Source organism: Lygodium microphyllum, chromosome 28, assembly GCF_053477565.2.
Source record: "Lygodium microphyllum isolate KBCC chromosome 28, Lygodium_microphyllum_v1.1.10, whole genome shotgun sequence".
NCBI lineage: Eukaryota > Viridiplantae > Streptophyta > Polypodiopsida > Schizaeales > Lygodiaceae > Lygodium > Lygodium microphyllum.
This window is the reverse complement of record NC_141162.1, coordinates 102,180,082-102,241,029: the sequence shown is the minus strand read 5'-3', so window position 1 is coordinate 102,241,029 and position 60,948 is coordinate 102,180,082. Positions and strand designations below refer to the sequence as shown.

Below are 60,948 nucleotides of genomic sequence, written 5' to 3'. Positions count from 1 at the left end.
TATCCCGCCATTTTGTCCATAAAACATCAAATCACATTTCAAGTTTCCCTTGCCTCGTGAACCCATGGAAACGTACCCTTTCCTACCCATGTCATACCATTAGCTCATTCAAATATTCGTTGAAAAAAACAGAGAGCTTTGTCATTGTGTTTTGTCTGGTATTGTATTTGTTAATAGGACGTGCAAATTACAAAACACATTAAAATAAACATTACCTTTCTTTTGGGCCTCACTACCTTCCAAGCTTTTGCCTACAAAAATTTAAGTTTAAACTTTGTGCTTGTTATTAATATCACTATCCGTCAATCTCTTGCAATTTTTTATGTACCTTGAATCAAACTACATGTGACAAGCCATTGTTACTCAATCATAAAACATTGCTTATGATCAACTCGCATACATTCTTTTTCAAGGTCAAGTCTATGGACCACATCCACATTTGACATTTGGGTCTTTGTTCACATCGTCCAAACCCATCCCCTATGGCATTGACCCTTGCAATGATCGTGACCTAGGACATTTTGAAGAATGTCCACATGTCAATTAATAGACAAGTAACATACATTTTAATGGAAAACACATCACATCAAAACTTACACAAGTTCCCTCCAATATGTTGTTACCCTCTACAAATGTTCCTTTCCACTGAACTTTCAAACATGCACAATCTCAAGGAATACAATCCTCTACCATGTAATGAAAATGTGATGTCCTGCGCCCGCCCCCCGCACCCCCCACAAAAAAAAAAACAACAAAACCTTCCTTAATACAAAAGGCTTAAAAGCAACTCCACCTGCTACCTTGTCCAGCTGCTTGCCATTGTCCTCTTCATCCTTTTGTCCTCTTCCCTACGTCAGCTGTCATCATCCTCATCCCATTGCACAACTGACAATCCTCACTTCTTCATCACCTTTACCTTATAAGGTATAGCTTTATTTATCCATCTAATCAAGCTACCATTACCACCTGATTTTGCACCTTAGACTTCTATCTTCACCTTCATAAGTCTAATTCTTCCACCACAGTTGGCTTAACTATCTTCATGACTATTGTCTCGAGCATTATCATTAATATTTTCAGTGTGCTCTCCTCCATTAAAATTGAGGGGTCAGTGAGATCGTGGAAGGATAATATTCCAAGGTCAAGACAGCCAAGGCAACAAGGAACAGAGTCAAGGAAAATGGCACCAACAACAAGGGATCTAATAGTATACTCTAGCTTAAGGGTCCAATACCACGTGGAATGCCCAAATAGGAAGCAGTTTTTTCTAGCTCTACTTGAGGTTACACAGATCAACAGAGAAACTCTAGCCATAAGTGTCTATTGGCTACTTTGTTCAGAGATAAGACTGCAGAGATTTAGAACCCATGAAGATTGTAACACTTATAAATAAACCTTAGGCCCTAGGGCTATTTGACAGATCTGTATTGTCTCTCTCTATTCTATCTGATTCAAAGCCAGGCTTCACCAAGAAGATGATGCCATCTGTAATAATGTCAGAGACAATTCAAGCATTGCCCTGCATACTCCAGCCATATTGTGTCATCTCCTTCCCTTCTAAAACTTGTCGCCTTCCCATGGACTCTGATTCACAGATTCCAGAAAAGTATCATTGACCAGCATTCACACAGAAGTTCAACCTCCTGAGATCCATACTTGAGAATGTAATTAGCCTCGTCAAGCTTCATGCCACTGTGGTAAGCTGCATTCCCTTTTCTTTATTCTCCAATCTGAGTACAAATCCTGCATCAGCAAACAAAAAGCAGGTGTTGCCAGAGAAGTGGACTGCTCTTTACGTACTGCAAGCCAGTAAGATATACATGTTAATTTTTTCTCAGGAAGATATGTCTGCTATGGAATATCCAATCAAGATGTCAGCAAGGATCCAGCCGGTTCCACATGTCACTTTGATAGCCAATAAATGATAAGAAAAAGAGTGCATGCAGCAATAACAGCTGACAAGATGATTGTGTCTTTTGAGCGTTTCCTCTTTATAGCTCCTGCAGGGTTCAGTAAGAGATAAGGTCAGAAAGATATCAGCAACCGATGTAACCAAATGTGAACATCAGTATGCCTTTCTTACCCAGTACACCACCAATAACTGGAAACTGGTCAGCAAGGTGCTTTACTTTCCCTTGTATATCTACAAATATGCCCCGCTGAGAAGCTAAAGCTCCTTTCGTAGACTGTGCCTGACTAATAACCTCTTCTATCTACATCAAACAAGCTCGTTCAATGTAGTTCATGGTTTACGTTATACATAATAATAGAATCAACTACAATTTTTGCATCCACTGTAGATGGAGTGATCTACACAAACGAATAGCTAGGCAAAGGGACTTCAGCCCAAAATTAGTAAGCCACCAGACATACAAGAGCACATGGTGCAACACACTCGGTATTTATCTAACATATAGCACAATAGTGTACACTAACCAATGCACTCTCTCCCCTACCCACTAAAGAGTGCAGGATTGTTCCCCCATAATACACAAGACCCTTAGATTACTGATGCTTACTATTCTCATTCAATCCATAATACACACAATCATCCACACTTTCTAGAAATACTCCTTAGGATTATGCCAACACAGCATTGCATCATCACAACACATAACTCAAATTACACAAGGTTGTTGCCTTCATATTCAGCTCACATTTCACACTAAATTGTGTCTCTCTTTTCTTCACAACCATAATACATATGTTTAATCCCAAAATCTACAGCATAGAATATTCTTTTAAAAACCAAAATTTCCAAGCATCTGCTTTCAAAGACAACTTTTGAACCATAACAAAATCAGCAACTTAATATGCCAAATTCAACGATGTCTTGTCCAGTCATGATTGGTGATCAGCTCATACTCCAAGCCAGTCCTAAAGAGAAGGCATAAATATGAAAAGGAAAATTGCTCCAAGTATGAAGTACAATTAGTACAAAAACACTCAAAAGTGACAATGGAAGAACACAAAGGTGAAGATTTAATCAGAGACATGAACACTAAAGGATGAATAATGAATGAATGCAATGCTCACTGCAGTCAACACACAATGCTAGAGTGAATACAAAACCTTGAACTCCGGTCTCTCAGAATGGGTTGGGGCAGAGATGAGCCGAAGAGTGTGTCGTCTTCATCTAACCAATTACCTCCTTTGCTCTCCTTTACCTCCTTATCAACAATCTTGACAATGCATGTGACACACAGCCTTCAATTGCAATTGGAGAGCAGGGGCTATTGCTAGAGCAATGTGATGATTCATAGGGGGCTTCTTGGTATTCAGCATTTTACCAGTTGGAGGAGGTCCATCATAAGGCATTAGTGGATGGTTTGGGCAAATGATCAGCTGCATCATGATACTGAGGACGGGTTTCCAGATGTGGCCTCTAGACTCTTACGAGTGATGGAGTTTATCTATGATAGAGGTTGATGAACTTCAGAGGATTTTAAGAGGATCAGGCATCACAAGATAATGATACGGTTATCTACAAGAGAATTGTGCCTACTTCTTAGAGGAGCATGATTCTAGTAGTATAGGCTCTACCATAGGGTGGTTGGAGGCATGTGTAACAGGAGCAGCTTGATTCCCTTTTTGTGACTATCTTGTTCACAGTCATAATTGAACACTTTTTTAAAGACCTCAGCTTGCAAGACCCAATGTTTTAGGTTTGAGGAGTTTGTTTTACTTGTGGACCGTCGCTATTGATGGATAACTTCTACATCATGGCGTACAGGGAGACCAGTTTCAGATCAATTCTGCTATTACCAGCCTGTAGGAGAGGTCCCCACCCATTTTTGTGTGTTTGCTTCATTTGTTGCAGGCTAGCAAAGTGAGGCTTAGCTTTCTTGGTTCTAGAGTCGAATCTCAACACAAATCTTGGACAGAAGCATTACTTCTTAGTGCCAAAAAGTTTGTCATACTTTTGCAGCCTACATACACCTGATCAGACCATTCATCCTTGTGAAATGGAGATTATTCCTTTGGCTTGTTCGGTTAGGGTTTAGCAACACGCGCACACTCACACACACTTACAATGAACAAGTGAATAGCAAGAGAGAAGAGGGTTGGAATGTCACGTCCACTATGTGACAATGTATAAAAGTACGATCCCTAAGATACTAAGTACCACACCCCACTGACAAGTGTTCACACGGGGAAAAAGCCCTTCTCCAACTAGAAGGTAAAAAGTGCCTGTGAGATAAGGGAGCGTTCACACCAGAACCTACGAGGAACACGAAAAGTGTAACAAACCCCCCTCCAATGAAGGACGCGAACATATACAAGGAATATTGAAATCAATCCCCAAACAATATCAAGCCAAGAGCATTGGAAAAAGCTTCGAACTTTTCTCTAGAGAGAGCTTTTGTAGACACATCTACCAAGTTATCCTATGTAGTAACATAAATCAAGTCAATCTCGCCTACATGGAGCCTCTCTCTGACATAATGATAATGCACCTCAATGTGCTTAGTGCGAGCATGAAAAATTGGATTCCTTGCAACTGCCATGGCACTTTGACTATTAGTGCAAATAGGAGTGGATGATTACTGTCCCACACTAGGATTGACCAAAAAGCATTTGAGCCATACACATTCCAATGTAACTGTAATGCTGCCATGCACTCAGCTTCACAACAAGATGTGGCCACTATAGACTGCTTCTTGCTCAGCCAAGAAATGTGGCCACTATAGACTGCTTCTTGCTCAGCCAAAAAATGCATGAATCACCAAGCATGAAACAATTGCCATAGTGAACACCCTCATGTCAAAACAACCAGCCCAATCATTGTCTGTAAATGCATGCAAGCAAAGAGTAGTGCCTTCACGATAAAAAAGACCCAATGTGTGAGTGCCTTTGAAATAATGAAAGACACATTTAACTGCTTGCCAATGTGTAGTATTTATCGAGGCTGTGCATAAAGCGTGCTGAGAGACCCAAACTGAATATCCAGCGTGCTGAGAGACTCAAACTGAATATCCAGCCGTATATTACACACAAGTACAATAAATAGCTAACATCCTACTGATAAAGAAAAGCATCAAAAGCTTCTCCTGCATCCTCAACTATAAACATGTGGCCTGTCTCAACAAGAATAGAGATAGGCTTGCAATCTTGCATCTTAAAATGCTCAAGGAGCTACCCAATGTACTTAGACTACTACAAAATAATTACCCCCCTCAACTGCAGTAAATTGTTTGCCACGAAATTAGTGTAAGTGGCCAAGATCTCTCACATCAAAAGCATGCTACAATTCAGATTTTCAAGCTGAAATATTTGTCTCATGAGGTCCAATCAATAGCATATCATTCACATAAAGAATGAGAATCGAGAAGCTATCCCCATCTTTGCAAACATAAAGTGTGCTCTCACTGTGTGGATTGCTGAAGCCAAGAGCAATCAAGTATGCACATATCTCCTCATACCATGCCCTAGGTACCTACTTTAAACCATAGGGAGCCTTATGCAAACAACACACTTTGCTTTCTAGCCATTTCTGAACAAAGCCAAGAGGTTGAGTGACATTAACCTCCTCATGAAGATCATCATTCAAAAAAGCACTCTTTACATCCAACTGACACACATCCCAATCATAATGAGCAGCCAAAGCAAGGGCACTACGAATGGTCAATCCCATCCTATTGGGTATACCCTTTGGCAACAAGACGTGCCTTGTAGCGATCAATGCTACCATCAAATCTGCCTTCTAATTTGTAAACCCACCTAGTGCCTATAGCACGCTTGCGAACAGGCAAGTCACATAACTCCCATGTGCCATTTTTTTCATTAGAGTTTAACTCTGATTGCATGGCTGCCATCCAATGTTCAGTTTGTAAAGCATCATGTAGAGAAACATGTTCTTTGTTGCATGCAGTAGCTACAAGTGCTTGCGTAACCAAGTCTCCTTATGCATGGCAAATGGCAGATCTAGTTCTACCAGGAAGAGAAATGGCATGTTTGTTGTCTCGTCATGTATCTATCAGCCATTTGGGGACTGTATTAGCTTCCCAAATAGCATCCCCCTCATCAACCACTTAATGATCAACAAAGCCTTGATCAATGGGCTAAAAATCAGGTTCCTATTCAGTATGTGTTTGCTGTTGATTTTGCTGTAAGCCCTAAAAGGTTGCTAAAATTGACCAAAATCATGTGCACTTTACTGAAATGAAGGCAACAGATTGTCAAACATGTCCATAGGCCCTACTTTGGGCTAATTTTTGTAGTTCATGAAGGGCTAACTAGCATGTTCAACGAATAACACATCTCTATTAACAAAAATCTTGTTGGAGGGTTGGTATAAATGGTAACCTTTACTTTCTGTACTATAACCAATAAAGATGCATTTAACAGCCTTGTCTTCCAATTTATGTCTTCATGGCTGCGGCACCAGAGCATGCCAAACAACCAAAGATACAAATATGTGACACCACTAGTTTCCCACCATTCCAAACCTCATAAGGCATACATTCAACCAATGCTTTAGTTGGGTTGTGATTAGAACCATACACTGCACACCTGATAGCATCAAGACAAAACTTTGAGAACAACTTATTGTGTGACAGCATACAATATGCCATTTTGATGAAAGTGAGATTTTTTCTTTCAGCCATACCCTTTTGTTAAGGTGTGTAAGATGTAGCACAATGATGAATAATGTCCCTTTCACCCAAGGAGTTGAACTCCCAAGACATATATTTCCCCCCTCAATCAGTACGTAGTGTAATCAAGTTGCATCCACTACCATTCTCAGCCAAGGCCAAGAATATTTTAAAGCATGCAAACACTTCAAATTTGTGCTTCAAAGCATATACCCAATAATGGTGAGTCATGTCATCAATGAAGGTAAGAAAGTACAAGTATCCTTTGATAGATTTGACATGCATGGGCTAACAAACATCACTATACACGAGTTGTAATTTTTTATTAGCATGCATAGTACCACCCTTTGGGCAATGAAAGAGAGTATGCTTCTAGATGTCTTGTTTATACCTAGCATTACAAAGAACTTGTTGTCAATCTCTGCTTTTAATAAGCATGGCTTTTGGGTAATCTTTGAGGATGACAAATGCATTGTTAGAGACAGAGAGATGGATTATGCACTTAGGCTGTCCAACACCCTGCATAAGGGTGTATTTTTGTTGGATACATATGACAGACAGTCTCATGATGGCTCTGAAGTATGGGAGATCATAGGGAGTCTTATTGGATGGCATATCTGGAAGGCGCAGTGTCAAGAGACTTTCGGCAGAGAGAGACTTTCAGTACAGGCGACCCTAGCTGAGCTCTCAACCTCCATCATCCACTCCCTCTGCGGCCGTTGGGATCAGGTGCAGGGCGAGTCCAAGGCTCGTCAGGAGCTCCGTGGTCACTTCATGCATACCTGGGGTGGCCAGGACCTGTTTTTCGTGATACATGCATGTAGCCCCAGATGGCGATATTCCCCCCCCCCCCTCCATGGCTTCTTGCCCCCATTCGCCCCAGACCGCCCTGAGAGGCTTGTATTCATGATGTATTTGTGTTTCTGCAACAGCTCCAGCTAGTCTGTTGAGCATGAGCACTCCGTTGTAATCAGTTTCTTTGAGTAATATAATCAGCCACATTTTATTTGCAAAAAAAAAAAAAAGTCTCATGATGCTTCGCAATCACTACTCTTTCGCTCGCTATGCAAAATGTGAAGCTATGGCATGCCTGCGATGGACACATGAGCTATTTTGGGCAAGATGCATAGGTTTGCCTTAAAAAAGGATGGTGCAGTGCGTACTGTCCAAAAAATGCAGCTTATTCACTCTGATATTTGTGGTCCCATGAGGACACGTGCACTTGGAGGTCATTAGTACTTTGTTACATTTATTGATGACTACTCTTGGTATACATGGGTTTATGGGCTGAAGGCAAACTCGGATGTGTTCATGCATTTCAAACATCTTGTTGCAAAGCTTGAAGCTGAAACTGACTTAAAAGTGTAGACACTTCGCACAGATAGAGGGGGGGAAATACATGTCTCGTGCTTTTGAGACATTTGCTTGATCATGGCATTACATCAAGGCACTAATAGAATGACTCTTTAGCAAAATGGTGTTGTTGAAAGGAAGAATCGGACTCTTATGGAGATGACTCGTTGTATGCTAAAAAGCAAGGGGTACCTCATAAATTTTGGCTAGAAAGCCTTCAGTGTGCAAATCATGTGTTGAATCGTACACCCACTAAGACACTGAAGATGATCACACCGTTAGAAGCTTGGCATGGCAAGAAACCCAAAGTAGACTACTTTCGGGTGTTTGGTTGCATAGCCTATGCACATGTTCCGAAAGAGCTTCGTGGGAAGCTTGATGACAAGGTGTTGTGCTAAGAAATGCACTTAGCTACTTAAACAGCCCCAAAACATGCTTATTTTAGGCTCATTTTAGCCAAAACCCTAAAACGGGAAGCGGATCGAGAAATTTAAGTGGGAGAGGATCTAGAACCCTAATTTTCTATAAATTAACAGCCAGCCCTCCACTCTTTCACAATCTCGTTTTTGCAGGTTTCAGGTGTTACCAACTTGCTGCCCACACCCCGGTCATGAAGGACATCTTAGCCCTTGCTGTCCATCACTGTTCCCTACGGTCTAGCGCCTGTTTCCAACCCTCCACACGCTGATTACTGCTGTTTCTGCCTGGCAACTGACTGCTGTTCATCTGCACTGCTATTGTACAGCCTGCCACGCCAGCAAATTGCTGCATTTGCAGGATCCAGTTGCCGCCCTGACAGTTTTCTCTCTCCTGTCTGCAATTGCTGCATCTTTCTCTCTCCTGTAGGCTGTCCTGCCTGCGTTTTCACTCTTTCTCTCTCCTGCAAGCTGTCCTACCTGCGTTTTTAGTCTTTCTCTCTCCTACAGGCTCCGTTTTTAGTATTTCTCTCTCCTCACTGTTGTTTGCATCAGATCCAGCTTCTCACTACTGTGTTTGCTGGTGTTCGACATCCGGAGGCTGCCTTGCTACGATTCGGGATCCGTTCAGAGTATGACACACTCTCCAGCTCATTACCCCTTCCCTGATCCTAGAGATACAAGAGTTCGAGGTTCAGTATTCATTCACTGCATAGGGTGTTTGTTGCATGAGCATCGTATTATTAGTATTCATATCATTTCATTTATTCGTTGCGTTTGCAAGAAGCAAGAACAGTAGGTTCAAATGACTTCGAACACATCAACACCGATTCAGCCTCCAGATTAGCCTATGCCGAGAACCGAGCAAAAGTGGGCCGATCAGCTTACTCCACAAAGTTCCGACATGGCGGGAGAAACATCCGAGTACATGGAAGAAAAGATAGGCAAGCTGACCTCTGAGGAATATAAACTGATCATAGCCTATCAACAAAAGAAGATTGAGAAGCTCGACCGAAGGATTACCCTTCAAGAAAAGTTTCTAAATGAAGGTATGCATAGATTTCACTCTTCAGATGTTGCGCGTAAGTCTGATGATGTTGCACGGCCGTCGAGACCTCCATCAGGGATGGGCCCCCCTCTTGGAGAGCAAGATCCGGAGTATGTTTCATTTTTTCAAACTCTTCCGTCCTCTCCGGTGCAAGATACTTTTGATTCATCTTTTGTGCCTTCTTCTTTTGTCTCTTCTGTTTTACAATATACTAGTAGAGATCATGTGGAAGAAAGAGTCCAGTCTGTTGACTACGGAAAAGGTCCTCTAGAGGACCAATTCTTGTATATTAACACACGTCGCGGGGATTATAAGAAAAAGGTAAGTAACTCTTCTTCAGTCCTTCCTTCTTTTCCGTCTACTTCACATAATCAGAATGGATTTGGTGTTCCTTTCACTTCATTACACGGTGTATCATCATCTTCATAGTTTCATTTTCAGTCTTTAAATGATAAAAATGAACAAAAAGAATCTGCACCTCATACACCTCACTTTCAAAACCCACCCATCCCAACACATCCTTTCGCTGCTTCACCACTTCCATTTACACCATTTACATTTCCATTTCAGACACCTCATGTCGCACTGCACATCACACCGGGGGGTTATGGAAACATAGGCACACCCTTTAGGACCTCATCCTTCCCTCAGCCGAGTGGTGTTCCACCTACCTCATACACACTTTCGGATTGCAGCCTGGGTATCCCACTCAGTCTCTCCCGAGTGTGAATCAGTTGCCTCCACAGTTTGCCTCCATGGCATTGCCTAGTGGACCTTCTGGTCATAATGCTATGTCCCAACCTTACTTTGGACAAGGCTACTGTGTCCCAGTGCCTCCACCTACACCGGCACCTTATGGAAACATTCATGTTCCAGTGCCTCTGCATCAATCGGTACTCATTGGACACTCAGCCTACTTCTACCTACCCACCTCTTCTCCCTCCTTACTCTTATCAGACACTCTCACCTCCACCATCATTCCCACCATCATCTTACTCCACCCACCCGACACCTCATGGTTCTAGCTCATCTTCTGTCAAGAATGCATTTAATAACAAGACTCGTTTTAACGGGTCAAACTTTACTACTTCATCGAATTTGATGACATGTCCTTGATTCACAGAACCTATGGGGTTGGAATCCCAACCCGATCCCGCATTTGTTCCATACGAGGTCGTCCGCTCATGGAAGACTAGGAATGCCTCCGCTATTGTCGAGTTGATACAGGGCTTATTGCCTGAGTTTCATTCTCAGCTTCAGCATTTTGACTTAGCGTCAGAGCGATGGGCACACTTGACTAACCGCTATGCGGCTCGAGATAGGGCCCATCGTATTAATCATGACCATGAGCTTCAGCTTTTCAAAATCACTGACCGGGATGACTTGAAAGTCAAGTTGGCTGAGTATCGGCGTCTCCTCGCTGAATTCTCCACTACGAGGACTCCCAAGTCCTCTAACGATCAGGTCACATTGTTCCTAAATAAACTCCCCAAGAAATACTTCAATTTTGTGGAAGAAATAGTTTCAAAGCCTACCATGCCTACATTCTATGAATTTGAGTATCAGCTGTTGCGTTACGCACAATTGTTCGATCACTTTCATATGAATTCCTCTTTAGAGAGGGCTCTTCTTGCTCATTCTCAGAAAGGGCAACAAGGGAAGGGCAAACCAAACCAAACCTCCACTCAAAATCAAAATCAAACTCAAAAGCTAAATCAATCTGGGGATTCTCAAGGAAACTCCCAGTCACAACTCAAACCTGGGTGGCAGAATGTACCTAAAAAGAATAGGTATTGTCAACATTGTCAAAAGGCTGGCCATTTTGACGACGAGTGTCGATCAAAGGCACGAGGCATAGCACCAAAACCTAAGTCTCAAACCCCCGCCCCTTAGTCAAGAAACCCCCAATAGGGGAGACAGGGTGATGGCAAAGGGCAGTTTAAAGGTCAAACTCACACTACCACTGCACAGTCATCTTAGTCGACAACGTTTTCAACTCTAGAGGGCTTGTCTAACTGGTCTGTAAAGGCCCATATCGTCTCCATAGAGACATCAGATGCAAGTCTCGTCCACATCTGTGAGTTGCCTCCCGACGAGGTTACTGCAGAGGCCCACTCGTCACAGCCAAGCACTTCAGCTCCAGTTTGGATTGTGGACAGTGGAGCTACACATCACATGACTCCTATAGAGGACATTTTCTGTACCCGAGCCCCTACAACCGGGCGGGTCCGTGTAGGAAACAACTCCTCGGTCAAGATTCAAGCTCAAGGTTGCGTCAGTTTTGCCACTAACAAGGGTCCGGATCTAGCTTTGCTGGACAATGTATATCATGTCCCTCAGCTTGGGGTGAACTTGTTATCTGTTCAACAACTTTGTCGGTTAGGGCGAGCAGTTTTCTTTATAGTGACCATAGTCGAGGTCCTTGACTCTCTAACTCGTTTAGTGATTGCTCGCGGTGAGGCACAGCCTAATGGCCTATACCACATGACACACTTTCTAACCGAGCCGACCGCCGAAGGCTCCATGTTCCATAGCTTCCAGGCCTTAGCCACATCTCGGGAGCCTACGCACGATGAGCGTCTTTGGCATTTTCGCTTAGGGCATCTTGGTTATGACTCACTTTATGAGTTGTCACGTGAGCTGGTTGAGGGTCGTCCACACCTGAAGCTAGCTCGAGATGTCTGTAAAGCCTGTTAGCTCGGGAAGCAGCACCGTACCCCATTTCCTCAGCAATCTACACATAGAGCTAAGGAGCCTCTTAGATTGATTCACGTTGATCTTTGTGGGCCAACATCCACTGCTGCGGCGCGTTGTACTTCTTTTTGATAGTGGATGATCATTCTCGATACATGTAGGTGTACTTTCTCAAGCATAAGTTAGATGCTTTCACATATTTTTCTGCTTGGGTGTTGTTGGTTCATAACCAGATTGGTCGTCGTGTTGGGAACATGAGAAGTGATAGCGGTGGTCAGTTTATCTCCCACGAGTTTTCCAAGTTTCTACAGAAGCATGGCATTTCTCGCCAGCTCACCTCTACCAACTCCCCCTCTCGGAATGGAGTCGTAGAGCGTAAGAACCGCACAGTCATGGAAATGGCACGCTCTATGATGTTCACAACAGAGCTTCCTGAGCACCTTTGGGTCGAGGTTGTTAACACTTCGGTGTACATCCTCAACCGGTCCCCGACTGCGGCTCTTTCTTAGAAGACCCCATATGAGGCATTTCTTGGCTCTCAACCTGTTATTTCCTACTTCAGAGTCGTCAAGTATCGTGCCTACACACATACACACCTGATGACAAGATAGGAAAGCTTACTCCCCGAGCTGATCTTCTTATTTTTGTGGGATATTCCTCTAAAGCGAAAGCCTATCGTTTGTTCGATCCTCGGACAAACAAGGTGATCGTTAGGCGGGATGTCGTCTTTGACAAGAGGGATATTGCGCAATCTTCTGCACCGGATTCCGATCCGCTTCCTTCTTCTACATCATCAGAGATCGTGCCTACTGAGCCTGGTCTACTTCCCGCTCCTGACATTCCCGCAGTTTCTTCACCTCCTAGACCCCCTTTGCGAGACCCGTTACCTCACTGATACCAGTAGACCATGCGGGATTCGGGGATCCTAGCAATGGATTCTACTCCGGAGGGACCTAGAAGATTTGCCCGGCTTGCTTCTCAAGCATCATTTGCATCACTGTTTACAGCTGATTACATAGCGCATTCTAAGCCGAATATCTGGCAGGAGGCTCTTCAGCACCCTCAATGGCGAGAGGCCATGGAAAGGAAGCTAGAGAGTATTGACCGAAATGAGACTTAGACATTGGTGGATCGTCCAAGCCACAAGAAAGTCATCGGGACAAAGTGGATTTTTCAGACAAAGCTAAAAGCTGATGGGACTTTAGACAAGTATAAGGCTCGCATTGTAGTGCAAGGGTTTCGATAGAAGCACGGCATTGATTATAAAGAGACCTTTGCCCCTACTGCACAGTTGACTTCCTTTCGGTTACTACTCGCGCTCGCCGCTCACCATGGCTAGCCGATACATCAGATGGATGTCAAGAGTGCCTTCCTGAACGGATACTTGGAGGAGGAAGTCTATGTGGAGCAGCCACCGGGCTTTCCCTCAAGGAACCCTAGGGATACAGTATTCCACTTGCAGAAAGCTCTTTATGGGCTGAAGCAAGCGCCGCAATCTTGGTTCCATAGAATAGATGAGTTCTTACAGACTCATGGATACCATTCTACCCCTTATGACCCGAACTTATATGTTCGATCCACTCCAGAGGGGATTAGCTATATCTTGCTATATGTTGATGACTTACTTATCACAGGTTCAGATTTTGCTGCCATAACGGAAATTAAGGCTAAGCTTAAAGCTACATTTGAAATGACGGACCTTGATTTGTTGTCTTATTTTTTGGGAATGGAAGTAGTTTCTTCTGGAGGATGTATTTTTGTGTCACATCAGAAGTACGCACTTCAGCTTGTAGAACAATACACTTCGGATCAGACACTGCCAATGGCCATGCCTATTGATCCTACTGTCCACTTGTCGAAGGATACCCTAGGACAGCCCTTCGATGCACACACCTATCGTTTTGTTGTAGGAAAACTTCTTTGGTTAATTCACACTAGGCCAGATTTAGCTTACTCAATTAGCATACTCAGTTAGTATTTCACAGCACCTAGGCACCTAGGATGTCACATTGGATTGCATGTCTTTGTGTGTTGCGTTATTTGCAATGTATTTTTTCCTATGGCTTGACATATGGTTCTGGTTTATGTTTGCAGGAGTACACTGATTCTGCCGGCGTTCCCATGGCGGCTACCTCTTTACCTTGGGCACGGCTCCCATTTCTTCATTCAGCCGTAAGCAAGAGACGGTGGCGGCTTCCACGGCCGAGGCTGAGTACCGGGCTCTCTTTGATGGCACCATCGAGGTCATCTATCTGAGGAGTTTACTGGCGGCACTTCATTTTCCATGTGACTCTCCCACAGTTGCCTATTGCGACAACCAGAGTGCCATTGCCCTTGCGGGCAATCCGATCATCACACCATGGACACGGCATATGGGAGTCCACTTTCACTTTTCTAGAGAGCAGGTTGAGCTAGGCACTATTTGCCTAGAGTTTGTGCCTTCATCAGATAATTTTGCAGATATCTTGACCAAAGCGGTCAACCGGCCGATTCTTCAGTACCTACTACCCAGGATCGGCTTGGATACACCCTCCCCTACTTCTTCAGCTTGACGGGGAGAGGGTACTTCCCTCTTGCTTTCCCTTCCAATTTGAGACGGGGCGACTCCTACTCTTGATCGTGACAATAATGATGCTTGCAATGTTTTAGACATTACATTCACTTATTCTTTTGTACTGTATTATGGGCATTTGTAACTTCATCCGCACTATCAGGATGACCTAATTGTAAAGGGCACTTAGACAAGTGAACACTTTCCCTGCGAGGGCACTATCCTAGGTGGCACCGCTCCATAGCATATTGCATGAGCATGACATCTTCCATCTCCCTTTGCATTACCCTATGCATTAGCATTCTGTTCATGTCAACATGCATCTGTGCGCATTTATCCCTTTTCGGTCTTTTGGAGTGGTCGACTCTAGGATCCACCATATTCGTAGCATAACACATGGCAATTCTCCTAAAGGCAATTTCCCTACCCTTGCTTGCTTACTTGCTTTGCTTGTCTTGCTAAGCCCACTCTTTTTTTTTTCTTTTTTTTTTTGCCTCTCACATATTCAACACATGATTGGCACATACACTCACTTTTATCATCCTTACGCACTTATCCTTGTCAGTGCCAGAAATTGGCTTGCTAGATTTGTGAATAACTTGGGTTTAAAACTCTCTTTATCTTTTCCTATCTGTCACTTAATCGGCTGCTGCCCCTATATTACTTATGTATTTTCAAAACACTTTTCCAAAAAAAAAAAAAAAACAAAAAAAAAAAACAAACAAGTCCATTGTTGATTCCATCCGCCTTTGTAGGCCTTGGTAGGCCCTTGGGCAGCCGACGAGCACCCTTGGTCCAATGCCCTGACCTCTCTGGGGTGATCACTTGGGCTCCCTTGGTAAGATATCCATCGCCTCTATAGTCTTGGTAGGCCACAGGGCAGCTGACATGCACCTTTTGTCCGATGCCTTGGCTACTTTGGGGTGGGATGCCTTGGGGTAAATCAAAATTTAGGCTCGTCTACTTTTCTTGCCCTATTTTGGGCCTGCGAGGGGGTGCTATACTAAGAAATGCACTTAGCCACTTAAACAGCCCCAAAACATGCTTATTTTAGGCTTATTTTAGCCAAAGCTCTAAAACGGGGAGCGGATCGAGAAAGTTAAGTGGGAGAGGATCTAAAACCCTAATTTTCTATAAACTGGCAGCCAACCCTCCACTCTTTCACAATCTCGTTTTTGCAAGTTTCAGGTGTTACCAGCTTGTTGCCCACACCCCGGTCACAGAGGACATCTCAGCCCTAGCTATCCACTGTTCCCTACAATTTGGCACCTGTTTCCAGCCCTCCACACGCTGATTGCTGTTTTTTCTGCCTGGCGACTGACTGTTGTTCATCTGCGCTGCTGTCGTACAGCCTGCCACGCCAGCAAACTACTGCATTTGCAGGCTCCAGTTGCCGCCCTGACAATTTTCTCTCTCATGTCTGCAATCGCTGCAGTCTTTCTCTCTCCTGTAGGTTGTCCTGCTTGCGTTTTCAGTCTTTCTCTCTCCTGCAAGCTCCGTTTTTAGTCTTTCTCTCTTGCAGCCTGTCCTACCTGCGTTTTCAGTCTCTCTCTCTCTCCTACAGGCTCCATTTTTAGTTTTTTTCTCTCTTGCAAGCTCCGTTTTTAGTCTTTCTCTCTCCTCACTACTGTCAGCATTAGATCCAACTTCTCACTGCTGCGTTTGTTGATGTTCGACATTCGGAGGCTGCCTTGCTACGATTCAAGATCCGTTTAGAGTACGACACACTCTCCAGCTCATTGTCCCTGCCCTGATCCTAAAGATACAAGAGTTCGAGGTTCAGTATTCATTTACTGCATAGTGTGTTTACTGCATGAGCATCGTATTATCAGCAGTCATATCATTTCATTTATTCACTATGTTTATTGTCTCTGAGTTACTCTAACCCTAACTGTGTTCTTTTTATCAGTTTGTGCTTTGTCGTACGGTTTCTATTTATGTTTCTGTGCTAGGGTATTTTTCTTTACACAAGGCTATAAAATGCATATTTATTGGCTACAATTCCGAGAGCAAGGGCTATCGCTTGTATGACCCATGCACGAAGAAAGTCTTTGTCAGCAGGGATGTCCTATTTGCTGAAAATGCTGCATTTTCACATAATCAGTTTCAAATGCCAACCACCCATGACATTGGTGATGTCTTTGAGGGTCTTTTGCCACTTACTTTGGAGTCTGTGCTGCTGTAAATGGCAAGACAAACTTAATACAGCAAGCTGTTGCTGCACCATATTCTCCCGAATAGTAGGATATCGATGATGGTTTGCCACATGCGGTGGAAGAAGCAGTACAGCATGAAAGGGCTGCTGTAAATGCAGTCAAAATAGTCCCAAGATGGCTGTTACAGACTCTCCAAGAGAGTAAAATGGATGCTCCTATACCTCAACGCACTAGAAGGGCTGCAAGAAATGCAACAAATGATGCAAGGGGGGCACATTTGATTGATTTTACAGAAGTAGATGATTGTGATGAGCATGTGTTTATGAGCTCACTATTGGATGATGATGAGCCTACTTCCTTGGACGAAGCTCAACAAGATGTACATTGGATGCAAGCCATGCAAAATGAGTTAGTAGACTCTATTGCCACTAACTCTACATGGGATCTTGTGGATTTACCACCTGGCAAGAAGGCCATTGGCACAAAATGTTTTTAAACTCAAACGCAAGGTTGATGGTATAATTGACAGGTACAAAGCAGGTTGGTAGCAAAAGGCTATGCACAAGAGAAGGGCATAGATTATGAAGAAACTTTTGCTCCTACATCCCGTATGAGTACAGTGAGATGTGTGATTGCTATGGCTGCAAATTATGGCTGGAAAGTACATCAATTGGACATTAAGACATCATTCTTGAGTGGGGATTTGCATGAGGATGTTTATGTGTCACAACCTCCAGGGTTTGTGGTTGGAGGGAAAGAGCACAAGGTATGCAAGCTGCATAAAGCTCTTTATGGTCTCAAACAGGCCCCTAGTGCATGGTACTCCAAAATTGATGCTTATTTGGTTAGCAAAGGATTAAAAAATAGTCCAACTGCTCCCACTCTATACATTAAGAATTCGGGGGGGGGGGGGACTTGCTGATTATCATTCTTTATGTAGATGACATATTGCTCACTGGACCTACAAAAGAAAAAAATGTAAATTTTAAGGCTGAATAAAAACATGCATTTTCTATGTCAGATATGGGCTGCCTACACTATTATTTGGGGATTCAATTCACCCAAAATCAGCATTGTATCATCATGTCACAGTCACAATATGTGGATAAGCTGTGACATAGGTTTAGTATGCAAGACATAACAACGCATAACAAAGGCATAAGACTGACCAATGTCCAAGCTTGCCAAATGTGGGGTTGCATCATTCACATTTGCTGAATTTCAGCAACACTCGTATCCAATTATTGCTTCCTTTCACTTGTCATCCTCTTTCTACATTCTTCAATAACATGCCCCTTCTTCCTGCAATAATTGCATCTCTTTTTCTTTGCATCATCATCCTTGGTGCTTGAGGAGTCCATAGAAAAAGCCGCTTCGTCTTTTTCCTTTGAGTTTGAGGGCTACCATGACTTCCCTTTGTTTCAATGGCTAGTGATTCAACCTTGATTGCTCTTCTTGCAACAATAGTAATAACAATGCATCAAATGTGTAAGCATTAGCATCTCCTTTTACAAGTAACCAGAGTTTAGTAGCAAAACTATGATAAGTATCAAGTAGACCAAACAAGACTATAGATACAAGAGATACATAGGGAATTATTTCATCAATATTAGCAAGCTGCTTTGTAATGTCCTTGACACGTGTAATGTGTGCATCCACAGAATCACCCTCTATCATGTGCTCCATCTTAAGTTGCTTATGCAAGTACGTTACACGAGCCTCATTGCACACCTAATACGAGGCAAACTTATCCCAAGCATCCTTAGTCATCGCGCATAGCCAAATATACAAGATAGCATATCTCTTGCACAAAAGTGCAATCAAAGCATGAGCTTGTGCATCATGCCCATTCCATCTCAACCAATCTCGAGGTGCAAGAGAAGCTAGAGCTAAAGATTCACTAGTGATTATGGATGAGCTAGAAAAACCAATGACATTTTGTGTAGCAAGGCCTACATGCCAAACTTCTAAACCACATACATAATCCCAAAGCTGCTTAGCAACAAGTATATGCTTCATCATGTATGCCCACATGGGATAATTAGTGCCATCTAATTTGTTTGAGTCCCCAAGGAAATTGTTTTGCTAGGCCATTGCTTGCTGAATTTTTTGGTTTTTTTGTAACCAACTATTGTCCAAAATACAAACGTAGTTGCAGCACAAAAAGAAAGCAAAGAAAGGACCAAAAACTCACAAATTTTCAAAAAATTGATGCCATTGATGAAGAATTTTGAATCGTAAGGACTCCAATGTGCATAAATTCGATGTAGAAGGTGAGTGGCCTTGACGTCGGTGAATTTGGGGAAATTTTGTAAAAGTCCCAAATTTAATCGATTAAATTTGTAGGAATTGGAGTTCAAATGTAAAAAGCCCCAAATTGTGGCACAAGACCAAGCAATTTCTAAGCATCGAGTGCAAAATCCTTAAAATTTTATTGAGATTCGGGGTTTTCAAGTAAAAACCCCAAAACTTTAGGAGAATTTTAGAAAATTTTTGTATTTGCTATGAAATCCCCAAAGTTTGTGCTTATTAGGGACATTGTGCATGAACAAGAGCTATTTGTGTGATTTAATTTTGGTTAAGGCTTGAAGGGTTGAAAATTTTTTAATATTGTAATATTGTAAACTGTGGGGCGTGCAACGAATTGTCGAGCAATCATGATGTGGATGGCTGGCAATTGACATGTGAGCTATTAATAGGCAGCTGACAAGTGCTGACTCCACAAGTTGTCGCAGCCTTGTTTTGCGTACATACAGAGTTGTTAGTGCACGTGGAAGCAAACGGGCGTGCAAAGGCGCAGTGTTGTCGACATGACAATGCGCGTGTGACAAGACACAACACCGGGCGACAGATTTGGACCTAACAAGAGCAAACGGCAGACATGAGGAGTCAGATATGACGATTGTGGCCTTCTGGTCAGCGCAACCATGAAACGGACTGTACGGAGGCAACATAGCCGCTCAATGAGCAATCATGATAGATTGGACAACGTGCTAACTTGTCAATGCAGACACAATATATGTAGGCAAGCTCGAGCTGAAGGTGGCACGCAGACCGAGGAGTGCAGCCGAGCTCGAGACTCAACAACAGCACACTCACATGCACTCATAGTGAACAAGTGAACGACAAGAGAGAAGAGAGGGCTAGAATGTCACATCCACGATGTGAGAATGTATGAAAGTATAGTGCCTAAGGTACTAAGCACCACACCCGTTGATGGATATTCATATGAGGAAAATAACCCTTCTCTAACTAAAAGGTAAAAAGTGCCCAAGAGATAAGGGAGCGTTCACACCAAAACTTAGGAGGAACACGATAAGTGTAACATGGATATGGTGTGCAGAGTCGTATTGGTTACTAGATATTGATCTCTCTCTTCGAATGATTTACTATATGAACTATTCTCATGATTTTAGAGATTGAGGTGCAGTTTGTCATGTCTTTTGGAGTCCCAGTTCTCTAATTTTGGATTCAAGTATATCGACTAGGTGTCGAATATGAGCTAGTGTGTGTGAGCAAGCTATGGCTGATGGAACTCCATTGGAGAGAGAGAGAGAGAGAGGAGAGAGAGGAAGAACTCTTGCAAGTAAACACAAACTGAAAGAAACAGATTAATAATGATAGTTATGTTGGGAATAAAGGCCTCGTGCCTTTTAAATGTGCTTGGGTGTGAACACACCCTTAGCACTTGTACTTACACATATATATCTATCTAAAAACCTAAAGGTACTCTCTCGTCATTGTACCTAAAAACGTGCTCACTCTCTACTTTGCTCTCTCTCACTCTCTCTGTCTCTCATTGCGCATAACGACTGTCTGTCTAGATCTCCATGACAAACCCGTCACTACAAACTGGTATCGGAGCATAAGGTGCTACAGAAGATCGTCAAGCTGAGGTAGAAGACCAGCGTAGTGACAAGACAGCTCAAAGACGAGCAGGAGAGTCGCAAGCAGGCTTGTGTGCTGGAGAGACAGTCGACAAGTGCAGGCCTGAGGCAGTCGACTGGTGCAGCAGCTAACAATGATTGCAGCTGACGAATGATCAGCAGGCGACTCGCAAGAAGCAAGCGTTGCAGCGTGGCATCTGACAAACAGTTGACGGGTTCAGCGACTAGGGAACCAGCGTCATGCTGAAGACCAACAGTCAACTGGCGGGGCTCCAGTTACGTCGCCGGCAGGTCCAACAGACGGCAGCAGGTGCATGGACCAATGGGTGTAACGTACAGTAGTTGCAACAAAGGGCTTGTGGCAGGTAGGAGTTGATGCCAACAGGGCACGTGGGCACCAAACACGCTACTCCAGCGACCAGGCGCCAACGCGTGGCATCACGGAACGGTGGTCGGGCAGGCAATGTGACGCTGGCAGGTCACACGACCCCCCCCCACAGGTCAACGGGATCACAAATTTTTTTTCTTCAAAAATTTTATTGAATTTTTCCCTTGGCCTGACGGGGGTTCGCACACATAAGCACAAAATTCAGATTTGTACATATTTTGGCCCAAAATTTTGGGGCTTTTCCTAGATTTGAGGATTGTGATGCAGAACAATACAATTTGTCTCAGAAATTGCAGGAATTTGTGACATTCTGCCTCCGACATTTGGGGCTTTTCATGTACAAGCGCAAATTGGGCTGTAAGTTGAAACTTACCCAATTTCTTGACATTGATGCACATTGGACCCCGTGCAATTTGGGGCTTTTGCAGTTTGGGCAAAATTTGTGCAGCATTTGGTCATTTTATGTACATGCAAGTTGAATTCCACGCAATTTGGACATCAACACTTGGTAAAATTTGGGGGTTTTGGTGAAATTGTTCTATTTTGGCAAAATTGGCCTGTCCTATGCATGATAAAGAACATGCGGATGTGTGGTTGATGCTTTAAGCACAAATTTTGGGGCTTTTGACCGTTTGTGTCAAATTTTATGCCCGTGGGTACATGTACAACAGAAATTGCAGCTGAAATTTTGGGTTTTCTCATGTAATGTAATGCACATGCCCTTGGAACAGCTGTAATCAGTTGGATAATGCTGTAGCACTTGGTTTGGTGCTTCTGAAAACTTAATTACAGATATGAAATGTATACTTCTGCGTGGTCATTTATTGCTGATTGGTACTTGCTTGTACCTTGGTCACTTGGGTGACAGTTTGGACCTGCATTTACTGGTGTTTTTAAAGTCACGTTTGGGCTGAAAATCATGGCTGGCAGCAATGACAGCAGTAATTTGATGCACATAAAGAAGCTTGAAGGCGCACATCATTTTGCAGTGTGGCAAAAACAGTGCTACAATATCCTGTTACAAAAGAAGCAGGCAAAACCGATCAAAACCAAAGGGGCAAAGCCTACAGACATGGATCAAGACGATTGGGATGAGATGAATGAGCTTGCACGCTCAACCATAGAGCTATCGATTTCTGATGCCTTGCTATTCAACATTGAAGGTTTGGATTCTGCATATGCTATATGGACTAGACTGGAAGAACTGTACGCACAAAAGAGTGCTACAAGCAAAGTGTATTGGCTGAAAAAGCTTATGGATTTGCGTATGAAAGAGGGTACAGCAAAGTCTACTCACTTGAGTGAGTTTAACTCCATTTTCAGCCAGCTGGTTGCGTTGAAGTTCATGATTTATGAGGAATTTAAGGCTACTTTCTTGCTTTGCACTCTACCAAAGAGTTGGGATACATTCAGGACTGCTATGAGCAATTCTAATGTAATCATTTTGTATGCTGATGTAGAGAGTGCTCTACTTATGGAAGAGATGAATCAGCAGAACAATGCATCCAGTAAGTCTTCCAGTGCTTTGCATACTAGGGGCAGATCACAGCAAAAGGGCAAATATGATGGCAAGGGACACAGTAAATCACATGGCAAAGATGTTGAATCCCATCATTGTAGCAAGAAGGGTCACTTTAAACATGACTGCTACAAATGGAAGAAAGAGAAAGGAAAAGGCAAGAAGGCAAATGATAGCAAGGAAGAGACGAAGGACGGTAGGCTCGGAAGAGCAGTGTAAAAATTGAAGAGGTGAATGCAGCCGCTTATGATAGTGACAGTGGGAGTGACGTACTCTTTGTCCCTTCACACTTTGGTGCACATGCTTTACTTGCAAATACAGATGATGACCTGCATACCTGGATTCTCGATTCGGGTGCTTCCTTTCACGTCACCCCTCATCGTGAGTGGTTCTCCGCCTATACAAGGGGTCAACATGGTGTTGTCCATCTTGGGGACAACTATGCGTGTGAGATTGCAGGTATTGACAGTGTGCAATTATAATTTCAACATGGCTCTGTCTTTACACTTTAGCACGTATGGCATGTACCTCAGCTCAAGAAGAGCTTGATTAGCACAGGGCAGCTAGATAATGATGGTTTCCATACCACCTTTGGTGATGGAAAATGGAAGATCTGTACGGGATCTAGGATTATTGCCAGAGGTTGCAAGAGTGATACTTTGTATCCACTTCATGTATCTAGTGTGCATGACCGTATTGTTGCCGTGACCGAGCACCCAAGCGTTTCTTTGTGGCATGGCCGGTTGGGACACATGAGTCAAACAAGAATGAAAGTGCTTTCTCGTTTGGGTTGCTTACCTTGTCTTCGTTATGCTGATAAACATCCACAGACATCTCATAAAAAGTCTCTTTCTTTGGCATCTTCTTCTCTAGAGTTAGTACATTCGGATGTATGTCAAATGCCAAGATTATCTTTAGGGGAAAAGAAATATTTTGTCACCTTTGTCGATGATGCTACACGGAAGGTATGGGTTTACCCTATTCGTAGCAAGGATGAAGTGCTTGACAAGTTTGAAAATTTCTTGGCATTGGCTAAAAAACAAATAGATAAGACACTTAAGTGTCTTCGCTCTGATAATGGTGGGGAATATGTGTCCAAGGCCTTTCAGGCATTTTGTGACAACAAAGGGATAAAGAGGGAGCTCACTGCCCCTCATAATCCGCCCCAAAATGGAGTTGCAAAGCGTATGAATCGGACCATACAAGATAAGGTCCGTACGATGCTATCTCATGCTGCATTACCCCATGGTTTTTGGGCAGAGGCTGTTATGACAGCCGTTCACTTAATTAATCGGTCCCCAAACAGGTCTTTGGAGGGGGAGTTCCCCAAGAAGCGTGGTCGAGCAAGCCACCTTCATATGCTCATCTAAAAGTGTTTGGTTGTGAGACTTTTGTGCACATTCGTAAAGAAAAACGCAGCCTTAGGATATGGTGACGAGGGTGAAATGGGGTATAAATTATGGGATCCTGAGAAAAGGAAAGTAGTATGTAGCAATGACCTATCTTCCGGGAAGATCGCATGCACAAACAGCCCGAAAAGACTGAGGAGGTCCATAGGGTTGTATTCCAGGAAGAAATACCTTTTGGACTGCAAAATGTGCCCGTTGTACAACAACAAATCCCTGCCGTAAATGAACCTGTAAATGCAGGAAATGATGCTGGAAATGATCAACCAGCTATTGCCCATGAAAATGAACCATTACATGTGCGAGAACAGCCAGGACAGCAAGCTGTTAATGCTAATTTGCAGACTGAAATGTTAGGACAGCATGCTGAAAATGGAAATTTGCAGGAACAGCCAGCAAACAATGACCATCGGGTTAGGAGATCGTCTAGGGCTACTAGACAACATGACAAGTTTGTTCCTAGTGCAATTAATGTGGCTGATTATGTCATGTTGACAGACTGTGGTGAGCCATCTTGCTTCAAGGAAGCAATGGACAGACAGGACAGCAAGAAATGGTATAAAGCCATGCTGTCAGAGATGGAATCTCTTGAAAAAAATGGCACTTGGGACTTGGTATAGTTGCCTAAAGGGCAAAAAACCCTTCCATGCAAATGGGTTTACAATATGAAGGTCACTTCTGGTTCCTCACCAAAGTACAAAGCAAGATTGGATGCAAAGGGGTACAAGCAGGAGCATGGAATTGACTTTGATGAGATTTTCTCTCCTGCAGTCAAGATGACTACATTGAGAACCATTTTGGGCTTGGTTGCAGTTGAGAATATGGAGCTCATACAGATAGATGTAAAGACTGTGTTTTTACATGGTGATTTGCATGAAGACATATATATGCAGCAGCTTGAAGGGTTTGTTGAACAAGGGAAATAAAAAATGGTATGTAAACTCAAAAGGAGTTTGTATGGGCTGAAACAAGCACCAAGAGAAAGGTATCATAAGTTTGATACATTCATGCAGTCCCAAGGCTTTCATAGAAGTCAAGTGGATCACTGCTTGTACACCAAGAAGGCAACAAATGGCAGCCTGATTATCTTGGTTTTGTATGTTGATGACATGCTGATTGCTGGCAGGGATACTCATGCCTTGGATTCATTGAAGCAAAGTCTTCATGGCAGCTTTGACATGAAGGATCTTGGTGATGCAAATCACATTCTTGGCATGCGAATACTCACAGATAGGTCGACAGGCTTACTCTATCTATCTCAACAGGAGTATATCTCCAAGATTTTGCAGCGTTTCCATATGGAGGAGGGGAAAACAATTGGGGTTCCATTGCCACCATATGTAAAACTTAGTGCAGAGGACAGCCCTACATCTGATGATGAGAAGGCTGAAATGGCCAAGATACCATATGCTTCAGCTGTTGGCAGTTTGATGTATGCTATGGTTGCTACACGTCCTGACATTGCCTTTGCAGTGGGAGTGGTTAGCAAATACATTGCAATCCTTGGCAAGAAGCATTGGGATACAGTGAAAGGTATTATGAGATACTTCAAAGGCACAAAGGAGTTATGCATCTGCTTTGGAAAGCAGAAGGCATCTGTTGTTGGCTTTACCGATATAGACTATGTTGGTCATGCGGACTATAGGAAGTCTACTTCTGGGTATGTGTTTACTTTCACAGGAGGAGCAGTCTCTTGGATCTCCAGGCTACAAAAGTGTATTGCATTGTCTACTACAAAGGCACAGTATGTGGCTACCACTGAGGCATGCAAGGAGGCTTTATGGCTTTCACGTTTGGTGGGAGAGCTTGGCATCTCAGAGTTACCTGTTCTCCATTGTGATAGTCAGAGTGCTATCCTGCTAGCACGGAATCCTGTCTTTCATGCAAAGACAAAGCACATACAGGTGAAGTACCACTTCATTAGAGATGTACTTGATAGCAAGAGCATTGAGCTTGTCAAAGTGCATACAGATGATAACCCTACAAACCTTCTCACGAAGGGCCTTCCAACAAAGCAGTTTGCTCATTGCCGACAAATGATGGGAGTTGGATAGATATATGTATTTCAGCTTTGTACATACCTCGACGTAGCTGATTCTTTTCTCCTCTTCAAGCACATTGCCTTTAGGTGGAAAGTTGTTGGGAATAAAGGCCTCGTGCCTTTTAAATGTGCTCGAGTGTGAACACACCCTTAGCACTTGTACTTACACATATATATCTATCTAAAAACCTAAAGATACTCTCTCGTTATTGTACCTAAAAACATGCTTACTCTCTACTCTGCTCTCTCTCACTCTCTTTGTCTCTCACTGCACATAACGACTGTCTGTCTAGATCTCTGTGACAAACCCGTCACTACAAGTTAAGATATATAAGGAATGAAAGTACAAGTGATAGGGCCTGAATATATAGCTGAGGTATCCACCTACACCTTTGAACCTTACTTAATGCAAGTGGTGTAAAAGGTGTTCACACCTAAACACACATTTTTACACAATAATGAATGTTCACACACACGAGGATAAATAAAGCTAACAAACCCCCCTTCGACTCATGGGTGACTAAACCTGTGACATGAAACATATGAAAAGTAAAAGTAAAGGTTGCCCACCTCGAAACTGTTGCATTTGCGATCTCTAGTTGTCGTCAGTTTCTCTCTCTTCTCAGATACCTGCGTTTTTAGTCTCTCTCTCTCCTACACTGTCGTCAACATCAGATCCAATTTGCAGGTGTTTGACACACGGAGGCTGCCTTGCTACGTTTTGGAATCCGTACGGAGTATGATACACATTCTAGCTCATAACCTCTTCCTTGATCCCAAAGATACGAGAGTTTGAGATTCAGTATTTACTGCATGGTGTGTTTGTTGCATGAACATTGTATATTCGATAGTCATTCACTTCATTATTCATTGTATTCACTGTCTCTAAGTTAACCTAACCCTAACTGTGTTCTATGTTTATCAATCTATGCTTTGTCGTATGATTGGTTTTGTGTTTTCTGCGTTTAGAGCATTTCTTCACATGGCATCAAAGCTGGGTACTCTCTAAGAAACCTTGGCCTTTGATTGGAAAGCTTATCCACAAAAGCAAGAACAACGTAAGGGTCAAATGAATTCAAACACATTCACAACACCGCTCCGATCTCCGCAACCAAACATGGATAGAAATGATCAGGAGTCGGCCTCCCAACTTGCTTCTGTCTAATTTAACATGGGCAGAGAACTATTGGACTGACATGGAGTCCACAAACCATATCAAATTTTTGCCACTGAGTATGATCTCATCCTTATGCATAGGGCTCAACAGGAGGTTGAAGGAAAGCCTAAGTTTTCTCCTTTAGATTCAGTGCACAAAACTAATGATTTTGCAAGACCTTCGGAATCTCCACTATGGACTGGCCATCTACAAGTAGAACCTAGCTCGGATTACACATGAGTTCTACAGTATATCTTTTCTCCAATGCCAAATACAAATCCTATTATTTCATATTCTATGTCAATTGAATTTGTATTTTCTTTTGGATCAAGGGATGCTCGTCAAGAAGGGACTCTTCAAAACAACCTTTGGTTTCTGAGTAATGAGGAAGACAAGTATTTCTTTATTAACTCAAAACTAGATAAGAAGTTGAAAGAAGAACTTATATAAGTATTCCTTCTCTTCCTTTTTCTTCAAATGATTATGGTCAATTTGAAGTAGGTGCATCTTTATCTAATGCATTTAATGGACAAAAGGAACCAACCATGTTTCCCACATCATCCATCATAAATCCATTTGGGCTCCCACCCATCCCTTCCTCATCTTCCACTGCACCTTCCTTTCCGCTTCCATTAAGTGCACCCCATTATCCACCACACACCACATCGAGGGGTTATGCACATTTAGGCATAGCCTTTAGGACCTCTACATACTCGTTTCTGTGTAGTGTATCCGTGACGGAGGCTCGTCGACCTCCACACACACTTTTGAGTTATCCCTCTAGGAGTGCATCCCAGATATACTCAAGTATGGATCATTTGGTATCGCAATTTGCCTCTATGGCATTACTTAGCGGACCATCCAATCATTATGTTGTGCCCCAGTCGACATTTGGACAAGGCTATCATGTCCCAGTGCCTCCATCTCCTATGTCTGTTTTGATACCTCTACAGCAATTGACACTCATTGGACATCAATAGCCTATTTTCTACCTATCTACCTTTACCCCCTCCTTCTTCTTATTCTCCACCACAACCACCACCATCTTATCCAACTCATTCCTCTATAGACACCTCATGGTTCTAGCCTCTCCTCCGCCAAGTATAATTTTAATTACAAGACTCGTTTCAACGGGTCAAACTGCACCACTTGGTCAAATTTTATGAGGCATGTCTTAGACTCTCAGAACCTATGGGATTTAGTGTAGGGGTTGGAACCCCAACTTAATCCTGCACTTGTTCCATACGAGGTTGTCCGCTCATGGAAGGCTCTTAATGCTTCTGCTATTGTTGAGCTTATGCAGGGCTTATTGCCTGAGTTTCACTCTCAGCTTCAACCTTTCGACTTAGGATCCGAGCGGGGCACATTTGACTGACCACTATGCGGCTTGGGATACGACCTATTGCATTAATTTGGATCATGAGCTCCAAAACTTTATAATCACAAACAACGATGACTTGAAAGTCAAGTTGGTTGAGTATCAACATCTCCTCTTCAAGTTCTCAACCACGGGCTCCTAAGTCCTCTGACGATCAGGTTACCCATTACTTAACAAGCTACCAAGAAAATATTTCCGTTTTGTGTAGTAGGTAATTTCACAACCTCAAATGCCCAAATTTTATGAGTTTTAAGTGTTAACTATTGTGTTACGTATGATTGTTTGATCAATTTCATAACACGTCCTCAATAGAGGGGGCTCTTGTTGCATCTTCTCAGAGATGACAACAAGGCAAGGGCAAACAAAACTCCACTCATAATCCTAATCAGAACGAGGCTAGTGAATCCCAAGGAACCACTCAATCTATTCTCAAACCTGCATAGCAAAATGTACCTAAGAAGAATAGGTATTGTCAACATTGTCGAAAGGCTAGTGTGACATTAATGTGACATTAAAAGTGATATTTCATGTAACGTTAAGGTCACAAATATTGTCGAAAGGCTAGTGTGACATTAATGTGACATTAAAAGTGATATTTCATGTAACGTTAAGGTCACAGCTAGCCATTATGACAACGAGTGTCGATCTAAGGCAAGAGACACACGGTCACAATCCAAGATTTAGACACCTACACCCCAATCGAATAACCCTAGCAGGGGAAGCAAAGTGGTGGCAACCCTTAATGGCGAGATCAAACCCACATTGCAACCGGTCAATCATCACAGTCAGTGAACTACTCAACTCCAGAGGGTTTATCTGACTAGTTTGTAGAGGCCCACATTGTCTCCTTCAAGACATCTTATGCGAGTCTTGTTCACATCTCCGAGTTGCCCCCTGATGAGGTGCCTACAGAGACCCACTCGTCACAGTCCAACACCTCAACACTTGTTTGGCTTCTGGACAGTGAAGCTACACATCACATGACTTCTGTAGCGGACATTTTCATTTCCCAAGCCCCTACAACTAGGAGTATTCGTATAGGAAACAACTCCTCTATCAAGGTTCAAACCTAGGGTTGCATCAGTTTTCCCATTGACCAAGGTCCAGATCTTGCTTCGCTAGATGATGTCTATCATGTCCCCCAACTTGAGGTGAACTTGTTGTCCATTCAACAGCTTTCCCAATTGGGGAGATCAATTTTCTTCACCACAACTACAATCAAGATTCTAGAAGCTCGAACTAGCTTAGTGATTGCTCAAGGCAAGGCACGGCCTAATGGCCTTTGCCACATGACACATTTTCTTACCAAGCCAACTACCGATGATTCGAAGTTCCATTGCTTCCAAGCCTTGGTCACCACATAGGAGCCCACGGACGTCTTTGGCATTTTTGCTCAGGACATCTTGGTTACGACTCTCCTTATGAGCTATTGCATTCGGGGATGGCTGAGCCTTCCACACCTAAAATTATATCGAGATGTTTGTAAAGCCTATCAACTAGGTAAGCAACATCGTACACCCTTTCCTCAACAATCCATCACTCGTGCTACTGAAACCCTTAGGCTCATTCATGTAGATCTCTGTGGTTCCACATCCACTATTACCTTGAATGGTGGGTTGTACTTTTTTATAGTGGATGATTTCTCCAAATACATATGGGTGTACTTCCTAAAGCACAAGTCAGATGCCTTCAGTGCGTGGGTGTTGCTGGTCCATAACCAAACTAATCGTCATGTGGATACTATGAGGAGTGATTCTCGTGGCAAATTTACCTCCCACGAGTTTTCTGAGTTTCTATAGGAGCAAGGCATTACATGCTAGCTCACCTCTATCAGCTTCCCTGCACAAAATGGAGTCGTAGAGCGTAAGAACCAAACAGTCAAACGGATGTCCGATTGCGGCGGTCCCTAAAAAAGCTCCGTAAAAGGCATTATGTGCTCTTGACATGTTATTTCTCACTTTAGAGTTTTCGATAGACATACTTATAAACCCCTCAAGCGGATCTCTTGATCTTTGTGGGCTATTTTTTTGAAGCGAAAACCTATCATTCGTTCAATCCTCGATCGAACAAGGTGATCGATTGTTAGAAGAAATGTCATCTTTGATAAGAGGAATATAGTGCAGTCCTCTGCACTGGACTCTTCATTCTCACCTCTACCCAAATCATTTGAGGTTATGTCTACTAAGCCAGGTCTGCTGCCTACTCTTGACCTTCTTGCAGATATTCAACTTTCAAGCCTCCTCCATGAGACCTATTACCTCGCTAGTACCAACAAACCACGCCAAATTCGGCAATCCTTCCATCGGATTCCACTCCAGGAGCCCTAGAAGGTCTAGTCGGCTCGCCCCTCAAGCTTCATATGCATCATTGTTTACAGTTGATTACATTGCACACTTGAGGAAAAGGCTGTCCAGGACCCTCTACGGTGTGCAGCTATGGAGAAGGAACTAGATAGTATTGGTCAAAATGGGACTTGGAAATTGGTGAATCATCCTCGTCACAAGTCAATCATCGAGACAATGGCACTCTAGACAAATACGAGGCTCGTCTTATAGTGCAAAATTTTGGGCAAAAGCACCCCATTGACTATGAAGAAACCTTCACACCTACCGCTCAATTGACATCATTTCATCTCTTGATTGCACTCCCTGCTCACCACGGTTGACCAATCTATCAAATGGACGTCAAAAGAGCCTTTCTAAACGGTTATTTGGAGGAGGAAGTCTATATGGAGCAATCTCTTGATTTTTCTTCTACTAACCAGACTGATATGTTATTTTGCTTGTGGAAAGCTCTTTATGGGCTGAAGCTAGCACCGAGATCTTGGCACCACATGATGAACGAGTTCTTACGGACTCATGGATAACATTTCCCTATGATCCAAATCTATATATACGCACCACTAGTGCGAATGTCAGCTATATCTTGTTGTACATCAATGATATATTACTTACTCGCTCAAATTCTACAACTATTGCAAATATCAAGGCAAAAGTTTGCTCTACATTTGGGATGACGTTGTCTTATTTCTTGGGAATGGAGATTGTTAGATCCGAGGGAAGTATCCTTCTATCATAGCAAAAGTACACCCTTCAATTGGTGAAGCAGTATTGCACTGATTAGACATGACCCATGGCCACGCCTCTAGATCCCACTGTCCATCTACACAAGGATACCTCAGGTCAACCTTTTAATGCTCATATCTATTGTTTCGTTATAGGGAAATTACTTTAGTTTATTCATACTAGGCCACATCTTGCATACTCAGTTAGTTTGCTCCGTCAATATTTTAATGCACCTATAATGCCTCATTGGATAGCTTGTCTTCATGTGTTAAGATATTTAAGATATACCTATAATTATAGACTAACTTATGTTCATGGTTTATGCTTGCAAGGGTACATTGATTCTGAATGAACGGAGATTCTGACACTCCGCATTCCCATGGCAACTACCTCAGCACAGCACCCATCTCTTGGGCTAGTCATAAGTAGAAGACGCTGGCAGCTTCCACGGTAGAGGCAGAGTATCGAGCTCTCTTCGATGACACTACAAAAACATCTATCTAAGAAACTTACTGGCTACACTTCAATTTCCTTATGAATTGCCTACAGTTATCTACTATAATAACCAGAGTGTCATTGTCATAGTGACAGGAAACGGCCGAAACGGCCCCCCGGCACATGGAATCGCCGTCCCCGGAATGTATCCGTCATGGACCGCGTTTTCAAATGATGGAACGTTCCCTGTCTGAAACGGGACAGGGAACGCCACGTGGCAAAACTTACCTACGCCCGGTCGCGTCCTGCTCCCGCCTGCATCCTGCCCCCAGCCACCTTCATTCTCTTCCTTCTTCTTCTTTCTTCTCTTCCTTCTCTTCCCTCTCTTCCTTCTTCTTCTTTCTCTTCTTTCTCCTCCCACCTCCAACCTCTTCCTTCTTCTTCTTTCTCTTCTTTCTCTTTTTTCTCTTCCTTCTCTAGGTTTGGCGTTCCCGTTCCTACTTACTTCATGAATTTTGATTTTTTAATTACCGTTCCCGTTCCCACGTCCCCGTTTCCTAGGTTTGGCGTTCCCGTCCCCGTCCCCGTCCCCGTTCCCGTTCCCCGTTTCATGTTTCTATGGTCATTGTCCTTGTGGACAATCCTATCATCACCCCTTGGACACGGCACGTGGTGGTTCATTTCCATTTAACCACACAGCAAGTTGAGCTAGACACTATTCACCTAGAGTTTGTGACACCTAGTAACAATTTTGCAAATATTTTGACTAAAGCAGTTAACAGGCCGGTTCTACAGTACCTTCTACCACAGATTGCCTTGGGTACACCACCCTCTACTTCTGCAACTTAACAGGGAGAGGGTACTTCCCTCTTACTTTTCCTTTCAATTTGAGAGCAGGCACTTTCCTTCTCTTGATAGTGACAGTGATTATGCTTACAATTTTTTACTTTCAAACACTTATTTATTTTGTATTAATTATTATGGACATTTGTAACTTCATCCGCCCAGTTAGGATAACATGATTGTAAAAGGACACTTGGACAAGTGAACAATTCCCTTACGAGGGCATTGTCTAAGTGGCACCGTTGCATCACATTTTGCATGAGTATGAAAACTTGCACCTTCCTTTGCATTACTCCATACATTGGCATTCTATTCATGGAAACATGCATCTGTGTGCATTTATCCTTTTTCAGCCACCCTTGAAGTGATCGACTCCAAATCCCCCCTACTCATGGCATTACACATGGTAATCTCCAATGGCATTTATTTCCCAATGCTTGCATGTTAGCTTTGCTTGTCTTGCTTGCTTCCCATGTAGTTGTACTTGTCTCTCCAAATATTCTCCATAAGATTGCCACACACACATACACCGTTAGATACCCTAGGCACTTATCCTAGTAGTGTGCGGAACTGTTTTGCTTGTTTTGTGAAGTTGGTGAAGCTATCCACCCTTCTTTTCCCATACTTCGAGGCATAATGACTCAATGGGCCGAACATTGATTTGAAACCCTCATTCAATGTTAAATCTTGTAGCCAACTTAAACCAAGCCCTCCAAAAAAAAAAAGTGCATTGATTCCATCCGCCTTTGCAGGACTTGGTAAGCCCTTGGGCAGCTGAGCGTACCTTTGATCCGATGCCTTGGCCTCTCTAGAGTGATCACTTGGGCTCTCTTGGTAAGATAACCGTCGTCTCTATAGTCATGGTAAGTTACTAGGCAGCCAACATGCACCCTTTACCCGATGGCCTAGCTACTTTGGGGTGGAATGCCTTGAGGTAAAAGCAAATAAACATCAAAGGCTTATTTCTCGTGGCTTAGTTTTGGGTCTGAGAGGGGATGTTAAGCTAAATTACATTATAGTGACTTACACAGCCCCAAGACATGCTTAATTAATGAAGAAACCATCTTATTTTAAAAAGAAATGCAATCCTAGAGAGTTACTGTGTCTCACATGTAAAACCCTAAGCCCCAAACTTTCTATAAATTGGTATGCAGCCTACTACTCTCCCTCAATCTTGTTTTTGTAAGTTTCAAGAGCCGTACCTCTCCTACCCACACTCTGTTCGTGGAAGATATCACCGTTAGAGTCTTCCATTGCTATCTACTACCATTTGGCGCCTAATTCAAGCATCCATCGCCCATATTCAGTTGTCGCCTACTTCTCCATCACTGGCAAACTTGCATTTGCTGCCAAGTGTCCATCCCCAATTGTTGATACCATATTCAAGCTATGTTTACAATCATCAAGGGCCTTTGGAGCTATCACCATTATCCATATGTTGTCACCTTGCACTAATTGCTTGCATTTGATCTTCTCTCTCCTCCACAAGGTCATCTAAACCATCGTCCACCTCTAGACTATTGTGTTTGCCATCTCTAGCTGTTGCCAATTTCTCTCTCTTCTCAGGTACCTACGTTTTTTGTCTTTCTCTCTCTTGCACTGTCGTCTACATCAAATCCAATCTTTCATGGTTGTGTTTGCTAGTGTTTGACACACAGAGACCGCCTTGCTATGTTTCGTGATGTATTCAAAGTATGATACATTTTCCAGCTCATAACCTTTGCCTTGATCCCAAAGACACGAGAATTTGAGGTTCAGTATTCACTGCATAGTGTATTTGTTGCATGAGCATTGTATATTCAATAGTCATTCACTTCATCATTCATTGTGTTCATTGCCTCTAAGTTACCCTAACCCTAACAGCATTCTGTGTTTATCAATCTATGCTTTGTCATACGATTGGTTTTGAGTTTTCTACATTTAGAGCATTTCTTCACAATGTCTAGTCTTATACAATGATTCTAGAAAAGGAGATACATACGTAAGACGGGTACAACATGAGGATGATCATGGCATGGCTTACCGAAAAGCTCAGGGATCCAAAGTAAGATATGGTTCAAATATGTGTGTGCATGGCTCAAAGGCTAATCAAAAGCTAGTGTGGCTCAAAGGCATTGGGCACATGACCAGAGATCAAATACATGGGTATAGCTTTCGTGATCAACTCAGAGGTCACACAAGAAGTAGTTACAATCCCCCCCCCCCCCAGAAATATAGCTTCTTTGTGAATTAAAAGGAAATGAAATTTTAAAAAAACGCAACTTATTTCGAACAAAGGACCCCACCCAATTATTTAATAAGTGATGGAAAGGTCTTAGCATATGCGTGAGCATGGCCAAAGTCTAATTCCAACCACGTTCTTTAAATTTTATATTTTAAATTTTTTGTTTATAAATTTTTTATCAAGATAGACCCCCTCCCCCCCTTGATGTTGATGTTGAGGGTATCCCAATCAACATTGGTCACTTGCAATGACATTGCCAAGCAATGGATACTGCTTGGTGCATCATTTTTTAACCAATGTCAAAGATAAGCACACATGTGAGCTTGAACGCTTCGTCGGACGACTCAACTTGCTGGAGAAGAAAAAGGCTCTGAATTTTGCAAGAGAAATTCAAAGAAATTTTAAAGAAAACTGAAAAGCCCTAAATGCGTGTAAACAACTCCTTACAAGCCAATGTTTAGACATTAATTGTCTAAGGTTTAATTTGAAACCTTATCCCTATGAATATGAGTCGAGACAAATCAACGCATTAATGACAAGCCAACACATGGATGGCATGCATCATACGATGGCGAACAGGTCAGTCAACACATGGATAGCAATCATCGATGTTGATGGATAGATCAACCTTAGTGAAATGTCTGATGATTGGCGAAAGGTGGATGCAGCTAGGACAACTAGAGCATCACATAGTTCCGCAACAAATAGCTAAGAAGGTGACAGCCGATTGGAGGGGGTGTGCACAGTAGAAGTGCTATGTGCAGTAGTAGAGTGTAAAGAGAGCAAAAAAAAAAGGGCATGAACCAATGTGGTATACACAAAGAATAAAAGAATGTATTTATACTTAGGATACGGTACACTTACACCCGTAAGGGTGCATTCACATGTACAAGTTAGTATATACACGAGAAGTGTAACAAAGAGCCTTTATACCCAACAACCTCCCACTTAAAGATCCGGAGTGAACCCAAACTCCCACTAGTCAAATGCAATGCTCATGCTGAGCCTTTGCAAGGCTCTTAATAAGAACATCAGCAGCATTATCTTGTGTTTTGATCTTAGTCAATGTGACTAGAACATCGTCCACAACCTGTCTAATAAAGTGGTACCACATATCAATATGTTTTGTCCATGCATGAAACATGGCATTCTTAGCCAAGCATATAGCACTTTGGCTATCACATCTATCAGAGTGCAGCGATGCGGAAGCGTGGGACCAAGACAGAGAGAGTGAACTTGGAGAGAAGAGAGAGAGAGAGAAAACGAGACAGTGAAACGCAGAAAATCTGCAGTGTAGAATGTTGTATAGGAATGCAGAAATATACATGGGTGCAGAGAGAATATTGGTGTATGTCTCTGCCTTGAGAACCTCGATCTCCGTCAGCCCGCGTGCTGTTTGTCGCCAGCAGGCTCTCTCTGTCAAATACAAGTGATCACAATGTGCTGGAGGACTGCTATAAATAGCAGAAAACAAAATGCCAAAAATGACCAGGTCGGCTGCATTCGGTTGCATTAAATACAACCGACTGACATAAATCTGTCCGACTGCAGGCTGCCGCATGGCACCTGCATTAAATGCAACCGACTGACATAAATCTGTCCGACTGCAGGCTGCCGCGTGGCACCTGCATTAAATGCAACCGACTGACATAAATCTATCCTACTGCCGGCTGCCGTGTGGCACCTGCGCTGACTGCTGACGTGGCGATGATGTGTCCTGCCTGCTGCACTGTCTAGCTTTCTACCAACGGTCACACTGCAAAGCCACCTTTACGGAAGTGGGCTCTCGATTCTGCATAACACGGGTCATCAAATAATAGTTAGAGCAAACAAGCTCCGTAGAATGGGTCTAATTCCTCTGTGACCTCCATAGTCCATCCTGCGGTTTCCACTCCTCAGGGACCCCCTCGATCCCTGAATCTCGAAGCATGTCATGGGCCCAACGAGGAGGAGACCAGATCTCTCCTCGTCGCTCTCCATCGGCTGAAGACTCAGGTACATCCACCGGCAGAAGCTCCACAGTGATAGCCGGTGGAAGGGAAGACTCTAAATCATAAGAAGAATCTCCATCAAGAGGCTCTCGCTCCAAAGGAATTGTCTCGAGAGCCCAACTCTCCCTTGGATCTCCAAGGACGGGGTGCTCCTCACCCCCATCTGCGGTCAAAACTTCCACGAACCGCACATCTCGGCTCGTGTAGACATCCCGCTTGACGAGATCAAACAACTGATAACCTTGGGACTGGGAGCTGTAACCAACAAAAACCTGTCATCAGGAAGCTGCCTCAAACTTGTCACACTGCGTCTTTAGGATGTCCGCATAGGTGTCACACCCAAAGATCCTGAAATAAGAGACATCAGGCTTAGTCCCAAAGTAAGCCTCAAAAGGTGTCATCCTGTCAACAGCCGAAGTGGAAGATCGATTGAGGATGTGAACTGTCGTAGCCACTACCTCGGCCCACAAAAACTAAGGTGTCTATCGTTGCTCCATCATGATGCATGCCATCTCGATCACACTTCAGTTCTTCCGCTCCAAAATGCCATTATCTTGAGGAGTGTTGGTATTAGCAAACTCCTGATGAATGCCCCTATCTGCACAAAAACGAGCAAACTCATTAGACACAAATTCACCACCCTTGTCTGAGCGCAAGGTTTTCAGTCTCTGGCCAAATCGGTTCTCCTCAAAGAGAAGCCAATCCTTGAAGTGGGAGAAAGCCTCTAACTTCAACGTCAAGGAATAGGCCCATGTCATTCTGCTGTAGTCATCTACGATCAACATGAAGTACAAGCTCTCCTTCAAGGACTCGATCAACATGAAGTACAAGCTCCATAGGTGAAGTAGACCACCTCGAAGCTTTGTTAGGAATCGCATCCCAATGCAGTTTCCCACGAATGCAAGAGACACATGGTTGTTGGCTCACCACTATGTCTAACAAACCTCGAACAAATGATCCTCGCAATGCCTTCCGAAGGTAGTCATAGTTCAAGTAGCCAAACCGAGCATGCCATAGCTCGGACTGTGTATGAGAGGTAATAGCTGTAGAAGACTTCAATTTGTAAATGTCGTTCTCCTCATATCTTGAAGAGAGAACCTTTCTCGATCCACAATCAAGAACTTGAACAACATCACTGTCAAAATCCACCAAGAGACCAAGAGAACAAATCTTATGGATCGAAAGCAAATGATACCCAAAACTTGGCATATGCAATACCTCGGAAGTGTGGGTACCACCACGTCCATCTGGAATCAGTTGCATCTCACCCCGTGCAGCAATAGATACAGAAGAGCTGTCTCCAATGAGAATCTACCCACACAAAGGTCGCAAATGGGCAACACCAACAAGAGGAGTCATGTGTCGTGAGGCACCATTGTCCACGATCCACTCTCGAGCCTAGGGAGCTGTCATCGCAACATCAGAAGTCTTCGGTGTAGAGTCCTCAATGACCACTAAGTGTAGAAAAGCAGTTGATAAGGGTGCAACCATCGCTCCAGAATCCTTTGGGTCCTTCTTCCTGGTGTTCTTCTTATCCTTGTCGGGGCAATTCTTCTTCCAATGACCGGTCTTACCACAAAATACGGCAGGTCGATTCCTTCTCCTTGTCCTTCTTGGATTTGTTGTCCTCCTTCTTCTTCTTTTGGTCCCTCCCCTTCTTCTGAGAGGCTTGACCAACCAATGCCTCCGATTTGGAATCATTCTATCCCTTCAACTATTCCTCGTGGTCCAAGACCATAGGAACCAGCTCTTCCCATCGAAGAGTCAAATCCTGCCTTGATGCAATAAGAGCGGAATAAAAAGTATCGAATAGTGGCAGCAACTAGGACAATAAAGTGATCGCCATGTCTTCGAAGGAAATAGGCTTTCCCGCATTTTAGACCTGCATCTGAAGCTGTCGAAGCTTGTTGATGTGTTCCTGAAGCGAAGAAGACTTATTCACGGACAAGGTCTGCATCTGCACCTCCAAAGAAACCCTCTTCATCAAGGTCATCTGGTTATACATCTGGTTGAGCTCCAGTCATATCTCTCGAGCCACCATCAAGTGCTCGATGTGAGCTATCACGGTTGTAGTATAAGACAGAAAAAGAAAAGAACGAATCCTGGCATTCAATTTGTCCCAATGAGATTGGGCCTTGGTCAACTCCGCACGAGCATTGGAAGAGAGTTTGGACTCATCTCTTATCGAGGGCTGGTTAATCTCCTCCATCACAAGTTCCGCCAAATCATAAGACTTCACAATGGCCAACATCATCATACGCCAGATGCGGTAATTGTCACCATCAAGCTTCTGATTTGATGGAAGAGCCAGCAGGACAAGCACCTTCCGTTCCATGATCACCTGGAACTCCAAGTCGGTATCTATAGACATGTTCATCTGCAATGCCTGCACAAACACAAAAGTAGCCCCCTCTGACTATGAAGACGCAGCATGTTAAGGCTCTTTCCTCCGCTTCCCGAACCTTCTTCAGCTGCCGGAGGCGCTGAAAAGGTAAAATCTACAATGGAAGGCTGAAAATGCAACCTTCCTGCCCTTTGAACAGTAACAACCTGCAGCAAATTCACCAACTGGACTCCTTTCTCACACGCCCACGCTCGCTTTAGCCTTGTTCCGCTGTGCAACCCTCTCGCTCGCCCTTGAATGCTGGAAACGTAGCCTTGTGTCACGCTGAAATCTCCTCTTCAGGTAGGTTCTTGACTTAGTTAGTCAGACAGTCCATCTTCACCGCTTTGATACCATGTCAGAGTGCAACGATGCAGAAGCGTGGGACCAAGACTAAGAGAGAGTGAACACGGAGAGGGGAGAGAGAGAGAGAGAGAGAAGGAGACAGTGAAACACAGAAAATCTGCAATGTAGAATGTTGTATAGGAATGCAAAAATATACACGGGTGCAGAGAAAATATCTATGTATGTCTCCGCCTTGAGAACCTCAATCTCCGTCAGCCCACGTGTTGTCTGTCATCACCAACAAGCTCTCTCTCTCAGATACAAGCGATCACAATGTGCTGGAGGATTGCTATAGATAGCAGAAAAGAAAAGGCCAAAAATGACCAGGTTTAATGCAGCCGACTGACATAAATCTGTCCCCGACTGCAGGCTGCCATGTGGCACCTGCGCTGACTGCTGATGTGTCCTACTAACATGGCGATGATGTGTCCTGCTTGCTACACAGTCCAGGGAATGACATCTCTAACACCATCCAAGTACAAGTGTTTTGGTAGACAGTCTGAAATCCTTAATCAAATGACTAAGCCAAATAGCTTCTTTCGAAGTATCAGTGGTTGAAATATATTCAGCCTTACTGGTAGAGGGTGCTACTATCTTTTGCAATCTAGAGCACCATGAAACTACCCTACCAATTACAATGAAAATGTACCTGCAAGTAGACTTGCCAGTATCTGTATTACAATATCTATACCCTTTCCATAGCATATACATCTTTGTGCCCTTAAGGTACCAAAATATGCATTTCACTACCTCCCAATGCGAGTTTGACATAAACCTACTCACGACTCCTACTACATGAGCAATATCAAGTCTAGTGGCAACCATAGCATACATGGGTGACCCACAAGCTGAAGCATAGGGAACACCCTCCATAGTACTAGCTGCCTTATTATCTTTTGGGCAATCTCTGCTTTGCTAAGCTTAGTGTATATGATAACGGTACACCAAGAGGCTTAGCATCAACCATAGAAAACATGTCGAGTACTTTACTGATATACTTTTCCTGTGAATCTACTTTAGACCATTCAAGCTTCTCTTAAGCTTGCACACCAAATGCTCCTTTCTTGACAAAGTAAAGCCTTATGCCTACTTCATGTACAGCTCTTCTTCTAGATCACCATGCAAGAATGTAGTTCTAACATCCATCTGATCAAGCTCCAGATCCATAGATGCTACAATGGCAAACAATACACCAAGAGTAGTCATCTTGACAACAAGTGAAAACACTTCCTCAAGGGTTTTGTATATAAAGTTGAAAACGAAATGAAGAGCTCATTCTTTAGTGTGTGGCAAAAGTGAACTCATCTTCTTCTCTCCTTCTCTTCTCTTTTCTTGTAAGTGCTTGAGGGAGGGAGTGTGTGAGGGTGAGGGATCTTGGAGATGAAGCTCTCCATCATCTCCTCTCTTCTTCTTCTCTTCTCTTCTCTTCTCTCGTTTCACCCACAGCTATGGAGGATGGAGCTTGGAGGAGGAGGCCTAAGGATGCTTGAGCTTGCATCACGAATCGTGGAGCTACCGAAGCGCTTGAGGGAGGAGGCAACTCGTTTGGGCATCAAGGTAAGCTCACTACACCCCAGTAGAATCGAAGGCGTGTCGGCTAGGTAAGAGATAGCCATAGATGCTCGCTTGAAACCCTTGAAGAAATAAGCGGTCCGTGGGTCTTGGCGGTTGAACATGAGCTCGCCTCTATATTTTGGTTCCATTGCCGGGACTTACGGATTCAAGCTTGAGCGCTTACATGCCTCAAATTAAGCATCAAAGTAAGGGTTTCATCCCCGAACTGGAGCTTGAGTTAGATAAGAGACTTTGGGTTTTTAATCCATACTACAAGTATTCTTGGTTTTTGATGATTGGTTAAGTGGGAGAAATTGTTTCGATACTTTGCTTTTGACTTTTGTTGCATTTAGAGTAGGTTAGGATCTAGGAAAAATGAGTACTTAGATGTGTTGGAATCGCAAGGGGAGTGATCGGGAAGATTAAAGTTGTACCCAGTTAAGGGTTTAAGACCCTAGGAGGCAAGGGAAAGCCTCATTTGCATTCTTAGCTTTATGAGAGAAAGAGAGAGAGAGAGAGAGAGAGAGAGAGAGAAAGCTTGTAGGCCACGAGCTTACAGTGGATCGATTAGAGTGTGCCGGAGTTTCTTATGAATTCAAGTATATGAGGCCCTTGCCCTATACCTATAGTTGAATTCTGGAAGGTCTTGCAAGCGATCGTAGCTTGAGCGTGGAGATTTTTAGCAAATCGTAGTCAAACACGTATTTTGGCCGGTTGAATCGGATGGGCTTACTAGTGTCTGATTCTCAGAATCGAATGCTCGGACCAAAGACCTTGTCCAATTTTGAAAATCAGACTACTAAAATCGGACCCTACCATGTCATCACAACCGAACCACCCTGTCCTTTCCCATTCCGAGAATTGGACAGGTGAGAATCGGACTCACAGCCCAGCCGATTGGTCGTCCAATCCCCGAAATTGGACACACCCAAATCGAACCAGCCACCCTATCTGATTTTGACAATCGGACATACCCTAAATCGAACTAGACCAAATCGGAGATCCGATTTAGCAGAATTGGACCCTGTATAATCGGACACACATAGACTGGCAAACTTAGGAAACTTGGCACATCTCGAACAACGTGGAGCGCAATCCGCACCAAGAGAATTCATCGAACGCCTTACAAGCAGTTCTAAACCTAGAAATCGTAGCTGAACGACCGAGAACAGTGCTAGAAGAGCAGCAGAGATTGAAAGGAGAAATGGAAGATCAAGAACAGAGACTGACAGTGCTTGCTCAGAGGCAAGGGAAAAGCCTCAATGAGATGACAAAAAGAGCAGACGAATGGGCAACACATAATGAAAGACGAGTCAAAGCCTTGGCGCGCCGTCTAGTTCAGGCAAAAAAAGATAAGATACTAGCTCAAAGCTGAGCAGAGGCCGCCCAAGTAGGCTTCGAAACCCAGCAACATGCCTTCCTCGATGCACTACTCCATGTCACCCAGACGGAGGAAAGGGAGGCCATTGAAACCATCAAGAAAAAGCTGCAAATTGCACGTAAGGCCTTGAGAGCAGGCCTGCAGATGCCGCCGCAACCTATGGGAGTCAGCTTGACCCTGGAAGAGCAACGGAGATACCTACTATTGGCAGGTCTGATCCCACAAGAAATGGATGCAATTGGGTTCGTGGAAGGAGTCCAACGGGAAACCAGCAAGGAGATGAGGCAGGCCAAGCTTCGAGATGGGGCCCCATGAAAAAGAGATAGACCCACAGTCTCCCTCCCCACCATGGCCCAAAGACCAACAACAAGCAAACACATCCGAAGAAAGAAGGGCCGCACTTAAGGAAAAAAAAAACAAATGGTGGAGGAAGCAAGGATAAGTTTGAATGCCAGACCATTACAAGTGCCACCCGCACCTATTCCACGAGCCAAGATAATTTCCTAGCGAGCTTCCACATTGATTAGATGATCTGGGAATAGCAGGAAACTTCCAGAAACCCCTTTGATCTGAGCTTCCAATTCCCCGCCAATTTGGGCAAGGTTCTACTAATCAAGGTGGTGGAAGAAGTAATCAACATCGAAAGCAGGCTCGGGGAAAAATGGCTGGTGGAGAGAGAACAGAACCCCACCCTCTAGGGCACAAAGGATGCAGAATTTTGGCAAGACAAGGTTTTTGAGATCCCCAAATCAGTGCCGGGCTATGAGTGCTAGCCTACATGGAGAAGACGCATCTGTGACATAAATATGGACACTTGGGTGGCTTTCTGCAAGACCCTCCCATTCGAGCGCGCAATGTAATTCATTTTATGAGAAATACAGGTAATCTACTGTGCGAATGGTAAACTCTGAACAGACATAGATCAAGAGATAAGGCAACTTTAAAGGAATGGGGGAAAAAGCCGGGTTTTGCTCGTGTCGTTGCAATCTCGACCCACGAGAGGGAGATCTGTCCAACACCATATTCAAGAAACAGATCCACTCCATGTCAACGTCAAGAAAGGACCCGCCCCAACTATATCTTCAATTTCAAGGCCGGTCCAACCAACACCATCCTCTGCAAGGACGTATATACAAACTCAAAAATGCCATCTGGCTACACCCATCAATGCCATGGGACTGGCACTAAACTAGGAGGGGGTTAATGTTAACCTCAACACAAGAAGAAAGCGAGAAAAAAGTAAATAAGCACAAAGTCAGGACCTAAAAGAGATGGCCCAAGAGGAAATCGGACACAACGGAAAAAGCAAAAAGGGAAATGACCGATAGTGCAAGGGCGGCCTCAAAAGCTAAGCCAAAGGCAGAAGCACATTCTTAAATGCAAGCCACCCTTAAAGCTTTTTGTAAAAGAGCACCAAACTCTCTCTTGCGCAAATTGTAAAGGTAGATGGACAGTAGAAATGAAGCTAGGAAGACATGAAGACAATGGGAAAAATGACCTAGGCCACGACCAACCATGTAAAAAAGGAAATGAGGGGATGACTGCCCAAAAGGGATTTAGGGTTTTGTATATAAAGTTGAAAAGGGAATGAAGAGCTCATTCTTTGGTATGTGGCAAAAGTGAACTCATCTTTTTCTCTCCTTCTCTTCTCTTTGCTTGTGAGTGCTTGAGGAAGGGAGTGTGAGTACTTGAGGGAGTGAGTGTGTGAAGGTGAGGAATCTTGGAGGTGAAGCTCTCTATCATCTTCTCTCTTCTTCTTCTCTTCTCTTCTCTTGTCTCGTCTCGTACGCAACTATAGAGAATAGAGCTTGAAGGAGAAGGCTTGAGGATGCTTGAGCTTGCATCACGAATCATGAAGCTACCGCAGTGCTTGAGGGAGGAGACAACTCGTTTGGGCATCAAGGTAAGCTCACTACACCCCAGTAGGATCGAAAGCACATCGGCTAGGTGAGAGATAACCATAGGTGCTCACTTAAAACACTCGAAGGAATAAGCGGTCCATGGGTCTTGGCAGTTGAGCGTGAGCTCGCTTCTACAATGAAGCTCGGTTTTAAGTGCCTTCCCCCAAAACGATTGCGAAAGATTAGCTATGGATAGCATGCACCGAATCTTCTCACATAATGTGCGATTTTGATACATACTCTCCCCCATTATCTGTTATTATGCACTTTAGTTTTAAACCCTTTCGAATGATAACGAATACATAAGACCTTTTAAAAATGTCCAATGCCTCACTTTTCTACTTAAGCAAGTAAACCCATAGCTTTCTAGAGTGGTCATCAATAAAAGACACGAAATAACAAAAACCACTGAGTTTTTATTAACATGGTGTGTACATCAGAATGGACTAAATCCAAAATACATGCCTTTCTAGAGGCTCCATGAGAGTATGAACTCTTTACATGTTTTCCCAATATACAGTCATCACAAAAGTCAAGCTTTGAATCTTTCACGTCAACTCTTCCACATGAAGAGAGTGCTTGCAAACCCTTTTGATTCGTGTGTCTAAGACGCTTGTGCCATAGCTCCATGTGTGACTGCACTTTTGCAATTGCAACAAACTTTCCAAGAAGTGCCTTGCAATGCAGATAATACAAAGTCCCTTTTGTACTACCTCTAGTGACAAGCATGGATCCTTTTTGCACCTTCCACATTCCACCACCAAAAGTAGTAAAGTAACCCTTGTTATCTAACTGCCCAACTAAAAGCAAACTCTTCTTGATGCCACGTATATACCTAACATCATAAAGAATCAATTCCTAGCCGTTTTCAAGAGCCAAGTATATGGTGCCAACTCCCTCTATGGCACACGCATAGCTATTCCCTAGATAAACTTTCCCAAGGTGACCTCCTGCATAAAAAAAGAAACACTCCAAAGACGGAGTTACATGAAATGAAGAACCACTATCAACAATCCACGATTGTGACAAATTGTCATGAGCAAACAACAAGGCATCTATCACATCCTTTTTAGTGATATACATGTCTTCTATTGTCATAGCATGTGGGTCTGAAGATGCAACTCGCAAATCTACAATATCTTCATTTTCTTCTCTCTCTTCAATGACAACCCTAGATACCACATTTGCCTTCTCTATTTCTTTAGGGGTAGAGTTGCTATCTTTCTCATTCTCTTTACCTTTTGCATTTATCTGATTTTTGCATTCTTGTTCTTTTTTTAAATACCTGTAATTGGGCTTTTTATGCCCTTTGCGTCCACACTAGTAGCAAGTGACATCCAGCTTTTTTTCCTTGCTTTTTTTGCAATATTTGTGTTTATTTGCAGCATTTGACTTCTTTTCAGTCCTTCCTCTTACATTATAGGCTGATCCACTACTGCCCCCACTTGCTTACATCTAATCTCCTCAAATATGTGCATGTTGTGTGAGTATAACCAACCCCCACAAAACTAAGTGATTGTGATAGGAGGGCAGGCCTACCTAAATAGGCAGAAAATAATACAAAAATACAATCAGGTTGCCAGTTCAAACTGGCGGACTGCTACATAAAACAGGCCGACTGAAATTAAACAGTAAAATAATGAAAAACTGTTGCGAGAAATGAAGTATGTCATGTGGCAACTCTATCCATCCTGTCCAATCTGCCCAACCTACCCAGAATCCTACCAAACTACTGGCAACTGCAAAACCGCTGCCCAACCTGCTCCTGAACATGGTACAACTGCATAATTTGACATAAACTTCCTTGTACATGCTTGTGTCCAAGTCAAAGGTGATCAAATCTCTAAAATCCACTGTAGATAGTCTATAGGGGCTATCACATGCCTCCAATAGCCTCCTGATCAGCTAGGGGCACTTCTTGACACCTCCAATGGCTGGGCTGATCGTCAATGGTTGGAAAATTGCGGCAATAGCTACATCTCTTCCTCTCCCAACCTCCACAATGGCCAATTAAATTAATTTTCAGAATATTAACTTTGAAAATTCATTTAACTGTTCCCATTGGCATCTTGGGGTCCTTGGCCCATCCTTGTGAAATGACTAGCGTGCACATCACAGGCGCACCTCACATTTGCACATTTGATCAAAATGCTAAGCAAAGCATCAAAATTTCACATCCTCATGACATCCACTACATGCCTAGTGTCAAAAACCTTCACTACCAATGCAATGGTTGCCATGCCCAAAGCTAGGGATACTAGAATTAGAACTCATTTTAATTAAACATCTTAGATGAAGTCTAATTAAACCATTGAAGTTGTTTTGCATTTCTAATTGTGGCGGCAAAATACCTGAAGTGTGACCTAAAAAGTGTCTAGTCATGATACAATTAACCACAATTACCTAAAATGACCCAATAGAACATCAACACACAATGCTTGTTAGGGTTGCCTAATGTTCACCCCGTGGATCATAATAGGGCTCACAACTAGGAGATGAAATACGCACGTATTACAACCAAATACATGAAAGTAGATGAGGAAGTAAATAAGGAAGAAAAGTAGATGAGGAGGGAGGAAAGGAGGAGAGGAGGTTTAAAATAATTGTAGAGAAACAAAAGAAGTGAACATGAGAAAAGAAGGGAAGGAAATAAGAAAAGAAAGAAACGTAACTAGGAGGATTGAGAACATGCCAGTATTTAGGATTGAAAACGTGCCAGTGTTTCTGCTTTGGGTAATCTTTTAGAACTTCTTTTTTTTTTACTATGATAGCTCTTAAACCTAAACAGCAGCAGGAGGAAAATATCATTGTAGTGTTATGCTGACTAATTATTGCAGGTTTTGCAGTATCTCCAATTTTTTGAGAGTTTGTTTCTGCTACAACAGCTCTTGAACCTAACCTACAGCAGAATGAAAATCTCAGTGTAGCGTTATGCTTACTAATTATGGCAACTACAAAGTAAAGTTATATGTGGGATATTTGAAAGCAATATGCTAATTCTAAAGCACAGTTTCTGTTCCATTAATGCCCAAAGAAAGCAGTATGCTAAAATAAATTCAATTGCAAAAGCATGCATCAATCCTTACCCTAACTGCCTAGAAATTTACCCTCAAAAAGAAAGTCAGTTATAGCTGCTTACCTGGTTAATATTTCCATGTATAGCTGCTCTCTCTCTCAGTAAGCTTGCTCCAGGTGATAAGCTGCCAGAAGCCTACTATACAAATGCAGACTGCATCAACTTCCAGGCAGAAACAGATTCAAAACACCCTACGGCATCTGTACCTTATATTCACTGATGTCATTACGAACTGATGTCAAGAGCTCTGCATGTTCGCGCAATGAAGTGATATTACCTCGTGTCCTCCTAAATTCCTGTAAATAACCCCCCCCCCCCCCCCAAAAAAAATAATAATAATAATAAATAATGACTTGAGGGTAAAACTACACTTAGATATCTTTGTGAGTTGTTGAAACTCCATATTCCCAAGATTTACATATAATTCTTAGTTGTTAAACATTAACATGATACCTGCACCCTGCATTTAGCACCCCACACTCTCTCTCAAATTATTATTTCCTAAATGCTCTTATTTCAAAGAGTCCCTTGAAGTGAATCTCCTTGGGGCAACAGTGGTAAGAGATGATAATTTGAATCCTTAGATAACTATTGGATGCTACCCAGCTCAGCAATGAGGCCTCCTAGCTTTACATAGCTCTACAGTTCCACCCATAGTAATCCTGGATAATCCTCTATTGCAGGAATGTCCATTGTCTCATTCCTGTGTGCCCATGGCTACTGCTGATCAGGACTGGATAAGCCTCTCTCAAGTTCTGTGAAACTCCAAAAGGATCACTGGTTGGACAATGTGATAGCTTAACAAGGAGGACCAAACCCTTCATGGAAAAGGCAACAATAGCAGCCTTGTCTCACAGTACGCAAGCCATCTGCATATGTAGTGATCCTCAATCTCCATCTCTTACATCTAGCATCTCTGGAATATCATGTCCTGTCCTTTCATGCTATCCTAAGTACCTCATCATTTCAGCTTGGAGCAGATATGAGATTTGCATCAAGCCTAAGGAGCATCTCATGCCAAATGGCATATGCATGCCCATGTATCATCTAATGATGAAGTTATCTTCTAAAAAGCTATAGAAATGGTCATTCTAGAAGGCTATTTTTATGCTAAGTGTAGACCTCAACATAACTGCAAAACATTTCATTCCCGAAATGTTGCATTTGAGCAAGAAACCTTCGACACCTAGGTAGGTCCTAAGAGAAAAGCCACATGAAATGGCAGAGTAAAGACATTTAAAATATTTATCTTTAGTAGGTTTTTAATAGAGATTGTTTTTCCCCCCTTGGAGTGAAACAGGTAGGAAAAATGTTGCATGCTGAAACATTTCATTAGTATAACACCTTTTACATATTGCTCTTGGTGAAATGCATTTCATGGTTACAATGGGTGTGGTTTGAGCTGTATGGTGTGTGTGTGTGTCTAAGCTATATTGTAACAGACCCACATCCATATGGAGCTCTTTTCCTCAGCCATGAACTAGTATGTGCAAACCAGCATACTATGCTTCTTCCTATTGCAAGCTACAACAAGGAGAATAATGTTGCTTGGTGAAACCCTTCGTTTGGAGTCAGCTCCTACAGTCTATGGATGTAAGTGATCACATGGAAGAGACTGATTGATACAAAAGACCCAATACCATATGAGATAAAAATAGATACATTTAAAACTTGGGGAATTATTGTGTTTCCCAAGTAGAGTAAACAAAACAAAACTGACAAGAAATATCTAGCTCAGATAAATGTAAACTAGGAAACTAATGCCTTTACCCACATGGCAACACTAAATGAGTGTGGTGCCAAAGTGACAAGTTGTAGAGTAAATAAGAGGACCAAAATCATCCCACAATCTCTCATGGGTCTACCTAGCATAGACCAACTTAAGTAGAGGCTCTATTGCTTGAAGTCATCTCAATATTATCTATATCCCTCAGTGATACCCAAAGTAGGTGCATGTACTAGCTGGCCATGGGTGGGGGTGATCTCAATCTCTTTGTGGCTCATTGTGGGAAGACCTCGCACCATGAGGAGAAGTGCTAGAGGATATATCCTCACCTTCATCCAGAAGCGAAGGGTGAATCTACATTGGATCCTTCATTTGCCTCTACACGTTACCTGCCATTACCACCGAGTCAGTGTTTCTACACATTTATCAGGTGGAGCAGCCTTCTTCAACTATCTCATCTTCTAAGCAGCCTTGGCTCATTGGCAGTGGTGCATCAAGTCATATGATTCCGTGAGGTGATTTGTTGCAAAATCTTCGTCTATCAAAGGGTATCAACTCTATTGGTGGCATCTCTTTGGTGCATATTAGTGGTGTTGGCACCTTGCCTCTATTGTCTAACCATCCATCAAGCTCCATTTCTAAGACCCTACATGTTCCGGACTTGGGCTTCCCTCTCCTCTCAATTCATGGCCTTCCTAGACTTGAGACATGCGTTGTCTTCATCGAGCCAGCTGTGTTTGTTGAGGATTCTTCTATAGGAGCCCCCTGAAGAAGATAGGGAATCCAAAAACTCATGGATCACGGACTCTGAAATGTCTAATGACGAAGGAAGTGCTGCCGATCATGCAAAAGAAGGGATCTGGGGTGCCGAATAGGAAGCTAAAAAGCACCCAGAAGTGGCCTCTCTAACCTGGGTGGAAGAGGGTGGGGAAGAAGGAGGCTCAAGATGAGCCAAGGGTGGGGAAAGGTGGGGCACAGAATGAGCAAGAGGTGGACAATAGTCGCTGTCTCTTAGTGGAGTAGACTAGGTAGCCAAAGAAGAGGAAGGAGTCAAGCAGCCACTATCTCTCGAAGGAGCAAACTGACGAGGAGACGGTATCAAACAATCATTGTCTCTCAATGGAGCGGACTGCAGATCCGACCTGAAAATAAGTGGGAGAAGACTGCCGCTAGCATTGCGACAATCTCCAGGAGGTCGTAGCGTCAATCGATCCTCCATGTGCTCGAAAGGACTTAGTGCACATTGGATGTGTTTTATTGCCTTAAGCATAGTGATCCGATAGCCGATGCAGAACAATCTCTGTGGCCCAGAAAGGAGAGGTGGGACAAGGAGTGCCTAGTGGAAGACGCATATACTCCGGGGGGGTGGAGAGCAAAGGTCAAAGTCGGCAAGTATCGATGGTGTGTCCGGTGATGCCACAGTAGGAGCACCCAATATTCTGGTCATCTGTTGATAAAGAAGCCATGGATACCAGTGTGCCTTGCTGCATAAGGAAGAGGTCAGCCACCATGAACCACGAACCGCAATGTCCGCCTCAAGGGGTGTGAGGACAGTGTGAAGCACGAACTGCAATGCCCGCCTCAAGGGGTGGAAGGGCAGTGGAAGAGCTGGAAGTGAGCTGCTAGTGGGAGGAGGATGCAACTAGCACTAAGAGGTTGCAACCAATAGAAAAACACAGGTGAGGAGAGAGAAATACTAAAAACACAGGCAGCAAGTGAGAGAAAGACTACAAACGCAGGCAGGATAGCCTGCAGGAGAGAGAAATACTAAAAACGCAAGCAGCAGGATTGTGATGACGTGGCAGGCTGTACGGCAATAGGCCTGCACAAGAACAGCAGTTGCCTAGCTGGAATCAGCTTCAAACTGCGTGAAGAGGGCTAGAAATCAGGCGCCAACTAATGGAGACAGCAATGGACAGCTTCGGCTGAGATGTCCTCCGCGAATGGGGTGTGGGCAGCAAGCTGAAACACCTGAAATCTGCAAAAACGAGATTTTGATGCAGCGGAAGAAGAAGAGAAGTGGATGCCGAACCCGCCACTGGTCTTTGCCTTCACTGGAGTGGAGGATCTTTGCCGTTGTTTGAGCAGATCCAGCTTTGATACCATGTCAAAAGATGACGTACCAACGAGACATTAGGTTGGCAAACATGGAGAGGAGAAGAGAAGAGAGAAGAAACTCTGATGAATGGAATGATGAAGTTCTGAATCATGGAGTAAATGTGATACAAGGGAACAAGGGTACCATAGCACAAGGAAGATGATGAAGATAGCCACGAACCACGAACCGCAATGTTCTCCTGAAGGGGTGTGAGGGTAGTGGAGAGGCTGGAGAGAAGAGGTGACGGACTGAATGAATCAGCCGTGAGGAATGAATGAAAAAGTAGCCTATAAATAGGCATAGTTAGTCTAGGATAGCGCCCTTTTTTGGGGTTGCAAACCCTAAACGCAAAACACAGAAATGCAAAAACGCAAACTACAAGTGAAGGGTGAAAGGTTTCTCAACAGGGGCTTTCCAAGATTGTAAGGAGTTTCTTTAGAGTTTCCAACTTACGTCGAGCCTTTACTTTATGCGGCAACCTCTTTTCCTCATCATCAAGTCATCATCCACTGCGCTTGGCCCTTGGTCCCTATTGTTTCTATACAGCAACGACGCCTTCAATAGTTCCTCATTATTGTCTTCTAGTTGGGTTAATGGCTTAGCTCACCCATCCTTGACTGGTGTTTTCAAGAGTAATCCATTGGAGACCTCTCCATTTCCATTGCCCTTTGATTGCCTTCTGTTTGATTGGATTTTTCTTTGGAGAGGGGATCCTACTCCTTGGCTAGCTTTCTTTATTGACATTGGCACTCTTCCTACCACCCTTAGATCCGCATCTCCTTTAGCTTCCACCACGTCCAGGATGTGAGAGGGGATGTTAGCAGTTGTATGCCTTGTGTGGTCATCTCTTGCCTATGAGTCTCAATCTGAGTTAGACGAGGACATTAGAAGCTCTCACATTGTATTTACCTATCATTTTATGTGTTTCAAACACTTGAGACAGAGGGCACATTAGTGTATTTCTTTTTGTGCATTTTTGGCTATTTTTTAGGGGGTTGACCACATCTAGGGTTTTGCCACTTTTTGTCTATATATAGGCGGCCTACCCTCCCACTCTTATTATCCGTGATCCTTCATGATCAGCCAACCCTCCTCATTCTCTCATCCCCTTGCTACTATTTTGCACCCACATTGACACAAAAAGCTACATGTTAGGGCTAACTATTGCAACCTTGTACCTTCAACCATTGCAATCACATTGTTCCTTCTCTCTCCTGCGTTCTCTCTTTGTCTCTCTCCATGTTAACTTTCCTCCCTCCTTTGTGCACTCTCACAATTTCGACCACACTTATCAAGGCTATTGTATTCAGCCTTGTTCAATGAGATCTTTTGTTCTTTCGTCCATCTTTACATTATTTATTCTCTCTGTGTTTTCTTGCTTTTGTACTACTCACATGGTATGATGGCAAGTGTGTTGCTCAGTGAGATCCAGCTTGCTACATTTTCATCTAACTACTGCATTTTCCTTTCCTTCTACCCTCTTCTCAGCTTGATCATGCTTTGTGCATAGAGCCTCTATCAAAGACACGGTGGTTCATGTGCACCATACCTCTTCATCCAACATAGCCTTTCTTGCAAACTCGAAGGACATCATGTCAGACAACTGACAAGCAAGACAAATAGGATAGAGAAGACTCCAAGCTCCGAGTTTGTGAAGACCGCTAGATCATAAAGACCACTAAGATTGGGAGGATTGACAAAAAGACCAACACGATCATGATGCACATCGAGATGCAGCCCATGACCAGCTTCCCTCCTGCCTCCTTCATTCATGTTTCCCTTTCCTCTTCCCCTTCTAAAACATATCTTCCTTGTCTTGTGCTCATTGAAACCCAATTCCAAGAGCTTGTCTTTCCCAACCTTTCCTAACCAAAAGCTGGATGGGACCAATTACACCATTTGGTCATGCAAAATCAAGGCCATTCTTGATACCTTTCATTATAGCGTCTCTCCCTTCGCCAACAAAAGATCCCTACAATGGTTCTATAGATCCAGCAGCCCTATAGAACACACTAAACTCTTGTCCTCGCACCTTTAAAAGACTGCGATAATAGATTGCACAACACAAGAGAAAAGAAAGACTATGAGAAAACTAAATAACATTGCAGAGAGAGAACTTAGAGATATGCTCAAGAATTGGAATACATTTACCAAACATGAGACCAAGCTCTTAGCCTTTTTAGTGCACCTTAGACCTTGGTCATCATTCATCTTTGTATTGCAGCTTGCTCTATGGGTCATTAGTCATGACATATACAATCTATAGGCTTTCACTAATGGCTTCTACTATATTTAGACTTTGATTGTTGATGAATGAATCATGATTAGTCTTGAGTTGTTCATCAACTTTGGTTGTAATAAGTATTATGTAACTTTACACTTGTCTATGTTCCAGGATCTAAAGTTTAGATGACGATGAATGTACGCTTGCTTGGGCCAATGTATTGCCTCTTGAAAATAAAATTTTAAACTTTCTAAGTTCTTATGCTTGTAAGATTCCCATGTCAAGTCCTAGTAGGGTTTTCTTTTTATCTCATAAAATCAATAGTATAGAATGCATTTTTCATACTCACAGATCCCTAAAATCGATAATATAAAATGCATTTTTTAATACTCACCCATCCTCCAATCCCTGGCTCCATTCTCTGTCCCCATCCCATGTGGCTAAGCATCTAATCCCTCTTAAAATATCCTCATTTACATCAAACCATTCGATTTTGGGCCAATTGCCCCTAATTTCATGAATAAAGTGAGGCGTTTCTTTTAGTTTTCTAATTCTCTAAAAGTTGAGACAACTATCCCCAATGCACCCCAAATATAAAGGCCCTCTAGGACATGATACAATGACATAGACTAAGCTCATGCAAATAATTGATGAAGACACCCTACCCATTGTGCTTCATACGCATTTGACATATTGAACCCACATAGCTAATCCATCTCAACCCAATGTCAAATCATTTTGGTAGACAAATATAGTCTTGCACTTCCAATCTATACGCCAATATTATTAGCAATATCCTCAATACCCTTTGTAGTTGCATTTGTGGCTGGTAATGCACCAAGGTGTTATTTTAATTACGTTTTTCCCATGACACTATAGATTAAGAAACCTTTGTAACTACTTTGGTCTTAGAGGCCCACATGGCCTTCATAGAAACAATCATCTTCATTCTTTCCTTCTTTCTTTATTTCTCCCGATCTCTCTCTCAACTTCCTTCCGTATCTCAAAATTTGGATTTCCAAGCAACGCCCTCAGTGATTTAGGGCAATGCCCCACAAATTAGGCCAATTTACCAAAGGTTATTTGCTTTGATCCAATTTTCCAGCATTCACACCAATAGATGGCACAAGGCACATCACAATCAGAGCCACAGCAGCCAGGCACCTCCTAACATCACACCAAGCTTCAAATTTGTCTCATTAAACAAGAAGAAAACAACAGTTTTAAGCTCATACTAAGCTTTATGGAGTTAATGCTAAGTTTCTTACTCACGGGAAACTTGAAAAAGAACCAGTTTCATGCTTATAGTATGCCTTAGTGCAGTTCTATACTAAGTTTCTCGTTCAAGTATTTAAACAAAAGCTGTTTCAAGCAAAATACTGCTGCAACAGCAAATTGTGCTAGCTAAAAATATATGCGTTAAACAAGACCAATTGACAATGACCTGAGTAAACTCATGAAGTATATCCCTGTGCCGAGCAAGCTTTTGAGTTACTGATGTGGTTGGAGTTGTTACTGCAGCAGCCCGACTCATAGAGTCGTTTACATCAAGTAATCTTTTCAACAAAGATTCTATTTCCATCTCCATGGACTTCCAAGACCCATCTCCCCCAAGCCCATCAGGTGCAGATACACTTTCCACATATCCTGGTGAGTTGCATAGACACAACTGTTCTAAGTAAAACTAAATCCAAAGGAATAGTCATTTGATCAGTACAATGATTCTGAAAATGCACTTCTTTTCTCAACAGCTTTCTTCAACTTTTAAGGCTTTTGCCAAAAACATTTGAATTTTTAATGCTAAACTTTTTCTAATGTCACAATGCGTGAAAAAACTTGAAAATTTCAGGACAACTCCCTCCCAAGTCCCCAATCTCCATCTGTCCTTGATACTCAACACATATGCAAAGAGTCAAGAACACATATTAACAGTACAATACATTATCTTTTGTCACAACACTTTTTTGAATTTCCAAGCCTATTACAGTTCACTTCACAACTAGATGCTTTTCCTTGTCCCATTATTAATCAGAAAGATATTCATAGTCCTCTACATCTCTAGATCAGGTGTTCATTAGAAGTGAGTATACATCCCAAGGCTCAAGCTACATAGATCTAGTATTTTGTACCTTGGACAAGTTGTGGTAGCTCTCACAATGGCTGGTCACCTGTGAGCTGCAAATTAGGCAGCCCATCTTTGGAATCAAAATGATTGATCCATTACAACATGGGACAGGTTTTGGAACGGGAACGGGTATATGGATTGCCATCCCTTGTCACCATAAGAGGGGACTCTAACATGGGGAAGACACTATGACAGTACAAAGACAATTTGGGACTGGAATGGGAAGCTAGGAAATGGCGATCCCTTGTTACTCTGGGCTGAGCACCTTCTTCTCAACTTCATGGGTTCATCTAGTGGAGCTATGGAAGGGTTGTTCAATCCCAAGACATCTTCTCCATGTGCTATCTCTGATTGTGGGTGGATATCAAAGTGTCCTGGCCTTCTATTGGGCGTCGACACGTTCTTTTACTAACATATCTGAGCCTAGTGCTTGACATGTGTCTTTTCCTTGAGTTTAATTCCTTCTTCACCTGTGTAAAAGGCTAAAACACCCCCTTGTACACTCTTTTACACTTCAGGTAATGCAAGCTTCCTTGCAGTTCATACTGTTCTCTTGTGCAAGAATTCGTGGGCGTGGCTTTCCTTTCCTTCCCGTTCAGGACTTGTGCCTCCCATTGCCATAACATATATCCTACTTTGCATTGTAGAATCTCGTTTGGAAAGACAAGATCTTATGTATATAAGAACATGCATCACTTGAAGCTCATCTATCAGAGCTCAAATAGTTGCCTCCCACAATCACTAGGAACGGACCCCCCGCCCCCCCCCCCCCCCCATTTCAATTGTCACATCCAGAGGAGAAACCCGTATAAACTGACAGCACGCACTGTGGGTGATGGTTCAAGCAGACGCCAAAACACTTAAAGAACTGCTGTCACATAAATTAGAACAGGCAATGCCATTCAATCCGACAATCTTGGCTATGGACGTGTGCATATACACCGGTTCATTGCCATACAATCTGACAAACTTGGCCATATATCTGTGCATGTACAAGGACTGTGTAGAGGGAGCAATGACGATGTGTCTTAAACAGAAAATGTGGGGGATGGTGGGGTTGTGTCTTACCGCCATGCGCCAGCAAGCCCCCTAACTTGGCATATGATGAGAGCTTGACATCGAGGTCTCCTTCTATCTTGCGAGCCTCTCTGCGCAGCTCCTCCCAACCTGTATCAATGTCCCCCATCTCGATCAGCTCCGGCCCTCCTGAGACGCTGCTGTGTTACCTTCAAGTGCTTCTGTCACAATTGGATCTGTTTTTCCTGAAGTGATCCTTTTAGATTTAAGACTCTGCCACTGATGACCCCAACCAGATCACTCAATTCACAGCACCCAAGCAACCGATTATGCTTCGTTACTCCGTCAGAAAAGGTGCTTTTGTCATAGCGCTTGTTAATGAATCTTAAAGGCCTTCACCATTACATTGTGAATCACATCAATGATCATGAGTTTCTATATAAAAAGTATGGATCACACACCTAGCTAGGTGCCTTGCCCCCAACTACACCTAGCTAGGATATGTGACCCACTCCCCGCGCAAAGGTTCTCAATGTTGAACACTACAGTGAAAAACGTGGGAAAAGAGCCCCTTCTCCCACGTGTGGGGATAGCAAAAAGTTATTATGGCAATTATCAGCGAAGTCTAAAGGCTTTCACCAAGTGTATGTTGGCCAATGAAGTGACTAAGTAAGATAGTGAGATCATCGATGTGGAGACCAATGGAAATATTTCAATGAGTCTTAAAGTGTTGAATAACCATAAAGACAACAGATTGCATGTCCCTCTAGGCCAATGTAGTAATTCAAGATGAATAAAGTGATCATGAGATATCTATTCTATACTACGTTATAATTGGGACTATACCTTAAGTGATGTGTCAAAGCTCCCAAAGCTGCTTTTTATCACCAAAGCAAAATCAAATCGAGTGTTGCATGGAAAGGACATTCATGGTCATTATGACCAAGTGTGGTATTGATTGATAAATTTCCACCCTCATATGGTGCCATCTTGATCCTGCTTGCATTTTGCTCTTGTTGCTCCGGTGGACAACAGACTAATCCTACCTGTGATCCTGCATGCTCGTGCTGCTCCTGCCTGTGACAGACTAGTAAATGTTTAACTCTCTCTCTCTCTCTCTCTCTCTCTCTCTCTCTCTCTCTCTCTCTCTCTCTCTCTCCCTCTCCCTCTCCCTCTCCCTCTCCCTCTCCCTCTCCCTCTCCCTCTCCCTCTCTCTCTCCCTCTCTCTCTCTCTCTCTCTCTCTCTCTCTCTCTCTCTCTCTCTCTCTCTCTCTCTCGTGTAATCAGTCGGACTAGGGGGAGGGGCTTGTGTCATCCGTTAAGGGAGGCCTTGTGTGTCGTCAGCGCAAACGGAAAGGGGGGGGCTGCTTTGTAGCTATACCATGGTGTAGGAGCCAAAAACACCCATATAGGGAGTAGTTGTGACTCTAAGCTCAGCTTGGTTTCCACTCTACGTGTGTGATTCCCTATGCTCAATGGTGAACCGTCATATATGCGACGTCATGAGGTTGTAGTCCTAAGATGTGCCTCAATGTTGTACATTTTGATATCATGAATACAAAGATTCCTTATTGATATATCTTGTGTGCCATTCTGCTGTGCCTTTTTGTGCCTCATGACAGGTTTTACCATGAAGTCCCGTGAAGGTCCGTAACACTTGGTATCAGAGCAACTCTAGCGTAGAGCATACTAGCTCAAAAGTGGAGCAAGTTCATGGACGCAGAGGAGATCCTACCATAACATGTCATGCAATGCAACGCGATGACCCCGACACGACACAACATGATATGACGTGACGCGCCACGTCGCGAAGCCCTCCCATGCGAGTTTTCTGCTGAAAATTGAAAGGGAACTTGATGTGCCGACAAAGTTGAGAGGGAGCCGTGGCATGATAGGAGCGCACGACATACCATTCAAAATGTCTTGGAAAGAGCTTAGGCCGTGGGAGGACGCTTTCTTTGAAGAGCAAGATGAGCTATGTCACTAGCTCAATATCACATACATGAAGAAAGAGCTACGGCTCAAAATGATCGAGCAAACAAGGAAAACCATCGACATGCTAAGGAAGACCCATCAAGGAGCCGACATGCTAGACGATCTCGAAGAGAAGACTAAAGAGTTGGATGAAGACCTGGAAGAGGTTGACTACCAGTTGATCATGGTGCAAGAGAGAGTCATACTGTGGCAAGTGAAGACGGCCCGAGACCTCAACACGAAGCTACAAGAGAAAATCATGTTGAGGTGGGATTGGAAGACTGCCTCTAGATCTGAAGAAGCCAAAGAGAGGGTTGAACCATACTTGAAGCAGACTGCCTCTTGATCTGAAGAAGCCAAAGAGAGGGCCGAACCATACTTGAAGCAGACATAGGTTGAAAGAGTCCAAGAGTTGAAGAATGGAGCGAAGCCAACCAAAGAAGGGCTCATACATACGGCTTTTGTGCCAGTGGGAGCATTCTTGAATGCTTATCAGACATTGAGCAAGTGGAAGACTACTACCCTAAAGATCAATACTTCGGCAACGAACACCCTCCTGAAGGAGATGGATACTGCTACCATGAAGATTTTCCCATCAACTACCACCGGAAAGGAGAATACCTCGACACTGACTACCTCTATCTCGAAGAATGCCAAACCAAACAAGTCTCGGAAGAGGAAGAAATGATGGAATACTATGTGAAGGGAGAAGGATGGAAGATGGATGTCAGCTCAAAAGTAGAAAATATTATGATGGAGTTAGGATACGGAAAAGAAGAGGAAGCAAAGTGGACATGTGAGAGGGATGAACCACTGTACCCACAAGTTGCAACCTGGTTGGTTGAAGAACCAGTGTTAGAAGAAGAGAAGGGGGAGGATGAGCTTGATACTAATCTTGGAACACCTCTACCCAATGAGATTGAGGGTGCCCTCTTGTGAGGCACGGAATGCCTCCGATGAAGAAGAAGATGAAGAGATAGAGTTGGAAGATGAGAATGGAAGGGAAAAAGCACCTGGGGGGCAGGGCATCCGCTACATGGAACCAACACTTCTACTTTAGATTATGATATAGGTGAAGGAAAAAAAAAAGAGAGAGGAGTTAGAAGAGAGGGATGAGCTGAGCCTAGATCTTGGAACACCTCGACCTCGACAACCCCAACAACAAGAATCAACCAAACCCTCAGAGTTCAATGATGATAGGCTAGGAAAGGAGTTTAAGGAGAGAATCATGAAAACATGGGATGATATAGAAGAAGATGATAGAAAGGAAGAAGAAAGAGAGTTGTTAGATGGATCCTTAGCAGGCCAACAGAGCCAGGATGAGAGATAAGAATGAAGATGCCTCCAAAACCCTCCCCCACTCAAATCATGGCTAAGGACAAAGGAACCCTAGCTTTTACTCCAAGGCCACACCCCATCCCAGCCAACTCAGATCAAAGTAAGAACCAACTACACTTCAGCAATGGAGTCATTGTCTACGCCTTTGAGTCCGAAGAGGAAAACCCTTATGAGCTTGGAAAGAAGGAGATAGAGGACAAAGCCTCAAAGAAGGGAGAGCATGAGGGAGTGCTTGCAATATGGTCTGATCAAGGTAACTTAGTGCCATGGAAGGGAACCTTGCTAGTTGAGCCTTGGAGAACTCTCCAACTCACTCTTAAGGCGAAGGTCTTTGGACTATGGAATCTGTTGGGACCATACTCAATGCTAACAAAGATTGAGATCTCGGCATTCATGCCGCAAGCAATGCAAGGAGTTGCCATCCCGATCTTATGGATCCGTGACACACCAAGCACCTCGTAGATGGGTGTCACCCCAAGAACTTCAAAGACACCTCTACTTTCGCAACCTAAAATCCGGCCTAAGTGTGACGATTTAGTCCATTCCCCACCAAGAACCTCAACTCCAAATGAGGCTGAGAAGAGCCAAAGAGGTGCCATACACCAAGACCGCACCTTCCGTGTGAGAAGGCAGGCTAAACTAACCAGCTTGTCTAAGTA

At 43.3% G+C, this 60,948-nt stretch overlaps 1 protein-coding gene across 1 annotated transcript; it reads right to left on the bottom strand.

Moving 5' to 3' along the window:
* Positions 1-410: 410 nt before the first annotated feature.
* On the bottom strand, positions 411-57,393 carry LOC148011812 (Golgi SNAP receptor complex member 1-2-like). Its single transcript, XM_087670956.1, has 6 exons — positions 57,029-57,393; positions 55,280-55,482; positions 47,994-48,083; positions 47,851-47,922; positions 2,084-2,213; positions 411-2,000 (listed from the first exon to the last, which is right to left on the bottom strand). The coding sequence occupies exons 1-6, from the start codon at positions 57,144-57,146 to the stop codon at positions 1,903-1,905; spliced, it is 711 nt and encodes a 236-aa protein (XP_087527082.1). The 5' UTR covers positions 57,147-57,393; the 3' UTR covers positions 411-1,902.
* Positions 57,394-60,948: the final 3,555 nt, after the last annotated feature.

Coding starts and splice junctions, on each gene's coding strand:
- LOC148011812 (XM_087670956.1), bottom strand. CDS start 57,146: ATGGGGGACATTGATACAGGTTGGGAGGAGCTGCGCAGAGAGGCTCGC. Junction 47,923..47,993: donor ATGACATCAGTGAATATAAG/GTACAGATGCCG, acceptor TTTGTATAGTAG/GCTTCTGGCAGCTTATCACC. Junction 2,214..47,850: donor TACATGGAAATATTAACCAG/GTAAGCAGCTAT, acceptor TGTTTGATGTAG/ATAGAAGAGGTTATTAGTCA.